Source organism: Pinus tabuliformis, chromosome 5_1 (assembly GCF_031772625.1).
Source record: "Pinus tabuliformis cultivar Carrire ecotype Pingquan chromosome 5_1, CPIR1, whole genome shotgun sequence".
NCBI classification, from domain to species: Eukaryota; Viridiplantae; Streptophyta; class Pinopsida; order Pinales; family Pinaceae; genus Pinus; species Pinus tabuliformis.
Genome location: NC_142305.1, coordinates 513,118,646 through 513,190,734, shown reverse-complemented (window position 1 = coordinate 513,190,734; position 72,089 = coordinate 513,118,646). Strand labels below are relative to the sequence as shown.

General features: G+C 39.0%; 4 pseudogenes; all 4 read right to left on the bottom strand.

Moving 5' to 3' along the window:
- Positions 1–31,706: 31,706 nt before the first annotated feature.
- Positions 31,707–32,772, bottom strand: LOC149165764 (phosphoserine aminotransferase 1, chloroplastic pseudogene; annotated as a pseudogene).
- A 26-nt stretch (positions 32,773–32,798) lies between these two features.
- Positions 32,799–33,790, bottom strand: LOC149165763 (phosphoserine aminotransferase 1, chloroplastic-like; annotated as a pseudogene).
- A 10,166-nt stretch (positions 33,791–43,956) lies between these two features.
- LOC149165762 (phosphoserine aminotransferase 1, chloroplastic pseudogene) lies at positions 43,957–44,535 on the bottom strand (annotated as a pseudogene).
- A 7-nt stretch (positions 44,536–44,542) lies between these two features.
- On the bottom strand, positions 44,543–55,477 carry LOC149165761 (phosphoserine aminotransferase 1, chloroplastic-like; annotated as a pseudogene).
- Between the last annotated feature and the right edge of the window lie 16,612 nt (positions 55,478–72,089).

Genomic DNA, 72,089 nt, shown 5'->3' with positions numbered 1-72,089 from the left:
GCTTTGAGAAGAGCGAAAATAATCTTTTCTCAACTGGAAAAATCATGAACAAAAAAATAACCCTCTAGCAGATTTAACCATTTATCGAGGGAATCTACATCTATCTGACCCTCAAATAAGGGGATTTCAAAATTAACTTGTACCTTAAACGGTGTGGTGTTTCCAAAGTAGTTGTTGGAAGCCGATGCGTTGCCCCTGGGTAGCCGCTGAAGGATCTAGGCAAATTTTTCCATCATCGTGTTCCTTTATCACTCGAGGGCTTCTTCAAGCAAGATTTTGATAGGATCCCCTGCTCCCTCATCTTTCTTTTCATCTACCATGGGAGGCCGTCGGGATTTGTGAGCCTGGTCTTGCAAAGGTTCGACCAAGTCAAGCCCTAACTCCTTATATCCAGACCTCGTTGGGGACATGCAAAGAAAAAGCAAACCCCTCTTATACAACTAATCCAGATTTAAATAGGAACACAAAAAATTACAAAGATAACCATAAACACAGAGATGCAGCGGAAGTAATACTTCATTTAATTAATGTAAAATACTGAAATATGCTTACAAACATAAATGGAAATCAACTAGCTAGGGCGATGGTAGCTTACCTCTGAGAAGAGATGTGGTGGCTACCTGCCTCTGAACTGTGTTACAATGAGGCTCGAAGGCCTATTTGTTGTTAAGAAAAAATAGAAAACCTTAAACATCCAAAAACCTAACCCTAGAAGATGAAAAGTCGAAATGTGGGCCCCGTTTGGGTACACTATTTCATCAACTTCCCAGGGTCGTAACTTTGGCATACGATCTCCATTTGACGCGCACAATATCTCATTAGAAATATCTATCCGAGAAATACAACTTTGGGAAGAGCAACATCTGGATCGATGTTGCTCCCAGTGTTCCCAAAAAACGTTGTTTAGGGCCTCAAAACGGCTCCGAAAGTTCAAGACCCGAGAAACTGCTAAAAATAGTAAGTTGTGCTACACTTAAGGAAACTGAAAAGTTGAAAGAAATAATGGTGGGGGTCCAAGTGGACTTGGCAGGTGGCCACAAATATCCACCTGGATCAATCCTCCCCCCTTAGGAAGCAATGGTCCCCATTGTGTTGAGTTCCTCCATGAGATGAGGAAACTTCTGCTGAACTTGGTCCCTAGTGAGCCACTTGCCCTGGTGAAGGAGTTGGCCTGCTTTGACAACTTGATATAGTTAGATATTCTGCTGGTGAGTGTTCTTAATCTTTGTGTCCATGATCTGATCAGTTGCAACTTGTTCCATGCAATCTGGATTTAACTCTCTGGGTGTGAGTTGTTCTGCAATGTCGGATGTGTCTAGTAATGGTGGAAAGTATGACCGAAGGAGGTCCACATTGAACACTGGGTGCAGGCCAAGGAATGGGGGAATGCTGGGATCAAATGCATTGTCTCCCATAGCCTTGGTAATGGTGTAAGGACCATATCGGAGTGGTCTGAGTTTTTGATAGGCTCCAGTAAGGCGTTCCTTTTGCAAATGCAACCAGACTTTGTCGACCACCTGAAACTTGTGTGGCACCTGATGTTGATCATGTCGCTGCTTGTACTTGGCATTTGATTTCTCCATAACGTCATGGACCTGCTGGTGAATATGTTGGATGTGCTCAATGAAGTTGTTTTCCTTATCTCTTTCGAACTAGACATGAGCCGAATCTACGTGAGTAGCTGCAAATGGCATGGCGACATCAATGGGACATAGTGGCTGGAATCCCAAGCCCACCGGAAAAGGGTTTTGACCAGTCGAGCTGTGGAGAGCCCGATTATAGCTATGTTGAGCATGGGGGAGGCTCTCGTCCCATGCGCATGGATGATTTGAGTTGTACATGCGCAGAATGTGTACGATCATTCTATTGACAAGCTCTGTCTAGCCATCAGTTTGAGGATGGAAGGCTGTGGACTTAGTGAGTTTGGTGTCCAGCATCGACCAGAGACTGGACCAAAATGTACTGAGGAACCTACTGTCCCGATCTGAGATGATATACTGTGGGATCCAAAATTGTACCCACACTCGTTCAAAGAAGAGTTTAGTAGTGGCTTCTGCTGTGATATTCTTCTTGCAGGCTGCCATAATGGCCATCTTTGAGAACCTATCGACAACCACAAAAACATAGTCATTTCCATGCTTAGTGGAAAGAAGGCCTAGCATGTAATCCATGGATATGGATTCCTAAGGTCGACTAGGGGTAGGCAACGGGGTATAGAGGCCTTGCTTCTTTATGGTCGGTTTTGCAATGGCACAGGAAGTGCATGATTTGATGTACTTCTTGACATCCTGTAGAAGATTCGGCCAATAGAAATACTTCTGCAGTACTGCCACCATTTTCTCGACCCCTAAATGCCCAGTAGCCCAACTGTAGTGTGCTTCCCAAATCATCTTGGCACGCTCACTTAAAGGAACACAAAGGTGACCCAGGTGGCACAACAGGGCATTCTAAAGGTGAAAATATGGAACATGCTGACCCTCCAAGAGTGTCTGGTATGTGTGGCCGAATTCTGGGTCGCTTTTATAGAGAAGTGGCCAATCAGAAGTCTCGTGCCCACAAGAGTTGAGCATGGTGGTTAACGCCATGATCGGTGGTCGAGTGAGGAAATCTGCAACATTATTGGTGTTGCCCTTCTTATACTTGATATTCAAATGGAACTGTTGCAAGTATGTGGACCACTTCTTATGGCGATCATTTTGCAATTTCCCTTGGGTTTGTATGAACTGCAGGGGTCGGTGGTCTGTGTGGATGACCGTTTCCTTTCCCAAAATGTAATGCTTCCATTATCATTAGGCTTGCACAATGGAATATATCTCTTTGTCATAAGTGGGATACTTCCAGACTGTGTCTGAAAGTTTGTCACTGTGATATGTCAATGGATTCCCATGTTGAGTAAGGACTACCCCAATAGCATAGTCAGAGGCATTTGTCTCGACCTCAAATGGTTGTTGCAAGTCTGGTAATGCGAGCACTGGTGCGAGCAGAGATGATCTTTCAACTTTGTGAATGCCTTCTGTTGATATTCAGACCAAAAGAATTTTGCTTTCACTCCTCCCTTTGTGACTTGACTCAAGAGCCAAGTGATATGAGAAAATCCCAACACGAACCTGCAGTAGAAGTTGGAAAGACCTAGAAAGTTGCGGAGCTTTATTAGAGTGGTTGGAGATGGCCAATCCCGAATGACTTGGATCTTGTCTAGATCCACATGCACCCCTTTTTCATCAATAATGTATCCCAGATACTGAACCTGGGTCATGCCAAAAGTGCATTTCTCCAAATTGGCACATAATTTGTGTTGCCACAGTGTTTGGAGAACCTGTCGGATGTGTTGGAGGTTCTCTCCCCAACTCTGGCTGAAGATCAGGATGTCATCCAAGTATGCCACTACAAATGAGTTAGTGAATGGCCGCAAGATGTCATCCATTAGCCTCATGAAGGTTGCAGAAGCATTCGTTAATCCGAAAGGCATAACCAACCATTCGAAAAGGCCTTCCTTGGCTTTGAAGGTAGTCTTCCACACATCGGAGGGTTCGATTAGTACCTGGTGATATATTGACTTCAAATCGATCTTGCTGAAATATTTTCCCCCCTTCAGTTGGTCCAGGAGGTCATCAATCAGCAAGATCGGGTACCTATGATGGACAGTGATCTTGTTTAGCACCCGATAGTCAATACAGAGTCTCCAGGTCCCATCCTTCTTTTGTACCAACACGATTGGGCTCCCACAGGGCAATGAACTCGGACGGATGTGACCTTTCTGTAGCAGCTCTTGAATCTACCTCTTGATTTCATCATTCTCCAGAACGGAGCGTCGATAGATTGGTCCATTGGGCAGCGGCACACCTGGGGTCAGATCGATGCAGTGCTTGACTTAACAATGCAGAGGAATCCCTGCAGGGGAGGTGAAGATGTCCTCGTACTCCTCCACGACCTTTTCCATCTGTAGTTATCGTGCGGAGGGACCTGTCTGGAGGTCATGGCCACTGTCTTCTTCTTTCCTTGAGGGCATATCATCAAGAAAACAAATTTCCTAGTTTTGCAGTAACCAAAGAGATGGCAGTAGGCGGTGCTACCTCCGGTATCCTGTACAACTTATTTCCCAAAGTAACAATAACAACACTAGGCCTTGATTCATACACAGCATGTCGCTTCCACAAGTATGGTTGTCCTAATAATACATCACAAACTTCAAGGGGAGCAATGTCACACAATACCTCATCCGCGAAGGGCTTGATGTTGTATGGAAGGCAAAACTATTGGCTCATGCAAAGATCCCATCCTTGGTGAAGCCACCCGATGGTGTACGGTTGTGGATGTGTTGTGGTCAGTAAGCCCAGCTGCTTCACGACCTCTGCCGAAATGAGGTTCTTTTGGCTCCTGCTATCGACAATGAACTATAGTGGGGAGCCCTTTACCCACATCTGGGAGTGGAAGAGACACTCCTCCTCCTCTGGATCTTCGGGTTCCTCCTTCTAGATCTTCGTGGTGGCAACAGTGGTGTTGGGCTCTGCATCAATAATCTGCTTCCCTTTGTCATTCCCCTTGTTGGAATCTGACTCAGAGTCAGAACATGCATCTGATTCTGAAACCTTTAGCTCGGCCACCAGTGACTGCTTGGCCCGACACTCACTTGTGTTGTGAGTGGATCTCTTATGGAACTCACACCACTTTCCCATGTCCTTTCTCGGCTTTGCGGCATTGTTATTTGCTTATAGCTTTGGCGGGTTGTCTTGGGCCGCCCCACCTTAGCTTTGTCTTTTGTTTTGTGATTTGGGGGCACCTTTCCCTTGCTTTGGATTTGCAGATCCAAAGTCTCGCTTCTTCTATTTAAACTTTTGTTCGACCTTGACAGCATATCGGTATGCCGTGTCGAGCGAGGAGATGTTCAAGAATTATATTTCTTCTTAGATGGACTTCTGCAAGCAGCCACGATTTTTCAGTATCAAATGCTGCTCTAAATCCTTGATACCCAACTTTGTGTGAAGGGTATGGAAGATATTGGTAAACTCTGGCACATCTTGGTCCCTTCCCTGTCGCAACATGGTCGACTTTATGTATTGATCCTCACAACTTTCGACAGGGTAGTACTACTCCTTGATGGCATCCCGGAATGAATTCCACGTAGGTGCAGCTAAAAATAGTGAGCCGGTACTTTCATCCCTTGCTCGTAGTAGGTTTCCCACCAGTCCTTGACGTGGGGGGCTGCTTTGAGAAGAGCGAAAATAATCCTTTCCCGACTTGAAAAATCATGAACAGAAAAATAACCCTCTAGCAGATTTAAGCATTTATCAACGACATCTACATCTATCTGACCCTCAAAAATGGGGATTTCAAAATTAACTTGTACCTTAAACGTTGTGGTCTTTCTAGAGTAGCTGTTGGAAGCCAATGCGTTGCCCCTGAGTAGCCGCTGAAGGATCTGGGCAAAGCTGTCCATCATTGCGTTCCATTGTCGCTCGAGGGCTTCTTCAAGCAAGATTTTGATAGGATCTCCTGCCCCCTCATCCTTCTTTTCATTTGCCATGGGAGGCCGTCGGGGTTTACGAGGCTGGTATTGCAAAGGCTCGACCTGTTCAAGCCCTAACTCCTTATATCCTGACCTCGTTGGGGACATGCAAAGAAAAAAACAGAGAAAAATCAAACACCTCTGAGACCACTGATCCGGATATAAACAGGAACACAACAAATTATAGAGATAACCATAAACACAGAGATGCAACGGAAATAATACTTCATTTCATTAATGTGAAATACTGAAATATGTTTACAAACATAAATGGAAATAAACTAGCCAAGGCGATGGTAGCTTATATCTGAGAAGAGATGTGGTGGCTATCTACCTCTGAACTATGTTACAATGAGGCTCGAAGGCCTATTTATTGTTGATAAACAATGGAAAACCCTAAACATCCAAAAACCTAACCCTAGAAGATGAAACGCCAAACTGTGGGCCCCGTTTGGGTAAATTGGTACATCAACTTCCCGGGGTCATAACTTTGGCATACAATCTCCATTTGACGCGCACAATATCTCGCTAGAAAAATCTATCCAAGAACTACAACTTTGGGAAGAGAAACATCAGTCCATGGACCCATGTTGCTTCCAGTGTTCCCAAAAAACATCGTTTATGGCCTCAAAATGGCTTCGGAAGTTTAGGACCCGAAAAACTGCTAAAAATAGTAAATTGTGCTACAATTAAGGACACTAAAAAGATGAAAGAAACAATGGTGGGGGTCCAAGTGGACTTGGTGGGTGGCCACCAATATCCACCTGGATCATTCCTCCCTCCTTAGGAAGCAATAGTCCCCATTACGTCGAGTTCCTCCATGAGATGAGGAAACTTTTGCTGAACTTGGTCCCTGGTGAGCCACTTGCCCTGGTGAAGGAGCTGGCCTGCTTTGACAACTCGATACAATTGGATATTCTGATGGCGAGTGTGCTTGATCTATGTGTCCATGATCCAATCAGTTGCAGCTTGTTCCATGCAATCTAAATTTAACTCTGTGGGTGTGAGTTGTTTTGCAATGTCGGATGTGTCTAGTAATGGTGGAAAGTATGGCCGAAGGCGGTCCACATTGAAGACTGGGTGAAGGCCAAGGAATGGCGGAATGCTGATCTCAAATGCATTGTCTCCCACAGCCTTGGTAATGGTGTAAGGACCATATCGAAGTGGTCTGAGTTTCTGATAGGCTCCAATAAGGCGTTCCTTTTGCAAATGCAACCAAACTTTATCACCCACCTAACACTTGTGTGGCACCCGATGTTGATCATGTCACTGCTTGTACTTGGCATTTGATTTCTCCAGAATGCCATGGACCTGCTGGCGAATATGTTTGATGTGCTCAATGAAGTTGTTTGCCTTATCTGTTTTGGACTGGACATGAGATGAATCTGCATGAGTAGCTGCAAATGGCATGGCCACATCAATGGGACATAGTGGCTAGAATCCCAAGCCCACCTGAAAAGGGTTGTGGCTAGTCGAGCTGTGGAGAGCTTAGTTGTAGTTATGTTGATCATAGGGGAGGCTCTCGTCTCATGCACGTGGATGCTTTGAGTTGTACATGCGCAGAATGTGTATGATCATCCTGTTGACAACCTCTCTCTGGCCATCAGTTTAAGGATGGAAGGTTGTGGACTTAGTGAGTTTGGTGTCCAGCATCAACCAGAGATTGGATCAAAATGTACTAAGGAAACTGATGTCCATATCTGAGATGATAGACTGTGGGATCCCAAAGTGTACCCACACTTGTTCAAAGAAGAGTTTAGCAGTGGCTTCTGCTGTGATATTCGTCTTGGAGGCTGCCATAATGGCCATCTTCGAGAACCTGTCGATGACCACAAAAACATAGTCGTTTCCATGCTTAGTGGAAGGAAGGCCTGACATGTAATCCATGGAGATGGATTCCCAAGGTCGACTAGGGGTAGGCAGTGGGGTATAGAGGCCTTTCTTCTTGATGGTCTGTTTGGTAATGGCGCAGGCAGTGCATGATCTAATGTACTTCCTGACATCTTATCGAAGATTCGGCCAATAGAAATACTTCTGCAGTACTGCCACCGTTTTCTCGAACCCGAAATTCCCAGCAGCCCGACTATAGTGTGCTTCCCAAATCATCTTGGCATGCTCGCTTGAAGGAACACAAAGGCGACCCAGGTGACTAGAGACTGGACCAAAATGTACTGAGGAACCTACTGTCCCAATCTAAGATGATAGACTGTGGGATCCAAAAGTGTACCCACACTCGTTCAAAGAAGAGTTTAGTAGTGGCTTCTGCTGTGATATTCTTCTTGCAGGCTACCATAATGGCCATCTTTGAGAACCTATCGACGACCACAAAAACACAGTCATTTCCATGCTTAGTGGAAAGAAGGCCTGGCATGTAATCCATGGATATGGATTCCTAAGGTCAACTAGGGGAAGGTAGCGGGGTATAGAGGCCTTGCTTCTTTATGGTCGGTTTTGCAATGGCATAGGCAGTGCATGATTTGATGTACTTCCTGACATCCTGTAGAAGATTCGGCCAATAGAAATACTTCTGCAGTACTACCACCATTTTCTCGACCCCCAAATGCCCAGTAGCCCAACTGTAGTGTGCTTCCCAAATCATCTTGGCACGCTCACTTAAAGGAACACAAAGGTGACCCAGGTGGCACAACAGGGCATTCTAAAGGTGAAAATCTGGAACCTGCTGACCCTCCAGGAGTGTCTGGTATGTGTGGCCGAATTTTGGGTCGCTTTTGTAGAGAAGTGGCCAATTAGAAGTCTCGTGCCCACAAGAGTTGAGCATGGTGGTTAACGCCATGATCGGTGGTCGACTGAGGCAATCTGCAACATTATTGGTGCTTCCCTTCTTTTACTTGATATTCAAATGGAACTGTTGCAGGTATGTGGACCACTTCTGATGGTGATCATTCTGCAATTTCCCTTGGGTCTGTATGAACTGCAGGGGTCGGTGGTCTGTGCGGATGACCGTTTCCTTCCCCAAAATGTAATGCTTCCATTTTTGGCAGGCCTGCACAATGGAATAAATCTCTGTCATAAGTGGGATACTTCCGTACTATGTCTGAAAGTGTCTCACTGTGATATGCCATTAGATGCCCGTGTTGAGTAAGGACTACCCCAATAGCATAGTCAGAGGAATTTGTCTCGACCTCAAATGGTTGTTGCAAGTCTGGTAATGCGAGCACTGGTGTTGAGTAGAGGCAATCTTTCAACTCTGTGAATGCCTTCTGTTGAGATTTAGACCAAAAGAATTTTTCTTTCGCTCCTCCCTTGGTGACTTGACTTAAGGGCCAAGTGATATGAAAAAATCCCAACATGAACCTGCGGTAGAAGTTGGCAAGTCCTAGAAAGCTGTGGAGCCCTTTTAGAGTGGTTGGAGATGGCCAATCCTAGATGACTTGGATCTTGGCTAGATCCACATGCACCCCCTGTTCATCAATAATATATCTCAGATACTGAACCTGGGTCATGCCAAAAGTTCATTTCTCCAAATTGGCACATAACTTGTGTTGTCGCAGCGTTTGGAGAACTTGTCGGATGTGTTGGAGGTGCTCTTCCCAACTTTGGCTTAAGATTAGGATGTCATCCAAGTATACCACTACAAATGAGTTGGTGAATGGCCACAAGATGTCATCCATTAGCCTCATGAAGGTTGCAGGAGCATTTGTCAATCCGAAAGGCATAACCAACCATTTGAAAAGGTCCTCCTTGGCTTTGAAGGCAGTGTTCCACACATCAGAGGGTTCGATTCGTACCTGGTGATATCCTAACTTCAAATCGATCTTGCTGAAATATTTTGCCCCCCTTCAATTGGTCCAAGAGGTCATCAATCTGTGGGATCGGGTACCTATTACAGGCAGTGATCTTGTTCAACGCCCGATAGTCAATACAGAGTCTCCAAGTCCCATCCTTCTTCTGTACCAACACGATCAAGCTCCCACAGGGCGATGAACTCGGATGGATGTGACCTTTCTGCTGCAGCTCCTGAATCTGCCTCTTGATTTCATCGTTCTCCATAATGGAGCACCGATAGATTGGTCCATTGGGTAGTGGCGCACCTAGGGTCAGATCGATGGAGTGCTTGACCTAACAGTGCAGAGGAACCCCTGTGGGGGAGGTGAAGATGTCCTCGTACTCCTCCACGACCTTGTCCATCTGTAGTTGTTGTGGAGAGGGGCCTATTTGGAGGTCGTGGCCACTGTCTTCTTCTTTCCTTGGGGGCATATCATCAGGAAAACAAATGTCCCAGTTTTGGAAATGAGCTTACTGCATTGTTTTGCAATAACGAAAGAGATGGTGGTAGGCGGTGCTACCTCCGGTATCATGTACAACTTATTTCCCAAAGTAACCATAACAGCATGGGGCCTTGATTCATACACAACATGTCACTTCCACAAGTATGGTTGTCCTAATAATACATCACAAACTTCAAGGGGAGAAATTTCACACAATACCTCATCCGTGAAGGGCTTGATGTTGTATGGAAGGCGACACTGTTGGCTCATGCGAAGATCCCGCCCTTGGTGAAGCCACCCGATGGTGTACTATTGTTGATGTGTTGTGGTCGGTAAGCCCCGCCGCTTCACGACCTCTGCCGAAATGAAGTTCTTTTGGCTCCCGTTGTCAACAATGAACTGTAGCGGGGAGCCTTTTACCCACATCTGGGAGTGGAAGAGACACTCCTCCTCCTCTGGATCTTCGGGTTCCTCTTTCTAGATTTTCGTGGTGGTAATGGTGGCATTGGGCTCTGCATCAATAATCTGCTTCCCTTTGTCATTCCCCTTGTCGAGTTTTGACTCAGAGTCGGAACATGCATCTGATTCTGAAACCTTTAGCTTGGCCACCAGTGACTGCTTGGCCTGACACTCACTTTTGTTGTGAGTGGAGCTCTTATGGAACTCACACCACTTTCTTGTGTCCTTTTTCGGCTTCGCAACGCTGTTCTTTGCTTGTAATTTTGGCAGGTTGTCTTGGTCCGCCCCGCCTTGGATTTTTCCTTTGTTCTGCGGTTTGGGGGCACCTTTCACTTGCTTTGGATTCATAAATCCAAAGTCTCGCTTCTTCTGTTTAAACTTTTGTTCGACCTTGATGGCATATCGGTATGTCGTGCCGAGCGAGGAGATGTTCAGGGATTCTATTTCTTCCTGGATGTACTTGTGCAGGGAGCCGCGGTATTTGAATATCAAATGCTGCTCCGAATCCTTGATACCCAACTTTGTGCGAAGGGTATGGAAGATGTTGGTAAACTCCGGCATATCTTGGTCCCTTCCCTGCCACAACGTGGTCCACTTTATGTATTGATCCTCATAGCTTCCGACCGAATAGTACTGCTCCTTGATGGCATCTCGTAATGAATTCTAAGTGGGTGTGGCTGAAAATAGTGAGCATGTACTTTCATCCTTTTGCTCGAAGTAGGTTTCCAACCAGTCCTTGACGTGGGGGGCTTCTTTGAGAAGAGCGAAAACAATATTTTCTCGACTGGAAAAATCATGAACAAAAAAATAACACTCTAGTAGATTTAACCATTTATCGTTGGCATCTGCATCTATCTGACCCTCGAATATGGGGATTTCAAAATTAACTTGTACCTTAAACGGTGTGGCGTTTCCAGAGTAGCTGTTGGAAGCCGATGTGTCGCCCCTGGGTAGTCGCTGAAGGATCTGGGCAAAGTTGTCCATGATTGCGTTCCTTTGTTGCTCGAGGGCTTCTTCGAGCAAGATTTTGATAGGATCTTCTGCCCCCTTGTCTTTCTTTTCATCCGCCATGGGAGGCCATCAGGATTTACGAGGCTGGTCTTACAAAGGTTCGACCAGTTCAAGCCCTAACTCCTTATATCCTAACCTCTTGGGGACATGTAAAGAAAAAAACAGAGAAAAAGCAGACCCCTCTGATACCACTGATCTGGATTTAAACAGGAACGCAACAAATTACAGAGATAACAATAAGCACAAAGATGTAGCGGAAATAATACTTCATTTCATTAATGTAAAATACTGAAATATGCTTACAAACATAAATGGAAATAAACCAGCTAGGGCGATGGTAGCTTATCTCTGAGGAGAGATGTGGTGGCTACCTACCTCTAAACTTTGTTATAATGAGACTTGAAGGCCTATTTATTGTTGATAAATAATGGAAAACCATAAACATCCAAAAACCTAACCCTAGAATATGAAATGCCAAACTGTGGGCCCCATTTGGGTAAATTGGTACATCCACTTCTTGGGGTTGTAACTTTGGCATACAATCTCTGTTTGACACGCACAATATCTCATTAGAAAGATCTATCCGAGAACTACAACTTTGGGAAGAGAAACATCAGTCAATGGACCCATGTTGCTCCTAGTTTTCCCAAAAACCATTGTTTAAGGCCTCAAAACGACTTCGGAAGTTCAGGACCTGAAAAACTGCTAAAAATAGTAAACTGTGCTACAATTAAGGAAACTGAAAAGCTGAAAGAAACAATGGTGGGGGTCCAAGTGGACTTGGTGGGTAGCCACCAATATCCACCTGGATCACCTTGGATGAAACTGATTCAACCATTCTCGAATTTGAAATTCAGATATTTAGAGTTTGGGCAGGTGTTTTCAAAATTCAAATAAGTATCGTATATTTAAAATCCACTCCGTATTCCGAAATTGAAGCGCACTAACTGCATTAATTCTTGTATGCTCATGTATGGGTAAGCCTTATTTCCAATGCTATACGATATTTAATGCCTTAAGAGTACAATGACAAATATGGTACCTGAAAATATAGTCGTGGATTCATGCAGATATTCAACATACATGAGCATACAGGAATTAATGCAGTTAGTGTGCCTCGATTTTGAAATCCAGAGTGGATTTGAAATATATAATACTTATTTGAATTTTGAAAACACCCGCCCAAACTCTAAATATCTGAATTTCAAATTCGGGAATGGTTGAATAAGTTTCATCCAAGGAGTTTCATGTTTGTATTTACAAGTTAAGAAAATGTATTTACAAGTTATAATTTTCTAATAATCGAAACAGGTTAAAAATCTATCTGTAGAAACATGTAATAATTTTAGAAAATATATTTTAAGATAAGTACCTTAAATACATCTAAATAGAAATTTGTAATCTTATTACCGAACTGTGTCTAATGTATTTGATCTGAGCAATGCTCGTTGACAGTTCAACTAGAACTAGGCATAAACCATAGTGGACCAAACCATTAAGAAAAGGGGAAATTTTTGTTGATTTTATATATTAATATTCCACTAAGAGGAAATCCACAGCAACCAAATACAATTGTCATAGTGACAGAGAGAACTTGGAAGGGTGTGGTGGGGAATGTGTCTATCATTGTTTTTGAGGCCATTAAAATCCCAAGGGTGAGACTAGAGGGAACAACACTGTCAAATGAAGTATCTACATACGATGTGAGGTGGGAGGGGGTCACGAGAATCTAAGATCTAAAATTTCCACCTACAATATATACACACACATCCATATTGTGGTTGTCTATTATAATTTCCACAGACACAAAAAGTACAGGGAATTTACATATATCATACTCCACCATCCCCTTCTATGGCAATCCCCAGTGTTCAGGTGAAAACTTCTCTCTAGATACAAATTTGCCAGTTGATTAATCATATGATACTATAATGATAGAAAAAATAAACAACGTATCAATCCTATTCTTTGGCGTACCTTTTTCTATTGGCAATAATATTCTTTGGCGTACCCTTATTCATGGTAGGCTTTCGGTCGCTAAAGTTTTCCGACTAAAAACCATTTTGACAATTTTGATAGTGAATGTCAACGTTCATCTTTGTTAACGGAGGCGGAAAGGTGGGATAGTGAATTAGTGTAAATAACACTAAAAAAAAATGGGAGGTTCAGATTAACTTTTAGCTTTGTTTCGAGAATTTTATTGAAAATAGATTAAACAAAGATTTTAAAACATTATTTGTTTTTGTTAAATCGAGATTTTTTTTTAACTTTGTTTTGAGAAGATTTATGAAATTAAATTAATTAATAATTTTATAAAAATATTTTTCAAAATTTAAGATGGTTGTTTAGATTTGTTCTAGGAAGGTTTTTGGAACAAAGTCCAATCTCTCCAATTCAACATCACTTCCTAGGAATGTCTTTTTCGAAATTATCGACATACCTACTTCAATGGCACAACAAATATCCTCTTGAATTACATGAATGACAATTTTTTTTTAAATATGACATGGGCATCCATGGTCTTTAGATTGAGCAAACATGGGTTTGGGCATTTTATCATCTCCCAAGTTTTAGAGAAGGATAATGAAATAAATCAAAGTGGTGCAAAGAAGAAAATTTGGTTAAATATTTGGAATAGCAGGAAGTGGATGAGAATCTCAATTTTTCTTTGGTAGTTGGCATGAAAGTATAACTCACTCGAAAAAACATCAAGAAATTAATCTTGCCATGGCCATCATATTTTGTAATGTGCATGTCCTAATAAATCTAAGACTATAGATCACTTATCCATTTCATCTTTACTTGGTCTAAGGCATCTTGGACTAGATTCACATTAGGATGAGATTGGATACTCTTCATCAACAAAATATATATTCCAAGTTGTGTGAATATGGCCTCAACATTTATTTTCATCTTGATTAGAGGTCTTTAAAAGATATATATATATATATCAAAGGGAAACAACATAGACACATTATGAGTGCCTTTTGGCACTAAGCAATCTTAAGAAGATAAATTGGTATTTTGGAACAACTTTGTTCACATATTTAATCCATCTTCATGTTTTTTTTCTTTAATTATGGCTTTTGAAGTAATTTGGATACATCCAACTCCTTCTACAAAACATAATTTTGATGATACACCATTAGGCAATGTAAATTGTGTTGGTTTCATAGACATAATAAAAAATTAGAATGGGGATCCCATGTTTTGTTATGTCAATATGTTGATGGTGCTGGACCCGCCAACATTCACGGGATCTCCCCGATATGAAGTCCCAACTAGACCTCACACCATTTGGTGTAGGAGTCCCATCCGATACAATGGCCCGGTTTCCATTATCTTAAAGATATGCCTTAGGTCTTGCTTGTCAGCACGTGCAAGTGGTCTGCTTTGTCTTTGAATAATGAGGTTCGTGTGCCTGGTGAGTGCTTGGTGTTACTTGTGTCAAAGTTATTTCACTGCATAGGGAGAGGGTGGAGGTGAGTCTCAGGTTGAAAGGGAATAGTCCCAACTCTGCTAGAGACACACAACACAACATGACGTGCATAACTTTTGGTGAAGTAGTCCACATGGATGCAGCAGTCACAAACATAAGGTGAATAGATAGCACATACAACACCCAGCGGAATAGTCCACAAAAGTGCAATGGACGTTATAGCAAGTTTACACGAATGAATCTGTCGAGTGTCCGACGAGATTTCCCACATGACTGAGACAACGTTAACAACCTATACAACACATTTTCATAAGCATATGTATTAGAACAACCAAAATAGTTCAATTGTCTTAACACGGGTTTAAGCAACATGTATTACAAGTGTCCAAATAATAGTCTTACAAACAATTGCAATACATGTGTGAAAACGTGTTGGCCTGCTAACAAGTTTCTGAATTAAGAAAAAGTTCCAAGACACAGTCGTACACCATTACATCACTAACCCGATAGTGGGGCATTGGAGCCATTGCTCGCTCCTTAAAGAAAATATTACAGACTCTCAAGGCTATGTGGGAGGAGCCAAGGTTAAAAGTCTTTTGCAAGTAAAAATGAGGGGTATTTATAGCCAAGGGTAAAATTGGCCCTTGTGATTGTTCAACTTCCCTCATGACTATTTGACTTACATGACTCTTCTACTTTACATGACTCTTGATTACAATAGTGTGGCCCACAGTAATGATGTGGCCGAGATGACTCATGACATGACTCGACACAACAGAGCTGGTGTGTTCATGTTGCTAGTGGTGTGCATGTCGAGCTGCAATGCTACTCAATGATGGATGTCCTCTTGTTGTATCATAGCTCCACCTATGCATGGCAAGATGTGCGGAGTCATCGATGGTCTTGGTGTTTGCTTGATGTTGCATGTGCACGTCGCTCCTTCACTTGTACTTTGGTATGCTTCATGTGTTCGTCTGTTCGCGAACAAATCTCCTCGCATGCATTCCTTGTTCGTCCATTCACGAACAAATATCCTCGCATGCATTCCTCATTCGTCCATTCGTGAACAAATCTCCTCGCGTGGTCTCCTTGTTCATCTCGTTTGTCATTGTGTCATGTCTCATCCATGTACCTCTATTTGCAATCACTCATGACGAGATGACATCAAATCCAAAAATCTCCTAGTCTACCATGATGCATTGTCGTTTGCTTTCGGATGCAGGTGACCGAGAGAGAGGACATGGCTCTGAAACCACGCAAGGAAGATTTCAAGCCGGGATGTGGGCTTTGGGCACTACTGGTGAAAATTGCGCAGAGGTCACTAGAAGATTGAGATGGACAATCTGGATCAGCAATCACTGTCCGCGGGATCTGGCTCAGCAGGAGGGCAGATCTGCGCAGTTTTTTCAGGGCGGCAGTGTAGGCAACAGAGGGGGATTGGTAGCAAAAATTGCATAATTTCTTCGGGGAGTTGGCAGCGGGCTGGAGGAGTGCTGCTGACAAACGCTGCACAATTCTTCTAGGGAATTGACAGTAGGCTACGGGAGTGCTGCTGGAAAAAACTGCACAATGCTGGAAGGCTGGCCTGCTGGACATCCTTGCGGAGTTTCTGAGCTGAGCGGGACGATGGGCAGCTGAGGAACTGCTTCTGAAAACTGCATAGTTTTCCGGGCAAGCAGCAGGCCAGCTGACTAGGTGATTGGCTTGAAAAACTGTGCAGTTTTTTGAGGGAGACAATGATGGGCACAGGTTGTCTTTCCGACATATCTGCGCAGTTTCTTCAGTTGGTGGAGTGGGCATGCTTTGCATCCTTTGCACAATTTTTTGGGGGAGTGAGTCCTGGGGTCACTGCCCAGTCAAAATCTCTGGTTGACCAGCTAGAGGCTCGGTTGATGTGCTTGCAGGCAACGCAGATTGAAATGGCTTTCTAGGAAACTTCTGCACTGTTCTAGGTGGCAGTCAATTGAGTCGATTCCACGGTTGCACAATGCAGACTGCCTGGGAAGCAGCCTCAAGCTCTGCATAATTCTGGGTAGCAGTACATAATCACTGATAGATGAAACTGTGCAATGCATCTCATCGGATGTCCGACTGTTGGAGGATGGTCAGGTCGACAAAGTGTCGACCAAATGACCAAGTGTGTGAATGAGTGACTTTGTACATGCATGAACTCACAAACACACACTCAACATGACTTGACGACAAGACACCTCGAACCAACAAGACAACATACACTCATTGTGACTGACTGACGGTGTGAGTGACAAACATGACACTTGTGATAGATCGTTGAATGACCGTGAAGATGCTTGCGCGACAATGCATACAACTTTGTGTGTGAGTGCGGCGAATGTTTACATAGCGGACACAACTTGCACACATGAAGGAAAACCTTGTGCACATCCAAAACATGACTGCAAGCATGACATTGTGACCAACATGCATAAAGATGTCAGTTGAACGGTCAAGTGAGGAGGGTGCAAAGACTCGACATGAGTTCACGGGATGAGCCCGAGTGCTTGAAAATATCAAGGAAAAACCCAAGGAAGGCTCTGAGATTGGATGCAGGCCAAAATTTTGGAGGGTATTGCAGCCGCTACAACACAATAATATAGAAATCTCTTCAAATAACCATGTTGAAATGCTTAACATTGTTATTCTAATGATATCGAAATCTCCACAAATAACTATGTTGAAATACTTTGGCTTTTATATGGACCATGGCATGACCATTTACATCAAAGAAATTCTCTAATTATTAAGCGGACTTTTAGTGACAAATCCTCTAGGAATAATAAGAATGAAATGTTTCATCAAATAGTGACTAATCTATAAAAAGTAAACATTATGTGCTCCAAAAATTCTTAAAAATACAAACATTTCACATTTAAGGATAACGAAATATGAGGTCTATGGTTTGGCTAACTTAAGTTGTTACACAATGAATTATGGAGAAAAATCTTAACATTTTATAATAACAACAAAAATGAAAGTCTTCATCATGATTACTCCCTTGTCTAAAAGTATCCATTACATGCTTCAAAATTTCTTAAAAATACAAGAATTTCACATTAAATAACAATGAAATATCTAGACAATGATTTTGCCTAACTTGGGTATAATTATACAATGAATTAAAGAGAAAAGTCTAGCATTTTATTGCTTCTATTAAAGTCAATCACATCTTCATGACACTTAAGCATGTAATCCTTAACGATCAAGTGTTCAACCTCCTATCTTCTAAAACATTGTCTTATGAGTATAAATACCCTCCACATTTTCGTTTAAATGGTTTATGGCGACGAGTTGTTACATTTGATAGTCTCATTTGAGGAAGAATAAGTGAAGGATCACACACACACACACATATCTTAGTATAGAGTGTGTGATTTAAATATTATAGTGTTGAGCGAGTGAAATTTAATGATGGTCTCTTTTGACATTTTAGATGCAATAAAACATCAAGAAAAAAGATAACTACACTTGTCTTCCATAAATATTTTAAGATACCCATGGAAAGGGTAAAATGCTAGGGTTATAAGAGAAGATTTTATATAGAAAGAAAATTCAAGATCAACAAATATTTCCAAACACTAGAAAGAGTTATGTGTAAATTATACTATGTATTTGTCTAGTAAATGGAAATGATAATATGCTCACTTAGTTTCAAAGGCTATCACTATAGTTAAATGTAATCAGTGTGAAAGAGAAAAAGGCTATCACTATAGTTAAATGTAATTAGTATGAAAGAGAAAATTGTTATCACTATAGTTAAATGTGTTAGTATGAAAGAGAAAAATGCAGTCACTTGCAGGACAAGAGACTTTATATTAAAAGCAACAATTCTAAGAGTGGACAAGAAATCAAGATGTTTATGAGTGAGTAAAATAGTAATTTTCATTTAATAATTTCTTAAACAAGATATTTATTTGGCTATGAGATTCATATATATTTGAATCATACTCCATTGAGATAATAGAAATGAAATGTACTCACCTCATTGCAGATAGTTTGATTAGTACGAATGGGAAAAAATATATAGAATTGATAACTATAGAAGTAGAAGCAATTTCAAGATACCTAAGTTAAATAAAGTTTGATCAATAAGTAAGATGACTAGGATGCCAAATTGGGTAGGAATTAGGTGGTAATTTGTTGGAGAGGAGATTAGGAGGAAGGTTGAAAAGAGGCATGTTGATGTTGGAGGCATGTTTAGTGCTGGGGTGGGAAATCATGGGCATAGAGGATTAACTCTTCTAAATCTACCTTTTTTGGGAAGAAGAATGCAAATTCTAATAAAATTGAATGCATAAAGCATGTGATTTCATGTTCCAGGCTTGTGGTACTTAGGGATAATGATAAATCACTATCTTTTAGATAACTTAGTTCATTCGAACAATAGTGGTAGAGTTTAATAGACCAACTGAAACCAAACTTTAAGAAGATTCTAATTATCACTAGACTTTGAAAGTTTGATGGTGTGCATCTACATTTCACTACAAGAATACAGTGTAGACACTCAATCCCACATCCACAAATATGAATTTAATAATAATCCTCTTCTATCAATATATATTCTACATAGATCAAGGAGCACTTTGATTTCACAACAACAATGGATGAAATGACTCCATTAACTTTGATTTACCAGCCAATTAGCTATTAGTTTGTCTTAACCATAAATGATAATTAATAAATTTAAGTGGAATTTTAAATAAGATCTTAAACTTATATTCTAATAAAATATTTTAAAAAATAATTATTTTCATTACATAAAAAGATATATAATTTATTGTCAAGTTTAAACATTATAGCTTCTCTAATTCAAAGACAAATTAATAGTAGTCAAATCCCTGTTGTTGGCAGAGACTAATAAGTTCCACTACATATTTAGAGTGTGTGAATAATGTTCACTAGGTCATTAATGTAGCCTCATTCATGAAGGGAAACTAAGGATTAATAGTAGTCAAATCCCTATTGACAGAGACTAATAAGTTCCACTACATATTTAGAGTGTGTGAATAATATTCACCAAGTAATTGATGTAGCCTCATTCATGAAGGGAAACTAAGTGGTTCAGTTTTGGGATATCATTAAATAATGGTCATGGGTAGTTGATGTAATTTCATTATTGAAGGACAAATAAGTGGTTGGGTTTTGTGAAATTTACAAATATACAATCCATGTAATATGATTTCAATAATCAATATTTTATTGGAACTCTACCCACTAAGTGGTTAAGTATTGGGATATGTTAATATTAGGTAAATTTGATTTGGTGAAACGGTTAGGGTTGTTAGGTCAATAGAGGTGGTTTTGGGCACATCTATTGGTGACCCGTAGTATTGAAACTGTGGTATTAAAAGATAAACTTAAAATAAAATAAATTAAATGATAAAAGTTATCAACAATACATCAGATTTAAGTGGAAAGGAAAAACTATGGGAAAAAGATTAATTAGCATTAATTCATTATCAAATTTAAACGAGTTGTCTTTAGTAAGACTTTTTGGAAGCTTTTCCGATGGGTTTTTCGGTCTAGTTTTTCTAAAATATAGTAGGAATTTATTGAAATCACAAGTTTGATGCCCTAAGGTTTTTTCAGGGTGCTAAATACATATATACAGTAAAAAAACGAGTTTAAATAACAAAAATCAAGATTTCACCTCAAATATATACAGTAAAAAAACTAGTTTAAATAACAAAAATCAAGATTTCACCTCAAATTTTTTCTGTCAAATTTCGGCATCGAAAAGTCCAAAAAGTTGCACTAAAGACAACTCCAAATTTAAATACGTTAAATATATTAGCTTCATATCAAATTTACATGAACCATATTTCACCCATTTACTTTTTAATTTACGTTTTCCGCTCAGTATTTATGTCATCCATGAGACAATACCGTGGATAACTTCCCGTAGATCATGGATAGTAAATTAACTCCCATGGAGTCCACCACAGAGTTCACGTGGCTTCATTAATTAAGGCGCAATAAGTGGTTAGGTTTTGGGATATTTATAAAGGTAGAAATCATTGAATTGAGGCTTCTGTGATCCATATTAACTTTATGAGAGATTTTTCGACGTAAATCACAAGATATTTCATTTGTCGACGCGTTTCGAACCAACTAGTGTGGTTCATCGTCACGACAAGTTGAATGAGCAGATCAGGCTTTGCATGTTAAATAGATAGAGCAGAAACTCCAACGGCTATAAAACAGCTATATTGACAACGGCTCGATTTGACTGGATTAGTTAGGACCGGATTAGGGTTATAACCATTATTTAATTAAAAAGTAACCTTGGTTCGTTAGATTCTTATTAGAAAAAAGGTAAATGGTCCATTTATAATTATAAATATATATTAGAAAATAAATTATAACCAAAACTAATATACACTAATAGTCAGTCAGTTAAAAAATTATTAAATATATAAATATACCTAAATATCTAGATTCAAACATAAGTCAAAATAACTATTATTTAATATTTTAACTATTATTTAATATTAAAATAATGGTTATAACCCTAATCCGATCCTAACTAATCCAGTCAAATCCAGCCGTTGTTAATATAGCCATTTTATAGCCATTGGAGTTTCTGCTCTATCTATTTAACATGCAAAGCCTAATCTGCTCATTCAACTTGTCCTGACGATGAACCACACTAGTTGGTTCGAAACGCATCGACAAATGAAATATATTGTGATTTACGCCGCAAAATCTCTCATAAGGTAGAAATCATGTCATTTATATTGGTATTATACTAAAGCTCTATTCATTTAGAGAAAATAAGTATATCAAGAGTAAAATCATATTTGAATATGTCGACATATTAACTAAGAGAGAGTTAGTTTTTCTACATTAGCTAAGGGGAAAATTATCCGGAAATCTGTGATCAAATATTGTTGGAAGTATATTACTAATCATCAAAAGGATTCAGAGCATCAACATGTATGGAATCATTTTTTTTAGTTATGATCAAATAATTTTAAGTTAAATGCATACATTTAAACAATAATAGGGTACATTATGTTAGCAAATTTGTGCAAATACACAGTGGGGTTTGGGTAATCAAACTGACACATAATGGGTTGTGGTCCTAAGTGCTTCCTATTGCATAGTTTGTAAACCATGCATTTGTGCTAAAGTCACAAGCCCCTATATGTATTGGCGATATCTAGATAGAATGCTTGTTAATGTGTCCAGATAGGGATAGGTAGATAGAATGTTGGTTAATGTTTCTATTAGAGCTCATACCCGCCTCCTTCTTTTTTTAAGCCCCTGTATGTATTGAATGCTAGTTAATGTTTCCATTTGAGCTCATAAAAACCTCATTTTCTTTTTATAAGTCTCAACCCCAGATATATATATATATATATATATATATATATATATATATATATATATATATAACAAGCCAAACTCGTTCCCTGCATGTATTGGGGATACGTAGATAGAATATTTGTTAATGTGCCAGTTTCCATTTGAGCTCATGATCGCTTTACCCACTCGAATCTACCACAAGGAGGTTGAATTTGATGGACCCAAGGAAAATTGAACCCACCCTTTATGACATATAGCCAATGAGTTACCCATTAAGGCTTCCCCACTTTCTTGCTTAAAAAAATGATTTCCATTTGCTCATCCCACCCTATTGGTTGTGGTTCCTTCCTTGAATGGCTCACTTAAGAAGGAGTTGGTCACATTATAGGTGAAGGGATCACTATAATGTCGAAGTTGCACGCTGGTCTCCAATATGAGGACAAGTTGGAGGGGTTGTCCAACTACAGTCCATGAAAGAAAAGGATCAAGTTGGTCTTGTAGGTCAACAGGATCTGGGAGTCCGCCGAGAAAGCCATTAAGAAGCCAACTGAACCAAAGGAGTTGGAAGTGTATGAGGATTTGGATACAAGGGCGAGATTTATCATCGTAGATGGTGTGAAGGATCCAATAATAGCTCATTTGTCTGGGAATAACACTGCACATGAGATGTGGATGGATCTTCAAAATTTGTTCTAGAATAAGATCGAAAACTGAATACTAGTATTGGAGGATAAGTTGAAGTCCACGAAGATGATACAGGGTGAAGGAGTGACTTCATATATGACGAGATTGTCTTAGGTCAAAGATGAGCTTGCTGCCATTGATGTGACTATTTCAAAGAATGATATGGTGAGGATCACCTTGAAAGGGTTCACCGAGGATTGGAAGCCCTTTATTAAAGGGATCATTACCAGAGAGAAGTTGTCAGACTGGAATAGGCTATGAGACGACTTCATTCAGGAGTAGTTGTAAAACGAGGATCTTCATCTGAAGTAGAAGTCTTCAGATGATGACATGGCACTTGCAGCATGAATGAAGGGTTAGCAGAAGAAGGACTTGAGAAAATTCAAGTGTTTCAACTGCGGCGAGATGGATCATTTTTCATCAAGATGTCCGATGAAGAAGAAGGGAGATGACGAGAAGAAGAAAGGGAAGTAGGTCGTCGGTGTTGCCACTTTTGTTGAGATAGATGCTCTCAACAGGCGATTAGAGGAGGAAGAATTTGCTATGATCTCTCATTTCTCATAGGGTACTATCGATGAGGATGGATGGTATGTGGACAATGGTGCATTGAAACATATGACAAGGTCAAACAAGGTTTTTGAGACTCTAACTGAATGGGACTCAAAGTTGCACATGGTGTTGGGTGACAACAGTCAGAAGGAGATCCAAGGATTGGGAGTTGTGTCATTCAAGATGGAGACAAGAAGAGTGATGTGAGTCCAAGATGTACTGTTTTTACCAGGACTCATATATAGCGTGTTTTTTGTCTCAATGACCACGAAGAAGGGGTTTGAGGTCGTGTTCCTAGATGGGAAGGCAAGACTTAGACCTAGAGGCTCTAGCTCTGCTGGTATTATACTTGGTGTTAGAGAGCATGGTCTATATAGGCTGATAGGAAAGCCTATCGATCATGGGAGGAAGAAGAACGAAAAGGTACAGGTTCTAGAGAAGCAGTTGCAGGTGCAGGGTTTAGAGCAGCAGGTATAGGATTCAAAGGAGTAGGTATGGGTTCCAAAGAGGAAGGTCCTGGTTCCAGAGGTTCAAAGGGATTTGAGTTCTATCGGGAGCTTGCAGATCTAGAGGCAGACTTTGTAGCCTAAGAAGAGCGCGTGGTCAGTGGGAAGAAAGGGTGCTTCCACATCTACCAAGAAGGAATCATGGAGGGACTGGAAATCAATACAGGAGAAGAAGAAGAAGTAAGATGCTTCCAGTGATAATGACACTTTTGAGAGGGGCATAGTTCATACTACAGGGATTGCTGCAATGGTGAGTGCCAAGAGTCGAGTGAGTGTTGCAAGTAGTGATGATGATGACGAGTTACTTCCTAGTCTTAGAAGTACCTTCCTTGATAAGAGGGCGTGTTGATTTTTGAGTAGCTTGGGAGGTACTCCAAGCCCTAGGGTTCAGGGTTTGGAGAGTGGAGCACCACAAGAGTCACTTGTGGGATTGGAACCCAAGGTTGGGGTTTTTCACCCATCATGATTTGGGTCAAAACCATGGACACATTTCGACATGTGATGGATGAGTATGATAACTCTCCTTGAGATAAATCTGACGCAATGAAAATCATCCGATTCCGAGTTGTAGAAATGGAGTTATGAATTTTTGAATTATATGGTTAGGTTTTGCACATGTATGGTCAAGTTAGCCTAATGATAAAAATGCTAATGACAGTTGTACAAGCCCATATTGACGTCCAATGAAGATCTCATTTAAGTGTATAAATAGGAGGTGAATTGATTCATTTAAGAACACATCCAAAGAGCAATACAAGGCAATGTAGAAGGAGAAGATAACTCGTTCAAGGAAGGAGAAGGGTCTCTATTTTTGGGCCGTAGGTTAGGGAAAATTCAACAAGGAAGGGAGGGACATTAGGGTCACTCTCATGATTGTTCTGAAGTGCAAGTGAACCAACAATAAGGCTACATTAATAAAGCCTATTTCAGAGTTGTTTGTGAGGGTGTTTGTGGCAAGGTTCAACACTATTTGGGTAGTGGATTGCACAACAGATATTGCAGGTAGGCCGATCCCTAAATAGTGGGATGTAAGATGTGTATAGGGGTTGGTTTTAGCCCTATATTCTAGTGTTGGACAACATCAAGAAGGAGAGACTATGTCACAACTGTAGGAGGCTTGTTGAGGGTAAATGAGTGGGCTGACAAGTGGCCGATGGAATCCCTAACTAGGTAGCCTCATCACAGTAGTTCACTTCAGTTTGGAACCATAGTCAAATTGTGTGTTTGAAAGAATTTTGTCTTGTGTTGGATCATAGTATTTGGATTAGTTTGGATGGGAATTTGTAGAAGCTTGTGGGAGCCATTTGGAGGATTTGTCTTGATGGTTGAAAGTCCCTCCTAGGAGTAGATCTTGCAGTGGGTGTATTGGGCATCATTGGTTTGTTGGAGGGAAACATGTTGATAGCCCAAAGTATCCCTAGATCAGCGTGACAAGAAGGGCATTGACAGTTGTGTGTTGGGTGAAGTTTGGAGCATAATGTGTATCTCTTTGGTGAACACAAGAGGCTACTAGATTGGCAGATTGGAGCTTAGGTATTGACCAACCTAGAGAGAAGATTGGATCAACCCGTTTTCATTGTAGCAAAAGTGACGAGCAACAGTGATAGGTGGCAACCCTCTTGGAGACTCTATGTGTTGGCCTTTGATGGACTAAGGGGCAGCTAGAGAGTAGATCATGAGCGAAGGACTGGTAGGACAAGATACACCATAGATTCTCCAACATGATTGTCATTGTGTCTTGTATTCCATAGACTGTTGTATTATTCATATTGGTTTAATATAACGAAGATTGGGTTGTACATTATTGTGCAATATTTTGTTAAAAATTGTTTACACTTGTGCATATGTGATTTACTTTTTATATTGTTCTGTTGTGTAAAGTTCTGTTGAGATGCTTGGTTTGGTAGCATCAGAGATTCTAAGATTCTATCCTAGACCCAAGATTGTGGAAATTCAATATAATCCTCTTCTATCAATATATATTCTACATAGATCAAGGAGCACTTTGATTGCACAACAAGAATGGATGAAACCACTCCATTAACTCTGATTTACCAGCCAATTAGCCATTAGTTTGTCTTAACCATAACTGATCATTAATGAGTTTAAGTGGAATTTTAAATAAAATCTTAAACTTATTTTCTAATAAAATATTTAAAAATATAATCATTTTCATTACATTAAAAAATATATAATTTATTGTCAAAGTTAAACATTATAGCTTCTCTAATTCAAAGACGAATTAATAGTAGTCAAATCTCGGGACTAATAAGTTCCACTACATATTTAGAGTGTGTGAATAATGTTCACAAGGTAATTGATGTAGCCTCATTCATGAAGGGAAACTAAGTGGTTCAGTTTTGGGATATCCTTAAATAATAGTCATGGGTAGTTGATGTAACTTCATTTATGAATGTCAACTAAGTGGTTGGTTTTTGTGATATTTACAGATATAGAATCCTTGTAATATGATCTCAATAATCAATATTTTATTGGAACTCTACCCACTAAGTGGTTAAGTATTGAGATATGGTTAATATTAAGTAAATTTGATTTGGTAAAAGAGTTAGGGTTGTTAAGTCAATAGTGGTGGTTTTGGGTTCGTTTATTAGTAACCCGTAGTAATGAAATTGTGGCATTATAAAATAAACTTAAAATAAATGATAAAAATTACCAACAACACACCAGATTTATGTGGAAAGGAAAAATCACGGGAAAAAAGATTAATTAGCATTAATTCATTATCAAAATTAAATACATTAAATATATTAGCATCAAATATATATGAGTCATATTTCACCCCTTTACTTTTCAATTTACTTTTTTATATCATCCATGAGACAATACCATGGATAACTTCTCGTATATCATAGATAATACCATGGATAACTTCCCGTAGATCATGGATAGTAAATTAACTCCCATGGAGTCCACCACATAGTTCATGGGCCTTCATTAATTAAGGCGTGTTAAGTGGTTAGGTTTTGGGATATTTATAAAGTAGAAATTGTGTCATCCGATATTGGTATTGTACTGAAGCTGTGCTCATTTACAGAAAACAAGTATATCAAGAGTAAGAGCGTATATTGAAGTTGTGCTCATTTAGAGAAAACAAGTATATCAAGTATATCAAGAGTAAGAGCGTATATTGAAGTTGTGCTCATTTAGAGAAAACAAGTATATCAAGAGTAAGAGCGTCTTTGAATTTCTACAGATTAACCAAGAGGAGAGTTATTTTTTCTAAGGGGAAAATTATTCTGCAATCTGTGATCAAATATTATTTGAAGTATACAGGTATGGAATCATCAAATTTGTATACATTTTTTTAAAACAATAATAGGGTACATTTAGCAAATTTGTACAAATACAGTGGGGTTTGGGTTATAGTCTTAACTCTTCCTTCCTGTAATGGGTTATGCTTCCTGTAATGGGTTATGGTCCTATCTATTTCCATGCATTTGTTGCTAAAGTCTCAAGCCTCTATTTGTATTGGGGATAGCTAGATAGAATGTTGTATTGGGGATAGCTAGATACAATGTTTGTTAATACGTCCAATTAAGGATTGGTAGATATAATGTTGGTTAATGTTTCTATTTGAGCTCATAACAACCTCATTTTTTTATTTTATTTTTCAGTGAAGCCGCCATATGTTTTTTTCTTTTTTTTTTTTTAGTTTTTTTTGTAAACAAGCCAAACTCATCCCTGTATGTATTGGGGATAGATAGATAGATAAATAAAACGTTTGTTAATGTATCAGTTTCCATTTGAGTTCATAATAGTTTACCTACTCAACTCTACCACACTGAGGGCTAACTTTGATGGACCCAAAACTGCTCTTCTGACACATAAGCCAATGAGCTACGCATTAAGGCTTCCCCACTTTTTTACTTAGAAAAGTGATTTCCATTAGCTCATATGCCTTATTGGTTGTGGTTCCTGGTGCGTTTTTTGTTTTCCATTCTTATAATATGAATTTCCTGGGCCATTTTATTTTCCATTCTTATAATATGAATTTCCTAGCTTATTATTTGTTGATGCCCTATCGGAATTCCTGTTATGCCTCTAATTCCCTCTAACAATCGGTGAGCCAGTAGATTTAGCGATTCGTCCTCTCTAATGCTGGAGCTGAACCCGCAGCAACACACCACACAACACACCGCACCCCCTCAAAAGGACAGACTATGTACCCTGCCTGAGCAGAGCACTCACACACCACAAGCCTATGTACCCTGCCTGAGCAGAGCACTTACACACCACAAACCCACCTTCTACCGTCACAGGTGCCACAGAGGCGGAAACTTTCGCGCCGCCCCCTGCCGCCCTGTATCTGACAGGCGAGTTCTCCTCTTGACTTACATGAGTCAATTTTGAATGAACGAAAGAAATAAAATTCTGGTCGTGCCGCAGTATAGTTGGACCATAAACCCACTACGGAGGGTTATCTATTACATTTTAATTAGGGTTTTTTTATTTCTAATTTTCAACCAGGAAAATAAAATTATAGTCCTTGATTTGTTTTTCGTTCCCTTACATTGGAAGAACAGGGGCTGGAGCTATTTTGGTTGAACATGGAGCAATCCCTTGTGTCAAATAGGTGTCAAATTGTGTCTATACATGGAATAGAATGCGTTGAATGTGGATCGAACATCTGTTCTTGCGGCCAGTGTCGGTGCAGAGAAGTGTTTTTTCATTGTGAATTGCAGCAAAGGGAGAGGGAATACTATGAGAGGAAGTTCGTGGAGCTTCTAAGATATTTCATTGGAGTTGGAGTTCCCAATCTGTCTCCACAGGATGAAGATCTTTCCAAACTGGAAGATGCTGCTCACATGGGTTTTTCAAACGGTGGAGTAATTTACTGCATTTATTATTATGTGAATGGGCTAACGATCGAACTGAGTCCAGAGTACATAGCCTTCCATGAACCTCAAACGAGACAAGGTTCCAACGGCACTGACAGTGAAGAAGGACATGAACCCATTTTAGGTATTGTTAACTCCAGTTCTGATAAAGCTGCGCAACAACTGACAATCACTTCACGTTTTCTTCATGTCAGAGTAACACATAGGCCTCAATCTCAAAATGTGTTACTAAGCATCCTGGGCAATAATCTGGATTGGCAACGAATTCTCCACGATGTGGAGGACAAAACATTGGAGTTGAGATGGCAATTTTACACAAGTAACAGCCTTATATTCATATATGATCCTCCGGGAGATCAAGATGTGATATATGATCCTCCGGGAGATCAAGATGATCATAGTGTAGTGTCTAGCAGTGATGCACCAATGGAGAGTTCCATTGACGAATCTGAATTGGAGGAAGATGGTGATAGTCAAGAGGGAATGTTGTATTCGTTCTCTGAAGAAGAATATGAGTGGATTAATGAATTTGAAGATGGGCATCAACACACTGTTCCTGTTCCTGCATCTCAGTCAGCAATAGAGAACTTGGTTACACAGATAATCTGCGTTGATCAAGTTACCAGTGAAAATGCAATTTGTATCATCTGTACAGACGTGATGCCCGTTGGTGAAGCAGCGAAACAACTACCATGTAACCATCTGTATCATAGCCATTGCATCATTGAATGGCTTAATCGCAGAAATACCTGCCCGTTGTGCCGTTATGAGCTGCCCACAGATGAGCCAGACACCCAGGAGTGAAATCTGCTGGAATTTATGATACAGGAGTGAAATCTGCAGGAATTTATGATGCGGGAGCATTGGGATACTTACTTTTATTTATTTAAAAAAGTTCTGAAACTTCTGATTAGAATAAGCCCTCAGTCATCTGTTCTTTATTATCATCAAGGTATTCCAGATTCATGATTTCAAGAGTCTCCTTTTATAATATCATCACGGTATTCCAGGTTCATGATTTCAAGGTTCATGATTTCAAGAGTATTCCAGATTATGTTTTTTGGATAGTCGGTTCTTTTTTAAATGTTGACTTATATTATCTTATATACGGAATAGAGTAATATAAAATAAATGGATACGTATTATTTTTTCAATTATGTGTCTTCTAATTTTATATATTTTTATATTGAATTTATTATTAGTAATGGCTTTAAAAAGATGCAAAGATTTGTCGTTTGGATTGTTAAATTAAAAAAAAAGGGTTGTAATTTGAATTCACAATCATACAAATTTAATATTTAGTGTTTTTAGATTTTAAATTAATTAATTATATATATATATATATATATATATATATAATTTTATTTTATTTTTATTTTTAGAATTTTTTATTTTCAATAATATGGTATTGGTTATTGTGCTATTACAGTTCTATTATATAATAGACAATTTTGCATCATGCAAGTTATGTTTTATATTAGATGTAAAATGTTTTACAACTTTTCTCAATATAGGCTCAACCTTGTTCTAATAGGTAAATTTAGAGAAAAAATTGTCCACAGGTACGGGCTTCATTACAAGGTCATAAACTTTTATAATTTCTTAGTTCAGCTTCGAATGCATAATACATTTAGTTATTTTCTTGTTATGCATGCATGAACTGTAATTTCCATAGAATACACATAATTTATATTGTAACAATTTGAATCAAGTTAACACTGATTTGCGTGGTTGGTTATGTGGTAACAACAATTAAGTAGATACTTTGAATGGATTGGTACTCAATTTGAATGATGTACAATTTTGGAATCCACTCCAATGTGCCCACGAAATTGATTTAATTTATGGTATTGTTGCCTTGAATCTTTACTTGTGATTGAATATAAAAAGTAATTCAGATATGGTAACTCCCATTGTAATTATGAGTATCATTTTTACCATGTTTCAAGACTTCAGATTAGGTTAAAAATTGCAACAACAAAAAGGGATGGCTAAATAATTTCGCAGTTACTTTGACTATTATTAGTAATTCAGATTTGGTAACTCCTATTGTAATTATGAGTACCATTTTTACTATATTTCCGGACTCCAAATTAAGTTAAAAATTACAACAACAAAAACGAATGAATAAATAATTTCGTCAATTACTTTGACTATTATTCACACATATAAAACAAACTGATAAATTCTCTCAATTAAATTCCCTCACAACCCTTTTTAAATCACTTCAATTAAAAAAGAGTTCTAGACTACCACTTTTAAATAGAAAAATGTTTTATTAAATTTTCCTAAAACTATTCCCATATCAAACGAACCCTCAAATGGTTGTACTTGTTTTAAACTATCAAACGAGCCCTCCGGTAGTTGTACTTGTTTTAAACTATTTCTTACTACCATCCCTAATTATTCAAATGATAAAAATATTTTTGATTCCACAAAAGTGCTGCTTTTCCCACTCATGAGTCAGCCTCAATTGAATGTGATCTCTTTTACACTGTTTGCGGGCATATAGTAGAACCAAATCGTGAAAAAAAATGGTGGTAATAGATTGAATCTATAAAAAGTAACTCACTTTTAGAAATGCAGAATTGAAAAAGTTCAAACTCTGTAATATAACACCTCACTAACGAGAAGAAATGTAGTATTCAATATGTAAGAGAAATTGATATAAGCACTCCATAGATCATATTAGAGACAAGATATCATGGCTTCTTCTTTCCAACATGTAATAAGACAACTACATGGTTACTACATTCAATGCTCTAGATTCTAGATGAAACTAGCAAAATAATATTGCATTGAGAATCCCTAATAGGATATAAAGTGGGCCAGAGCAGCATTAACAAATCAATTAACTAAAATTATTAGCAGGTAGATATAGAAGATTCTTCAAATATTGCCTTAAAAGATCTACCAGTACTACAATTCCTAAATTCATCAACTGGACTTTCTCCACCCCAAAATCTTCTTGAGATTCTTAGATCCTCAACTCTACAACTTAGAGTAATAAAACTCAAACTAACTATGAAGATACACTCAATATATGCATTGCATGAAAAAATATTCAGACTAACTAATTATAAAAGAGCAGATCGATAAATAGCCTTGCAGATTTGAGACAACGAATTCTGTCAGACTTAATTAATGGTTAGCCTGGAAGACCTTCATAAATGATACGAGTTTCTCCACACTTTCCAATGGCATTGCATTATAAATTGAAGCCCTCACTCCTCCCACACATAGATGTCGCTTCCTCTGCAACATGCCCTTGCTTGTTGCCCATTTGATAAAATCACTCTCGAGCTCAGACTTCTCAAGTGTAAATGGAACATTCATCAGAGACCCGACTGACATTTCCATTGGGCAACGATAGAACCCATTGCTCGCAGCGATCACACCATAGAGAATCTCAGCCTTCTGAACATTTTTCTTCTTTGTTTTGCTCAAACGCCCCTGTGCAAGGTGATCCTCAAACACCAAGCCACACATAGAGATTGTAAAGCAAGGTGGGTTGTTGTACAAAGACTTGTTCTTAGTATGAATTTTGTAATCCAACATGAGGGGGTTGCTCTGTTGAGCATTTCCAACAAGGTAATTTCTGATTATAATAATGGTTACCCCTGCTGGCCCTAGGTTTTTCCAAGCTCCAACATAGATGAGCAAAAATTTAGAGACATCCACAGGCTTGGAACAAAAGTTGGAGGACACGTTAGCCAAAAAGGTAGTGTCCCCTTTGACCGGATGGTAGTTCTTAAACTCAACATCATGAATGGTCTCATTGGCATTCTTAAACTCAACACCATGAATGGTCTCATTGGCACAAATATGTAAGTATTTTGCATTTGGGTTTAACTAGATTTCCTCCTTAGAGAGTATTTTGTATACTCTGTAGCCTTTCCAGACTAAGTCAGATTGGGCTTGCAAAACCTTTGACCTTTTCTAAAGGCCTTGTCACCCCATGATCCAATCACAATATAATTTGTTGTATCTTCTACACTACAACACAAGTTTAACGACAAGCAAGAAAATTTTGTTGAAGCCCCACCCTGAAAGGACCTCATAATTTGCAGGAATGCTAAGAAGATTACGTAGATCAGACTCAGCCTTTTGTATAATAGAAGTGAACTCCTTACAACTTACCACTATGGCTCATCTCTATTATGTTCATCCCTGAACCCCTCCAGTTGTAGAGCTCTGCCTGAGCCCTTTTTTATAACATTTGCAGGAAGAGTCCTATTTGATAAAATCATTCTCAAGCTCAGACTTCTCGAGTGTAAATGGCACATTTATCAGAGACCAAACAGATTTTTCCATGGGCAACGATAGAACCCATTACTCACATCGATCACGATTCACATCATAGAGAATCTTAGCCTTCTGAACATTTTTTCTTCTCTATTTTGCACAATCCCCCTTGTGCAAGGAGATCCCCAAAGACCAAGCCACACATATAGATTACAAAGGCTTGTTCTCAACATGAATTTTGTAATCCAACATGAGGGAGGTGCTCTATCGAGCATTTCCAATAAGGTCATTTATGATTATAACAAGGATTACCACTGCTGGCCCTACATTTTTTTGAGCTCCAGCATAGATGACCCTGAATTTAGAGGCATCCACAGGCTTGCAACAAAAGTTGGAGGACATGCCTACAACCAGAAAGGTAGTCTCCCCTTTGGGCGTAGGGTAGTTCTCAAACTCAACAACATGAATGGTATCATGGGCACAAATATGCAAATATTTTGTATTTTGGTTTAACTGGATTTCCTCCTTAGAGGATATTCTCGTATACTTTGCAGCCTTTCCAGACCAAGCCAGATTAGCCTTGAAAAACCTTTGACCTTCTATGAAGACCTTGTCACCCTATATCCAGTCACAATATAATCTGTTGCATCTTCTACGCTACACAATTTTAACGACAAACAAGAAAATTGTGTTGAAGCCCCACTCTGAAGGAAAAGGATCTCATAATTTGCAGGAATGCTAAGAAGATCACGTAGATCAGACTTAGACTTTTGTATAACAAAAGTGAACTCCTTACCTTTGTGGTTCGTCTCCATTGTGCTCATCCCCAAGCTCCTCCACTTGTATAGCTCTTCCTGAGCTTGCTTTTTTTATAGCATTTGTAGGCAGAGTCCTATTTCATAAAATCACTCTCGAGCTCAGACTTCTCGAGTGTAAATGGCACTTTCATCAGATACCTGAATGATTCTTCCACTGGGCATTGATAGAACCCATTACTCACATCGATCAGATCATGGAGAATCTTGACCTTTTAAACATTTTTCTTCTCTTTTTCGCTTAATCCCCCATGTAAGGAGATCCTCAAAGACCAAACCACACTTACAGATTGTAAAGCAAGGTGGGGTGTTGTACAAAGACTTGTTCTCAGCGTAATGAATTGTTTTTTTCCTTTGTCATCTCCGTGGAACTATTGGATTCTGTAGTTCTAATGGAAGCGGAAGTAAACGAAAGAAATATTCTTGTGTCCTTGGACGATGAATTGTTTTCTTCCGTTGTCACTTCCACAGAACTATTGCATATTGTTGTTCTCTCAGAAGCAGAGGTAAATGTCAGAGATCTTCTTGCACCAATGGGTAAAACGTCATCTTTATCTTTTGAAGGGCAGTTATCAGAGACAATTCCTGCACTCTCTGCTTTTGCCGAAGACATCTAAGAAAGGATCAGATAGTGTGCAACTGACATGTAACCCAAACTCTTTGCATTTCTATATAGAGTACCAGTAGGAGCCCATCCTTTCTTTAGTCTACAGAAGTCATAGTTGCAAATATCTCGCCAAGCCAGACAAACCCATTCATGTTTTTTTTAAACCTCCAGAATGTTTTCTCCATATCTCATACATAAGCAATCCCCACAGAACTGGCCTTGACGTAAGTTGCATTTTCTGCAATGTGTCGGTAGCCCAAGTGTCTTCTGTCTGCAATGATGACATGTCTTTCCCCGAACACATTCATAAATCCTATTGTCATTAGGCCCATACCCAGCTTGGAAAAGAACCCATTCAGTTTCGCATGACCGTAAAAGCTTCTCGTGCTCTTCTTTGTAAATCTCAGGTTTGTTTCCCTGTTGAAGCGAAGAATGGACCTCCCTCTTTTTTTGAGCTCCAGCATAGATGACCCCAAGCTTAGAGGCACCCATAGGCTTGGAACAAACGTTGGAGGACATGTCAACAACCAGAATGGTAGTCTCCCCTTTCGGGGTAGGGTAGTTCTCAAACACAACAACATGAATGGTATCATTGGCACAAATATGCAAGTATTTTGTATTTTGGTTTAACTGGATTTCCTCCTCAAAGGATATTCTCGTATACCTTGTAGCCTTTCCGGACCAAGCCAGATTGGCCTTGCAAAACCTTTGATTTTCTCCGAAGACCTTGTCACCCCATGATCTAGTCAAAATATAATCTATTGTATATTTATGCCAATGAGACCATTCATGGTATTGATTCTAAGAATTGCCCCATGCCCAAAGAGGACACTACAATATTTATGCCAATGAGACCATTCATGGTGTTGATTTTAAAAACTACCCTATGCCCAAAGGGAACACTACCTTTTTGGTGGCTGACATGTCCTCCAACTTTTGTTCCAAATATCCTGACAAGCCAGACAAACCCATTCAGATTTTTTTAAAACCTCCAGATTGTTTTCTCCATATATATAAGCAATCCCCACAAAATTGGCCTTGACGTAAGTTATATTTGTTAGTTTGACAACGAATTACTAATTTTGGGTAAAATGTAATTAGTCAATTTATACCGAATTGTCAGTTATGTAACAGAGGTTGATGATATAAAACTGCTGAATGCCCATGAAATGTAAATGAGTGGAGAATCATTGTTGAATAATAAATTCCAATCCCTTGCCCCGTGGATGTTTCCTTGACACCTTGTCGAGGTTTTACCACGTAAATCCTGAGTATCTATTTGTGTGTGTGAATTCAGTTTCTTGTCTTGGTAAATGTATAACCGATTGTGTTTAGTTTATTCTTCTTCATTATTTCCCATATTGATACAACAAGTGGTATCAGAGCCTACATCAATTTAAAAATGCCCAAAAGCTTTCGTGGAGCAGGTGTTGAGATCTGAGGGCCGAGCGGTTGGAGCAGTTGAGCATTTCAACTTGCATGGAGAGCAAAAACTCTACCTGTGGAGTTTTTTGTTTGCTGGCGTGAGGAGCGTAATGGTGGCTGCGTGTTTGCACAAAGGGGAAGCATCCGAGAGTCTGCGTGCGTGAAGACCAGAACGTGTTCTTTCAAACCCCTGCGTGTGAAGACCAGAGCGTGTGTTGTCTGCGTGATTGGTCTGCGTGCGTGAAGACCAGAACGTGTTCTTTCAAACCCTCTGCCTGCGTATTTTCCAGAGCGTGAATCTGCCTGCGGTTGTAGCTGCGTGTTTTTCTGTGTGAGAAGAAACAATAAGTCTGCGTGAGGTATACGCTGGGAAGGTGTGACCTCTGCGTGCAAAGAAAACCCTCTGCCTGGGTATTTGCCAGACATTCGCTGACTGTTGTGCCCGTTCAGAACCCTCATCCGCCTGGTGTCTCTGCGTATGTCAAAGGCTGAGCGTGGAAGTGTGGAAAAGCGTGGAACAAATTCGCTGGGTGGTTTGGAGCGTGAAGTTGTTCTCTGTGTGGCTGAGGAAGTTGTCTAGCAGAACCGGCAGAACTGTTCTCTGCGTGCTGCCAGTGCTGGTTGCTTGAAGAAAACCAGAAAAGAGCATTTCGATCAGCAAAAGAAATTCGGGTATTTTTTTTTTTAAGTTTTGAGACAAATCTTGTTTCAGAAATTTTTTGAATAAAGGGGTGAATGTGAGAAATTGAAGAAAAAGAAGACAATTTTTTTTTTTTGAAGGAAAGGAGAAAAGAAGTTTAAAAAAAAAAAAAAGTTTTTCTATTTAAATTGAATTTTTTTTTTGGAGAAATAAGGAAATATACACCTTAGTTGAAGGAAAAACTTTCATTGGAAAATAAGGAAATATAAACCTTTGCTGAAAAGACTGAAACCCTAGGAGAAGAACAAAGACTGAAACCCTAGGAGAAGAACAAAATGGCCAAGATGTCGAATGTGAAATTCGAGGTGGAGAAATTCACCAGAAAGAGCAATTTTGCTCTTTGGAAACTGAAGGTTAGGGATTTGCTTGTGCAACAAGGATTGCACAAGGCATTGGATGGGGCAACTAAGAAACCTGCTACCATGACTACTTCAGATTGGGAGGACTTGGATGCCCGAGCTCTTAGTACCATCCGGTTATGCCTAGCGGATGAAGTTCTCTTCAATATTGTTGAAGAGACTATAGCTTCAGGATTGTGGGAAAAACTTGAAAACCTCTATATGACAAAGTCATTAACCAACAGAATTTATCTGAAAAGACAGTTATACAATCTTCGAATGAAAGAAGGTTCAAACGTTGCAGAATATTTGAATGTTTTTAATACAATAATATGTCAATTAACAGATATGGAAGTCAAAATACAGGAAGAAGATAAAGCCATAACCTTGTTGTGTTCTCTGCCTGAATCATGGGATCACTTCGTAACTTCAATCAGCTTGAGCACTGTTGATTCTTTGAAGTTTGAATCAGTTGTGGGAGCTCTCCTTTCTGAAGAAGTATGAAGGAAATCCAGCACTGAAACAGCTGCATCAGAAGCCATGGTAGCTAGAGGATGCTCAAAGGAAAGAGGAGAAAAACCAAGGGGGTCTTCCAGATCGAAATCGAAGGGAAAGAAGTGTAAGGCAAAATGTTGGAACTGCAATAAAATTGGACACTTGAAGAAGGACTGTTGGAAACGAAAGGAATCCGAAAACCCGAAGAAGGAAGCGAATCAGGTCAATTCAGGTATGATAGACAAAGTTTTATCTGCTGAAGAATTATGTATGATAGATGAAATTTCACCTGAATGTAATGTCTCTCAGGGTTTAGATAGCTGGTTATTAGACTCTGGTGCTTCGCATCACATGTGCCCACATAGAAATTGGTTTACTTCGTATAAAAATGTAAATGGTAGTTCTATGTTTATGGGTAACAATGTGTCATGTCAGACTGTTGGGATGGGAGATATCAGGATTAAGATGTATGATAACACAGTTAGAACATTAACTAGTGTTAGACATGTACCTGATTTGAAGAAAAATTTAATCTCTTTGGGAGTGTTGGATTCAGATGGATATAAGTTTACAGGTCAGGATGGCGTCTTGAAAGTCTTTAAAGGAGCCCTTGTGGTTATGAAGGCAGAAAAAGTCGGAAATCTTTACAGGTTAAAAGGAAGTACTCAGGTCAGTGAAGCAGCGGTTGCGTCAAAAAAGGAAGAAGCAGGTACTCGTCTATGGCATCAGCGATTGGGTCATATGAGCGAGAAAGGTCTTCAGATACTGATGAAACATACATCTCTTCCCGGTCTGAAATCCTTGAAGCTAGATTTCTGTAAACATTGTGTGTATGGAAAACAGTGTAAACAGAGATTTAAAGTTGGAAATCATAATAGTAAAGATGTTTTAGACTATATTCATTCTGATCTGTGGGGACCATCCCCTGTTGTGCCATATGGAGGTGCATTGTATTTTTTAACGTTTATTGATGATTACTCCCGTAAAGTTTGGGTCTATATGCTAAAAAGGAAAGCTGATGTATTAAATGTCTTTAAACAATTTAAAGTAATGGTAGAGAAAAGAACAGGAAAATCTATTAAATGTCTAAGAACTGACAATGGTGGTGAGTTCACTTCAGTTGAATTTGAACAATACTGTAAGGATGAGGGAATTTTTAGACACAAAACTGTTGTTTATACTCCTCAGCAAAATGGTGTTGCTGAGCATATGAATCGGACTCTTATGGAAAGAGCCAGAAGCATGATCAGCAATGCTAACTTGCAAAAGGAGTTGTGGACAGAAGCAGTATCTACTGCTTGTTATTTAGTTAACAAATCACCTTCAGTAGCAATTGATTGTAAAATTCCTGAAGAAGTTTGGACAGGTCAGTCTTGTGACTATTCACATTTGAGGATATTTGGTTGTGATGCTTATTCTCTCATTCCGAAAAATCAGCGTTCAAAATTAGATCCAAAGTCGAAATGTTATGTCTTTGTTAGGTATGACTATGCAGTGAAAGGATATAGGTTGTGGGATCCTACATTGCGGAAGATAGTCATTAGTAGAGATGTAACATTTGATGAATCCTCTCTGTTAAAATCAAATGTTGAAAGAATTGAATATGAACAGGTATCGTCGAATCAACGAGTTCAGTTGGAGGCTAGACCTTTCGGTGACAGTCGAAAGGAAGGAGAGACTTCTGGAGAAAAAGGTGTTGAAGACATAAAGGAAGCCGTTGAAGCTTCTGAACCAATGCAAGTTTCTGAACCAGTTCAGCAACCAGTCGCTCTAAGAAGGTCTACAAGGGAAAGGAAAACTCCCAAAAGGTATGAAGATTCTGCTTCATCTTTTGCTTTGATTACTGAAGATGGGGAACCTTCTTGTTATCAAGAAGCAGTAGATGATACAGATAGCGAGAAATGGAAAATGGCTATGGAAGAAGAAATGGACTTCTTAGCCAAGAACAATTCCTGGGATCTTGTAGAGCTTCCTGAAGGGAGAAGTGTTGTTGGATGCAAATGGGTCTTCAAGCTGAAACGGAAAGTTGATGGAAGTATCGAAAGGTATAAGGCAAGACTGGTAGCAAAAGGGTATTCTCAGGTTGAAGGTATAGACTTTCATGAGATTTTTTCTCCAGTTGTAAAACTTGTTTCTATTCGTACTGTGTTGGCACTAACTGCGTTGCTTAATCTTGAGTTAGAACAGTTAGATGTTAAAACATATTTTCTACATGGTGATTTGAACGAAGAGATATATATGGAACAACCAGAAGGTTTTGTACGAGGTCGCAACAGAAGATTAGTTTGCAAGCTCAGGAAATCATTGTATGGTCTGAGGCAGTCTCCCAGACAATGGTACAAGAAGTTTGATTCCTTCATGGTGAGCCAGAACTTTATAAGAAGTGAGTATGATCATTGTGTGTACTTCAAAAGTTTCAATGGCATATTCATTATCTTAGCTTTGTATGTTGACGATATGCTTATAGCAAGCAAAAGCATGGAAGAGATCAACAGGTTAAAGGCTCAACTCTCTAGGATGTTTGATATGAAGGATCTTGGAGCAACAAAACATATCTTGGGCATGGAGATACACAGAGACAGGAAAAATGGTAAGCTTTGGTTATCACAGCAGAAGTATGTGGAGAAAGTACTTGAAAAGTTCTCTATGAATAATGTGAAACCTGTTAATGTTCCACTAGCTTCCCATTTTAAGCTTTCTTCGGTTTTGAGTCCTAGAGCTGATGAAGAAAAGCAGTATATGTCTCATGTACCATATGCAAATGTTGTAGGCAACTTAATGTATGTGATGGTATCTACAAGACCTGACATTTCACATGCAGTTGGGGTTGTCAACAGGTTCATGGCAAATCCAGGTAAAGAACATTGGCAAGTAGTGAAATGGGTGCTTCGATATCTAAGAGGCACAAGTGACCATTGCATCGTCTTTAATGGTAGTGAAGGATCAGTCTGCGGATATGTAGATGCTGACTATGCAGGTGATTTGGACAAAAGAAGATCTACTACAGGTTATGTCTTTACTCTTGCAGGTGGAGCAATTAGTTGGATGTCAAAGCTTGAAGAAACAGTTGCGTTGTCCACTATCGAAGCTGAATATATAGCTGCTTCAGATGCCAGTAAAGAAGCAATCTGGTTAAAGGGTCTGCTCGATGAGATTGGAAGGACGCAGGAGAAAGTGAATGTACTTTGTGACAGTCAAAGAGCTATTCACTTGGCTACAAATCCTGCTTATCACAGCAGAACCAAGCACATTGCTGTAAGGTATCATTTTCTGAGACATGTGATCGACGGCGGAAAAGTAGCTCTTCAAAAGGTCCATACGCGAGAGAATTGTGCAGACATGTTCACAAAGCCAGTTATAATAGAGAAGCTGCGGTGGTGTTTAGCTTCTCTTGGCTTGCAGAAAAGATGATGAATGGGCATGGGCAAGGGATTAGGAAAATTGTTGTCAAGGTGGAGTTTGTTAGTTTGACAATGAATTAGTAATTTTGGGTAAAATGTAACTAGTTAGTTTTATACCGAATTGTCAGTTATGAAACGGAGGTCGATGATATAAAACTGGTGAATTCCCATGAAATGTAAATGAGTGGAGAATCATTGTTGAATAATAAATTCCAATCCCTTGCCCCGTGGATGTTTCTTTGACACCTTGTCGAGGTTTTACCACGTAAATCCTGAGTATCTATTTGTGTATGTGAATTCAGTTTCTTGTCTTGGTAAATGTACAACCGATTGTGTTTAGTTTATTCTTCTTTATTATTTCCCATATTGATACAACAGTGTTTGCTGCAATGTGTGGATACCTCAAGTTTCTTCTCTCTGCACTGATGACATATCTTTCTCGGAACAGAGTCAAAAATCTTGTTTCCATCAGGCCCATACCCATCTTGGAAGAAAACCCATTCAGTCTCGCATGACTGTAAAAGTTTCTCATGCTCTTCTTTATAAATCTCAGTTTTGTTTCCCTCTTGAAGCTGACGAATGAACATCCCTTTTTTTTAGCTCTAGCATAGATGACCCCATATTTAGAGGCATCCACAAGCTTGAAACAAAAGTTGGAGGACATATCAACAATCAGAAAGGTAGTCTCCCCTTTGGGTGTAGGGTAGTTCTCAAACTCAACAACATGAATGGTATCATTGACACAAATATGCAAGTATTTTGTATCTTGGTTTAATTATATTTCTTCCTCGGAGGATATTCTCGTATACTTTGTAGCATTTCCAGACCAAGCCAGATTGGCCTTAGCAAAAAAATTGACCTTCTCTGAAGACCTTGTCACCCCATGATCTAGTCACAATATAATTTGTTGTATCTTCTGCACTACACAAGTTTAACGACAAACAAGAAAATTGTGTTGAAGCCCTGCCCTAAAGGAAAAGGATCTCATAATTTGCATGAATGCAAAGAAGCTCATGCAGAACAGACTTAGCCTTGTGTATAACAAATGTGAACTCCTTACCTATGTGGTTCATCTCCGTTATGCTCATCCCGAAGCCCCTCCAGTCCTAGACCTCTACCTGAGCTTGATTTTTTTATAACATTTGTAGGCAGAGTCTTATTTGATAAAATTACTCTCAAGCTCAGACTTCTCGAATGTGAATGGCACTTTCATCAAAGACCTCATTGGTTCTTCCACTGGGCAACGATATAACCCATTACTCACATCGATCGCATCATGGAGAATCTTAACCTTCTAAACATTTTTCTTCTCTATTTCGCTTAATCCCTCGTGTAAGGAGATCCTCAAAGACCAAGCCACAATTATAGATTATAAAGCAAGGTGGTGTGTGTACAAAGACTTGTTCTCAGCGTCACAATATAATCTGTTGCATCTTCTACACTACCCAAGTTTAACGAAAAACAAGAAAATTGTGTTGAAGCCCCACCCTAAAGGAAAAGGATCTCATAATTTGCAGGAATGCTAAGAAGATCACTTAGATCAGACTTAGCCTTTTGTATAACAAAAGTGAACTCCTTACCTATGTGGTTCAACTTCATTATGCTCGTCCCCAAGCCCCTCTAGTTGTAGAGCTCTTCCTGAGCTTGCTTTTTTTATAACATTTGTAGGTAGAGTCCTATTAAAATCACTCTCAAGCTCAGACTTGTCAAGTGTAAATGGCACTTTCATAAGATACCTGAATGATTCTTCCACTAGGCATTATTAGAACCCATTACTCATATCAATCGCATCATGGAGAATCTTAACATTCTAAACATTTTTCTTCTCTTTTTCGCTTAATCCGCCATGTAAGGAGATCCTCAAAGATCAAGGCATACTTATAGATTGTAAAGCAGGGTGGGGTGTTGTACAAAGACTTGTTCTCAGCGTTATGAATTGTTTTTTTCATCTGTCATCTCCGTGGAACTATTGGATTCTGTAGTTCTAATGGAAGCAGAAGTAAACGAAAGAAATCTTACTGTGTCATTGGACGATGAATTGTTTTCTTCCATTCACACTTCCACAGGAATATCGCATTTTGTTGTTCTCTCGGAAGCAGAGGTAAATGTCTGAGATCTTCTTGCACCATTGGGTAAAACGTCATCTTTATCCTTTAAAAGAAGGTTATCAAAGACAACTCCTGCACTCTCTGCTTTTGTTGAAGACTTCTAAGAAAGGATCAGATAGTGTGAAACTGACATGTAACCCAAACTCTTTGCATTTCTATATAGAGTACCAGTAGAAGCCCACCATTTCTTTAGTCTACAGAACCCGTAGTTTCAAATATACCGCCAAGCCAGACAAACCCATTCATATTTTTTTTAAACCTCCAGAATGTTTTCTCCATATCTCATATATAAGCAATCCCCACAAAACTGGCCTTGATGTAAGTTGCATTTTCTGCAATGTGTCCGTAGCCCAAGTGTCTTGCCTCTACAATGATGACTTGTCTTACCCCGAACATAGTCATAAATCCTATTTCCATCAGGCCCATACCCATCTTGGAAAAGAACCAATTCAGTCTCGCATGGACCTAAAAGTTTCTCGTGCTCTTCTTTGTAAATCTCAGGTTTGTTTCCGTGTTGAAGCGAACGAATGGAACTCTCTCTTTTTTGAGCTCCACCATAGATGACCCCAATTTTAGAGGCACCCATAGGTTTGGAACAAATGTTGGAGGGCATGTCAACAACCAGAATGATAGTCTCCCCTTTACGCATGGGGTATTTCTCAAACTCAACAACACGAATGGTATTATTAGCACACATATGCAAGTATTTTGTATTTTGGTTTAACTGGATTACTTGCTTAGAGGATATTCTTGTAGACTTTCCCAACCAAACCAGATAGGCCTTGCAAAAACTTTGACCTTCTCTGAAGACCTTATCACCCCATGATCTAGTCACAGTATAATCTATTGTATATTTATGCCAATGAGACCATTCATGGTGTTGAGTTTGAGAACTACCCTACGCCCAAAGGGGACACTACCTTTCAGGTCGCTGACATGTCCTCCAACTTTTGTTCCAAATATCCCGACAAGTCAAATAAACCCATTCAGATTTTTTTAAAATCTCCATAATGTTTTCTCCATATCTCATATATAAGCAATCCCCACAAAATTGGCCTTGACGTATGCTGCAATGTGTCGATAGCTCAAGATTCTTCTGTCTGCACTGATGAAATGTCTTTATCGGAACAAAGTCACAAATCTTGCTTCCATCAGGCCCATACCTATCTTGGAAAAGAACCCATTCAACCTCACATGACCCTAAAATTTTCTCATGCTCTTATTTATAAATCTCAGTTATGCTCTAATTTATAAATCTCAGTTTTGTTTCCCTGTTGAAGCGGACGAATGAACGTCCCTCTTTTTTTGAGCTCTAGTATAGATGACCCCATATTTAGAGGCATCCACAAGCTTGGAACAAAAGTTGGAGGACATATCAACAACCAGAAAGGTAGTCTCCCCTTTGGGTGTAGGGTAGTTCTCAAACTCAACAACATGAATGGTATCATTGACACAAATATGCAAGTATTTTGTATTTTGGTTTAACTAGATTTCCTCCTCAAAGGATATTTTCGTATACATCGTAGCTTTACCGGACCAAGCCAGATTGGCCTTGCAAAAACTTTGACCTTCTCTGAAGACCTTGTCACCCTATGATCTAGTCACAATATCATCTATTGTATCTTCTACACTACACAATTTTAACGACAAACAAGAAAATTGTGTTGAAGCCCTACCCTGAAGGAAAAGGATCTCATAATTTGCAGGAATGCTAAGAAGCTAACGCAGATCAGACTTAGCCTTTTGTATAACAAAAGTGAACTCCTTACCTATGTGGTTCATCTCCATTATGCTCATCCCCAAGCCCCTCCAGTTCTAGAGCTCTGCCTGAGCTTGATTTTTTTTACAACATTTGTAGGCAGAGTCCTATTTGATAGAAATCACTCTCAAGCTCAAACTTCTTGAGTGTAAATGGAACTTTCTTGAGAGACCTCATTGGTTCTTGCACTGGGCAACGATATAACCCATTACTCACATCGATGGCATCATGGAGAATCTTAACCTTCTAAACATTTTTCTTCTATATTTCGCTTAATCCCCCGTGTAAGGAGATCCTCAAAGACCAAGCCACACTTATAGATTGTAAAGCAAGGTGGTGTGTTGTACAAAGACTTGTTCTCGATGTGAATTTTTTAATCCAACATGAGGGGGTGACCTATTGAGCATTGCCAATGAGGTAATTTCTTATTATAATAATGGTTACACCTGATGGCTGTAAGTTTTTCTGAGCTCCAGCATACATGACCCCAAATTTAGAGACATCCACAAGATTGGAAAAAAATTTGGAGTATGTTAAAGAATAAAGGGCAATTATGTATAGTAGGATTCTTCTAGACTCGATAACAATTTGTGAAGCACTTTTACAATTTATCTTTGTTAGCTTGATGTTCTTCTCTTATTATTAGTGTATGTGTTTACTTCCTCAAACTGCTACCAAAACATAAGTACACAAGATGTTGGCTCTAAGCCAGGGAAAAACTTCTCCTCTTGAGAGTAAAAACCTTGCATCTCTTCTTATAGATATTTAGATGATGAATACCAGGACCCTTAACAAAATAGATTCAAAGTTACCTTCAAGATGTTTGTCACTATCTTCTGTACTGTTTGATCTATGATTCACTATCTTGACATCACTGTACTTATTCTTCTTATGTTTTCATTGTCCTGTCACTGTCTTTGACATCTTCTCTTCTTGACTTGCCACAATTATTTGATTCCTCATCGGTTATACCAGAGATAAGTTATGCCACCAGTTAACGTTGCATTGAGAACTTGTTATTGTGTGAGTATATGTGCAATCCTTTTATTAGTCTTGATATATATACATTACAGTGGATGATTTTTGCACTTCTGAAGGATGTCACCAAGGATTCCTTTCAGGCTTTTGATATATATGTATATATATGTATGATTGAGAGGTTTCCGAGATATCCTTATAGGCTTCCAGGAAACATATCGAGCTTCACATGTAGACTCTGAGAGATATACCAAGACTTTGAGATATATATCGAGACTTTGAGAGAAATCCCGATACTCTGAGAGATACACCAAGACTCTGAGAGATACACCGAGACTCTGCCTTTGAGACATGTCTGAGCTTTAACTACAGACCTTGAGAGATATATATCGAGCTTCTGAGAGATATACCGAGACTTTGTCCTTCAAGACATGTCCACTGTGTATTTGATGACTGTAATGTGTGTTTTGAAGATTTGTTCTTCATTGATTCTACGTTACCCTTATATGTATATAAGTCAACGATAATGCCTCAAGCCGACAAGAGACCCTTTGAATATCAGTCAACATGTCAAGGAGATATATTGCAATTTGTAGAGCGAATTTGCATGATGATAGTGACACTTATATTGGAGCGTACCCTTTGATCTTTGACCTTATGACTTTCATAATATTTATGGTGATACATAAAAATCCTAAAGACATCAAGAAGAAGTCTTTGACCTATGGTAAATACATATTCCTCATGAAAGCCATGATGCAAGGAATAACAATTTTCTTCATAAAATTATCATTACAAGTCATAATGAAAACCGAACCTAGTTACTTTTCCTTCAACACTCCCTCTTAACTAGGGAGGTATTCATTAAATGGTACATGGCTATTCAACACTAAAGAGATCTCATAAAAAGAGTTGGACTAGTAATCGATCTGTATAGTATCATTATAACCAACATTGTCACATAGCAAGGCCTGGACTAACAAATCTATTTCTTAATAGATCAGAGCACAATGTTGGTGAGACCAGTGATGATAAACACCTACATCACTGCCTCTCAAGGTACATACCTACCCAGGTGTTCATTGAGTATGACCTTCTAGGATTATTCTTATCTTGGGTTCCCAACCCTCAAAGAATATCAGTCCTCTTGCCTACTCTTGTCTTGGATGCCCTACACATCCTCAAAGAGTATCGGATGCCAGATGATTACCCAATCCTCCCATTATTTCTTCCCAAGTGAAGACAAGAATGTTGTGTCTATCTCTTCCTCTTAATTGAAGAAGACATGCCCAAGTTTCCTCTGACAAGGAACTTGTCCAAGATCCTTTGTAATAGGAAACTTGTTATAACTCCCTCTTAGCGAGGGACTTGTCCATTCATTAGTAACTTCTTCTTTGTGGATCCTTCAGCTGCTTGATCTCCTTCCTTCCTTTGATGTCATGAAGTCTTTGTTTGAACTTCTTCTTGGTAGGGCACTGGCCATCAATCACTTTACTTCCTGGCTTGTCATGTCATTGCTCCTTCCTGGAAAGTGGCCTTCTTGATGTAGGTCAGGTTCTTTTGTCATCTGGATACTCCTTTGTCATTTGTCTATGCTTTAGAAGACTTATCACATAGATTCTTAGTTGTACTTTCTTGTTCCCATTCTTCGATTTAGTAGCCCTTCATGACTTTTATCCTAACCTTGCTCCAACAATAAATAGTTCTTTTGTTGGATGACTTCTTCATCATGACATCTTTGTAGGGTTGAATCAATTATTTGCACCTTAATATCTCCAAGGCCTTCATAGGTGTCAAAGGTCCTTTGATCTTTTTCTTCCTTTGTCATAGTTGTCATGCCTTCTTTCGGGATATGTCTTTAATGGATATTATCAGATAGTGATTCCTTATGACCATGGTGTTCTTCTCATGTTTGATCTCTTTCATCATTTTCTTCTTCTTGAATGGTTTAGATAACAACCTTATACTTCCTTCTTGGACTAGTCAACATCTCTTCTTTAACTTGCTTCTTAGTCAACAATCTTATACTCCTTAAGAGAGTATTTCTTCTTCACTTGCTTCTTGGACTAGTCAACCTTATACTCCTTATGGGAGCACTTCGTTATGTTGACCTTTATTGTAGTACATGCCTTCGAGAAAGTCATTGGTGAAAGATATTCTTTTTTATACTTGATCATGCTATTGAACCGTTCCCATGACCCAATAATATATATGAATTTAACCTTTGATGCATACATACCTCATCTTGATTCTGCTTTGATCATCTTGGCTTCATTTGGTGGTCCTTCTTGATTGATGTAGCCTTTCATGCTTCATCTATTCTTGTCTACATATCATCCTTATATTCCATGAATGGAATTCTTGTTGATACATATGCTCTTATTTATGAACCTTCTTTTGAAGATTCTTGTCATAAGATCTTGAAGATCCTCATCCTGCAAATGTTTGTTCCTTTTGATGATGGAGGCCTTCTATGATTTACAATCATGATCAATTATTATTTTATCATGGATGAGGTCCTATAATAGGTATGCTCCTTCTACATGAATATTTTGAGCTATATGTACACCATGCTCCTATATTCTAGAAGATATTTCTAACCATGCATTTTGTTCTATTTCTACATGCTCCTTCCATCCTATCTAGTGACATGAATTTTCTTATAATGTTCATGATTCCTCTACTAGCTTTCCTAATGTCTACCTTCATGAACTCAAAAGAGACCTTATTCAACGACTTCATTCATATATGAGGACCATAACTATCGTCCTTATTTCATGCAAGGATCTTTTCATGAATATTATGACTATCCTCTAGCATTTTCATTCCCTTGCAAACCGAAGTCATTAAATAAAAAATTGATTAAAAATGCGAGATACTTACTTGGCATGTGAAGAGGAGATCTTCACCTTGATGCTTGCTTGGGCTACCCATCATGAACCACTAGTATCCTTTTACCAAAACTTCTTTCGAGACCTACTAGCATTATGACTTTTGTGACCGTGACATCACCAAAACTGCTTTATGATCTTGAGATCATCTTGAATCCTAATCATCTTCAAGGTACTTTTGACTCCTTTTATGCGGGAGATATTGCTATCTCACAAGTGGAATTTATAACATTCAATGTTCGGAGGAGTGTATGAGCATCATTCAAACTATGATTGTGATATTGAGAGATTCATATTCTGATCCGAGCACCATGCTATTGAGATCATGTTCAGATCTGAGATTGTGACAAGTATATCAATATGACACTGTAATGAGATAGTGGTATCTACTATATGAGTTGTGTAGAGAAGCACAATATTTGTGAGCTCGAACTTGTCATCGAATGATTGCTGCTCCATTGCTATAGCTTCACTCAGATCTTCCTCATATTGATGTACATATATACCCATGGATGTTGTATTGATATTCTTCCTTCGTTGTGACTGAGTTTACTCAATTACTCGAGTGTTAAGACAGAGAGTATTAAAGGATCACCGAGATCCTTATCATCATAATTATGTTGAGAGTATATGATCCTTTACGTATGCAAAGACCATGAGTTCTTCAACGTGATCCATTTATGCGAGACTATAATTATAGTTATATTGAAACATGGATTAGTGTATATGTGAAGAAACTGTGTGTGTCACTATTAAGTTTGCGATTTACATATACCGAAATCAGGACTGTATGCTGAGATTCAAATATCATGCCAAGATTGTATCATAATGATTGTGACCGTGATGCCGAGTATATTCTCTTCTTCACCAAGAGTATTACGATTGTAGGTTGAGATATCATGCTGTGCTAATCCAGGAGTTTGAATATACTATTGAACTTCATCACCGAGATTCTGTGCCTGTTTGCGCCATCTGAATATTCATAGTGATCTGACTTCTGAGTACGAGTATTGGGACTTCACTTTAACTGAGATTGATCTGGACTTGTCTTGCTGTTGTACACTACTTGTGTCTCTTCCTTCCTTAAACTGCAACCATAGCTCTGATACCATGTTGAAGAATCAAGCGAAATTATGTATAGTAGGATTCTTCTAGACTTGATAACAATTTGTGAAGCACTTTTACAATTTATCTTTGTTAGCTTGATCTTCTTCTCTTATTATTAGTGTGTGTGTTTACTTCATCAAACTGCTACCAAAACATTAGGATAAGTACACAAGATGTTGGCTCCAATCCAGGGAAAAAACTCTCCTCTTGAGAGTAAAACCCTTGAATCTCTTCTTATAGATATTTAGATGATGAATACTAAGACCCTTAACAAAATAGATTCAAAGTTAGCTTCAATATGTTTGTCACTATCTCATGCACTATTTGATCTATGCTTCACTATCTTGACATCACTGTATTTATTCTTCTTATGTTTTCATTGTCCTGTCACTGTCTTCAACATCTTATCTTCTTAACTTGCCACAGTTATTTGGTTCCTCGTCGGTTATACCAGAGATACGTTATGCCACCAGTTAACGTTGCATTGAGCACTTATTACTGTGTGAGTATATGTGCAGTCCTTTGATTAGTCCCGAGATATATACATTACAGTGGATGATTTTCACACTTCTAAAGGATGTCATTGAGGATCCTTTTCAGGCTTTCGATATATATATATATATATATATATATATATATATATATATATATATATATATATATATATATATATATATATATATCCGACTATGATTGAGAGGTTTCCGAGATATCCTTATAGGCTTTTATCCGACTATGATTGAGAGGTTTCCGAGATATCCTTATAGGCTTTTGGGAAACATACCGAGCTTCACATGTAGAATCTAAGAGATATAGCAAGACTTTGAGATATATACTGAGACTCTAAGAGAAATACTGAGAATCTAAGAGATACACTGAGAGTCTACCTTCCAGATATGTCTGAGCTTTAATTATAAACCTTGAGAGATATATATCAAGCTTCTGAGAGATATACCCAGACTCTGTCCTTCGAGATATGTCCATTGTGTATTTGATGATTGTAATGTGTGTTCCGAAGACTTGTTATTCATTGATTCTACGTTACCCTTATATGTATATAAGTCAATGATAATGCCACAAGCCGACAGGAGACCCTTTGAATCTAAGCCCACATGTCAAGGATATATACTGTAGTTTGTAGAGCAAAATTGCATGATGATAGTGACACTTATCTTGGAGTGTACCATTTTATCTTTGACCTTATGACTTTCATTATATTTATGATGAAACATAAAAATCCTAAAGACATCAAGAAGAAGTCTTGAAACTATGGTAAAAATATCTTTCTCATGAAAGCCATGATGCAAGGAATAACAATTTTCTTCATAAAATTATCGTTACAAGTCATAATGAAAACTGAACCTAGTTACTTTTCCTTCAACGGAGGACATGTCAACATCCAGAAAGGTAGTGTCCCCTTTTGGCGTAGGGTATTTCTTCAACTCAACACCATGAATGGTATCATTGGTAGAAATATGCAAGTATTTTGCATTCGGGTTTAACTTGATTTCCTCCTCAGAGGGAATTCTCGTATAATTTGTAGCCTTTTGAGACCAATCCAATTGGCCTTGCAAAGCCTTTTACCTTCTATGAATGCCTTGTCACCCCATGTTCCAGTCACAATATAATCTGGTGTATCTTCTACACTACATAAGTTTAATGACAAACAAGAAAGTTGTGTTGAAGCCCCAACCTGAAGGAAGAGAACCTCATAATTTGCATGAATGATAAGAAGCTCGTGCAAATTAGACTCAACATTTTTTATAATAGAAGTGAACTCCTTACCTCTATGGCTCATCTCCATTATGCTCATCCAGTGTTGCGGGGGAGCGCCCCCCCCCCCCCTTCGAACCCGCTCCCGAAGCGCGCTCCGGGCGGGAGCGGCTCAGGAGCGCGCTCCCAAAATCGCTCCCGAATGGGAGCGATTTTCGGGAGTGCGCTCCCGTAAAAAAATTTACGCTCCCTGGTCTGTTAGGGAGCGACTCAGGGAGCGATCGCTCCCGCGCTCCCGGAGCGTTTTTTAATGCCCGGGAGCGATCGGGGAGCGATCACTCCCTGATCGCTCCCGGGCATTAAAAAACGCTCTGGGAGCGAATCGGGCCGGGCCGGGAGCGGTTCGGCGGAAAAAAAATCCGCCGGACCCGAAAAAATTAAAAATTTTAGAATTTTTTTTTTGTTTTATAAGGCCAATGGGCCAAAAAAACTTTCATTATCACTTCATTGAGCAAGTTGGAGCTGGAGCAAGAGCATTGGAGCGAAGAGCAAGTGCTGAGGAGCGAGGAGCAACTGCCAAGGAGCGAGGAGCAAGCCTGCAGAGGTAAGTAACTTAGTAATCTAGTTAGTTTAGCTAGTTAGGTAGTTAATTTAGTTGATTTAATTTAGTTGTTTGAGTTTAACTATTTAAAAATCATGTATTTAAATTAAATTAATAAATTAAATGAATTAATCCCAACAAACTAAATTAATTTGCGGATTCAAGACTCAAAACCCTACAAACATCAAACACCATGGACCTGGGGATATTTATTGGCATTTTCCTCTTCCTGGTCCCTTTTATGGTTATTATGGTGGTGGAGAGTAGGAAACGGAGGGGGCCTCAAACTGAAGAGGTGGATGAAGAAGCCGGAGGAAGTCAAATGGGTGAAAACCCCAGTGAGGAGGAGGTGGAGGAGGGTGAACATGACCCTCAAAAAACTAAACAAGACCAAACTCCATTGTGGAAATATGTTCACAGGGCTGAAACAGGGAGAGGGGGTGGAACCACCAAATTTCATTGCCCCCATTGCAACACTGATTACACAGGCTCATACACCCGTGCTAGAAGACACCTCTGCGGGAAAAGGCCATGGGATGGAGAGAAACAAATAGGAATCAAAACTTGTGCAGCGGTGTCAACAGCAGATAGAGCCAAATACATAAAGGAAGAGGAGGACACCCAATACAGAACAAAAAGATCAAGGGGTTTCTTTGAACCAAGCTCACAATCACAAAGAACTCCTTCAGCATCCTCCCAAGGTAGTGGATATGGACATGGAGGCACAGGGTCATCATCTTTAAGGTGTAGAACCATATCAGATTTCCTTGATGAGGGGTGTAGGAATGATGTGGATTCAAAAGTTTACAGGTTCCTCTATGCATGTGGGATACCATTCAATGTTCTACGCTCACCTTATTGGCACGAAATGGTTTCTGCCATAAATGATGCCCCTAAAGGATACAAGAGCCCTGGGTATGACAAGGCAAGAACTGTTGGCCTTGATCATGAAAAAGCAAAAATATCACATTCTTTGAATAAAATGACAAGTTCTTGGACTGACAATGGGGTGTCCATTGTATCTGATGGATGGACAAATGTAAAAGGCAAGCCATTGATAAGTGTTCTTGTTGTGTCTGTTAGTGGTCCCATCTTTCTAGTTGCACATGATTACTCAGACAAGTTCAAGACCGCTATCAACATTGCAGAAGCATTACTTGAAACAATTGAGCGTATTGGCCCATACAATGTCATCCAAGTCATCACTGATAATGCTCCTAATTGTAAGGCAGCGGGAGCAATTATTGAGGATAAATACCCGAACATATTTTGGTCTGGATGTTTGGTTCACACATTGAACCTTCTGTTGCATGATATTGTCAAAAACAAAAATGAACAATACCAATGGATTGGTGATTTGTACAAGAAAGGAAAACAAATGATAAAATTTATTACAAATCATAGCAATACCCATGGCCTTTTCCGCAGTCACTCGAGATTGGAGTTGCTGAAGATTGCGAGGACTAGATTTGGTAGCTATTACCTCACCTTCAGGCGCCTTTTGAAGGTAAGAGAGGCATTAGCTAGCATGGTATCAAGTCCACATTGGCAGGTGTTAAAGGAAAGGGCTACAAATGTAGCTGACATGGTAGGTTTTGAAACGGTGGAGGAGGCCGCTCTTGATGGGCAGTTTTGGACAACTGTGAGGCAGGTATTGGATTTCACCAAGCCAATTTATCACATGATTCAATTTGCAGATACAGACAAACCAGTGATTGGCGAGGTGTATGAGCAAATGGATACCATGTTGGGGGAAATAAAAGACATTGTTCATAATAAAGATCCCAACTTGTACAAACTGATTCATGATTGTGTGTGTGAACGGTGGAATAGGCTTAACCTTCCACTACATTGCTTGGCGTATATCCTTACACCAAAATACTACTCTACATCTTGGTTGGGCCAACCTGCATCAGGGGGTGGGGTTAGGACCAAACCCCATTTAGATCAAGAGGTAACTAAAGGATATCTGGAAGCATTAGAAAAGTTGGTGCCTGACAGGGAGGAATGTGCAGCTGTGCGCCTTGAAATAGGTAGATACTTCAGTGGCACTGGTTTGTATGGTAACTTCCATGCAATGGACGACAAAGATAAATTTGATTCTCTCACATGGTGGGAAACATATGGCGGCCACGGACTTTTGCCAAAATTGGCAAAAAAAGTTCTTTCACAGGTTGTAATTTTTTCTTCTGCAGAGAGGTGTTGGAGCACCTACAGTTATATACATAATGTGAAAAGAAATAGACTCAACGAAAACCGAGCAGAAATCTTGGTTTATGTGCACTACAACTTGAGGTTGTTGAGCCATTACTGTGATCGGGCTAATGAAGATCCCACATATAAAATTTGGGACAATCACCCTGAGGACGACAATTTGGAGGATGGCATTGTACATATTGAAGAACTAGAAGAGGAGCTTGTAAGGGATGAAAATGAAGCAGCTGCAGCAGCCATGCCACCTCCACCTCCACCATCCAGTAGCAGTGCTCGAGGCCCGAGTCTTGTTCCATTGCTGTCGCCACCTCCATCGACACCCTCGCGTGGAGGTTCTAGTTCTGGTCGTCGGTCTGTGCGGGAGACTCCTAGAAGACCACCACGACCTGCTTATACTCCTGGAGACTCTCGTGGCAAGGGCCACTTGTAGATTTACAGTTTACTTGTCTTTTTTAGTTTCTATTAGAATTTAGTTTTCATAACTGTTGAGTTTTGAGTCCTTGACTCTTGACTCTTGACTCTTGACTCTTTCATATCATTATGACATTATGATATTTTTTGTAAACATTATATCACTGTGACAATGAAAATTTGAAGTTTGAAGTTGGGCCTTGGCAATTATAACTCATTGGTAATGATTGTGAATTATGATTCATGAATATGATGCTTTGTGAAAGACTAAAGTTGTTTCATTTCATCTCATTATTCATGTTTCATTTTATAAATTTTTAACATTTCATATCATGTTAACAGTTAGAAGTTAGGACTTAGAAATATCTTCGATATTACTTCTTGTAATGGTTAAACTTGGCTTACAAGTACAACTTTGGTGATCAATGATGATAAATGTTATTGAATTTTCAATTCTGAAAGCTTGAATTTGAAACTTTAATATTGAATTTGATGAATCATGATTTATAAGACTCAATATGTTGCAGTTGTAATATGTATTTTACTAACTTGTGGACATGGTTGATGACTTATAATTTCTAGATGATTGATGTGATATGGTTCAATGATCAATTTATGCTTTTTTATGTTTTTTATGTCTATTTCATCATTCTACATGTTTTTGTTGACATATATGTATCAAAAATTAAAAAATATAAAAAATATATATATTTTTAAAAAATCGCTCCCGGATTCGCTCCCAAACCGGGAGCTTCTGAAAATGGTCGCTCCCGCTCCCGTTTTCGCTCCCACTCCCCGCTCCCACTCCCGCTCCCAAGTAACATTGTGCTCATCCAATGGAAAATAAAAAAATTGTGTTGAAACCCCACCCTGAAGGAAAAGGAACTCATAATTTGCAAGAATGCTAAGAAGTTCACGTAGATCATACTTGACCTTTTATATAACAAAAGTGAAATCTTTACCTCTATGGCTCATCTCCATTATGCTCATCCCCAAGCCCCTCCAGTTGTAGATCTCTTCCTGAGCTATTTTTATAACATTTATAGGCAGAGTCATTGGCCCTGTAGCAATGCCCGACTTGTTTGCACTGATCTTAGCTAGCATTGGGCACGACCTACCAATAAGGAGTCCATTAACGGTTATCACCAGTGGTGGAGGCCTTGAACTTGCGTGGGAATATGGTGGAACTCACACATAGAAACACAGGAAGAGATTACAAGACTCAATCGTGGGACCATGTAGCTGACCGAAAAGGAGGGTGAAGTTGTTGCTTGGGTCACACAATGGCATGTGTGAGGATGAAAAACGTGTCAAATTCGCATTAGAAGGAGGAGAACCAGGTGTGGAGGCCTTGAACTTGCGCGATAAGATCATTAAACTCACACACAAAAACACAGAATGAGATTACAGGGCTCGATCGTGGGGCGAAGCAACTGATTGAAAAGGAGGGTGAAGGCATTGCTTAGGTCATAAAATGACATGTGTGAGGAGGTATAACGTGTCAAATTCTCATTGGAATGAGGAGGACACAAATAAACGGTCTCTGATTGGCTGGATCAGCCCAGGCCAAGCCCATAGAGGAATGCCTATCAGTGTAAATATAAATTATATTTGTGTCTATTTTTGCATTGTCAAGGTAATTTTATTGTAAGGTGCGCCATAGCTATTAATCTGCTATTTATATTATTTTTTGATACATGAGCTTCATGTGTTGGAGGCAGAAAATGAGCAGTGGAGCGCACCATGGAGAATTTACGACGTTATCAAATCAGAAATTATTTTGATAATCTCCATCATTTCACAGACTTCCAGTTGCTTCAAAATGTTGAGCCGCTGTCAACATTGTTTGTCTGAAAGGCTTGTTAAAACGCGTGGGAGTTTGAGAATCTGACTAGGAATCTCGAATGTAAGGTACTGCGAATCTCGATCCAAAGCTATTGCGTTCGTAAAATAGGTTATGATATTTCACTGTGTATGCCAAGGCCATGTGTAAAAGGTGACAGCAAAATTTATGAAAAAAACCTGTAAAGGTTGTGAAAAAATTCTATAACATGTACAAATCTTCACGCTTTATTGAGTGCTTCTTCCATAGATCATATATATCTCATTACCAAGCATAAACCCTTTTGATTTATATTTTCAATTGTCAAGAATCTCAATTTATAAAGTTTATATTCTTCTATCATTAGGGTTGTGGACTTTGCACTTTCAGGGCTTGACAAGGGAAATGTCAATATATCTGACTTCGGCTTCAGTGCTCAACCTCAACATTGTAGGGTATGTATGGACTTGAATAAAATTTGGGAACTGGAAATAATTTTGATGCAAAGTATTAAGAAGGTTATTTGATGCCAGGCAGATGGGTTGCTGCATAAGACTTGTGGACCCGAGGTACCTGCATAGCCATGAACCTGTAATAAAGATGCCAGATTAATTTAAATTGCAGTATATTTTGTTTTCCATCATTTTAAATTTTAGTACTTGTGAGTTCTTGATACAAGAATTTGGTTACTTGTGCAGGTGATTGCTGACAGAGGGTATCATGGTGCTACAACCGACGTTTGGTTTTGTAGAGTCATTCTCTTTGTTCTTTTGACCAGTTGGCTGCCATCAAGGACAAGAATTCATGGAAACATTAGGTTAGATAAATTCCCAAGTCTGTGTTTGTATATGTTTTAAAGTTAGAAAAAATTTTGTTCACAGAAGGAATCTAAAGCTCAGTGAAGTATTAACTTGCAATAATACCAATATTCACTATTTTCATGTGAGTAATTATGGATATGATTTGACTAAAGTTAAATGAAACTGGTAAACATAAATTTCATGTGAGTAATTATGGATATGATTTGATTAAAGTTAAATGAAACTGGTAAATCTAAATATTAGAAGTCATATGAAGTGCACTTTAAAAGTAAAACCATCACGAAAAAATTGCTTGATGGGTAAGGGGACCCGTCAAATTTAACCCCTGATGAAGATAGAATGATTCCTCGGGTAGAGTTACGGGTACCGTCACTGCCATTGTACTCTTAAGGCATTAAATATCGTATAGAATTGGAAATAAGGTTTACCCTTATTCATGGAAAGCCTTATTTTCAATGCTATACGATATTTAATGCCTTAAGAGTGCAATGACAGTGACAGTACCCATAAGTCTAGCCGAGGATTCATGCCGGATACTCATACATACATGAGGGCAAGCCTTATTTCCAATGGTATATGATATTTAACGCCTTAAAAGTACAATGACAGTGACGGTACCTGTAACTCTAGCTGAGGATTCATGTGAAAATTCATACATACATGAGCATATAGGAATTAATGTAGTCAGTGCGCTTCGATTTTGGAATACGGAGTGGATTTGAAATATACGATACTTCTTTGAATTTTGAAAACACCTGCCCAAACTCTAAATATCTGAATTTCAAATTCAGGAATGGTTGAATCAATTTCATCCAAGGAGTTTTGGGTTTGTGACCGAGGGTTGAGGGCAACAGGAAAGGATTTGAGGATGAGGATCATGATGCAAGGAGGAAGAATTGATCAACTTGTATTGGCTCATAATATATCTCACAACGTTTGTGTTGTATTTTGAATTTCTTGACGAGGTTGCGGGAGCAGTTGCATTGCCTCGGTCATCTCAACTATATTGGATGTCACAAAAGCCACCCTTCGAAAAAAATTGTGCGCCGCTAAGAAACATTGCAATGGAAAAATGATTTTGCTCGCGCCTGCTATCGGTGCGGTGGATTCCTCTACTTACATCGCCATTACCAAATTCTATAGAATTCCTATACATATTATTGCCGAAAGCAAAAGGCACGCCAAAGAATATGATTGATACGTTGTTTATTTTTTCTATCATTATAGCATCATATGAGTAATCAACTGGCAAATTTGAATCTAGAGAGAAGTTTTCACCCGAACGCTGGGGATTTCCATAGAAATGGATCGCAGAGTATAAAATATGTAAATTTCATGGACTGTTTGTATCCGTGGCCATTATAACAGACAACCACAATGTGAATGTGTGTGTATATATCGTAGGTGAGATTCTGAGATCTTGGTTTCTCGCGACACCCCATCTCACATTGTATGCAAATACTTCATTTGACAATGTTTTTCCCTCTAGTCTCACTGTCATGTTTTTAATGGCGTCAAAAACAATGATAGACACATACCCCGCCACGCCCTTTCAAGTTCTCTCTATCACTACGACAATTCTATTTAGTTATTGTGGGTTTCCTCTTATCGGAATATTATTATATTAAATCGACCAAAATTTCCCCTTTTCTTGATGGTTTTGTCCACTATGGTTCATGCCTAGTTCTGATTGAACTGTCAACGAGCATTGCTCAGATCAAATACGTCAGAATCAGTTCAGTAATCCGATTACAAATTTCTATTTAGATGTATTTAAGGTACTTATCTTAAAATATATTTCGTAAAATTCTTACATGTTCTATAGATATCTTTTTACCCTATTTCGATTATTAGAAAATTATAACTTGTAAATACAAACTTGAAACTCCTTGTGATCCGGATTTAAATAGAAACGTAACAAATTACAGAGATAACCATAAACACAGAGATGCAGTGGAAATAATACTTCATTTCATTAATGTAAAATACTGAAATATGCTTACAAACATAAATGGAAGTAAACCAGCTAGGGCGATGGTAGCTTATCTCTGAGAAGATATGTGGTGGCTACCTGCCTCTGAATTGTGTTACAATGAGGCTTGAAGGCCTATTTATTGTTGAGAAACAATGGAAAACCCTAAACATCCAAAAACCTAACCCTAGAAGATGAAACGCCAAATTGTGGGCCCCGTTTGGGTAAATTGGTATATCAACTTCCTGGGGTCGTAACTTTGGCATACGATCTTCGTTTGACGCGCACAATATCTCGTTAGATAGATCTATCTTAGAACTACAACTTTGGGAAGAGAAACATCGGTCCATGGAACCATATTGCTCCCAGTTTTCCAAAAAAAATTGTTTAGGGCCTCAAAATAGCTCTAGAAGTTCAGGACCCGAAAAAACTGCTAAAAATAGTAAACTGTGCTACAATTAAGGAAACTAAAAAGCTGAAAGAAACAATGGTGGGGGTCCAAGTCGATTTGGCGGGAGGCCACCAACATCCACCTGGATCATTCCTCCCCCCTTATGAAGCAAGGGCTTCCATTGCGTTGAGTTCCTCCATGAGATAAGGAAACTTCTGCTGAACTTGGTCCCTGGTGAGCCACTTGCCCTGGTGAAGGAGTTGGCCTACTTTGACAACTCGATACAGTTGGATATTCTGCTGGCGAGTGTGCTTGATATATGTGTCCATGATCCGATCAGTTGTAGCTTGTTCCATGCAGTCTGGATTTAACTATGTGAGCGTGAGTTGTTCCGCAATGGCGGATGTGTCTAGTAATGGTGGAAAGTATGGCCGAAGGTGGTCCACATTGAACACTGGGTGCAGGCCAAGGAATGGGGGAATGTTGAGCTCAAATGCATTGTCTCCAACAGCATTGGTAATGGTGTAAGGACCATATCAGAGTGGTATGAGTTTCCGATAGGCTCCGGTAAGTCGTTCTCTTTGCAAATGCAACCAAACTTTGTCGCCCACTTGAAACTTGTGTGGCACCCGAGGTTGATCATGTCGCTGCTTGTACTTAGCATTTGATTTCTCCAGAATGTCAAGGACCTGCTGGCGAATATGTTGGATGTGTTCAATGAAGTTGTTTGCCTTATCTATTTCCGACTCGACATGAGCCGAATCTGCATGAGTAGCTGCAAATGGCATGGCCACATCAATGGGACATAGTGGATGGAATCCCAAGCCCACCAGAAAAGGGTTGTGGCCAGTCAAGCTGTGGAGAGCCCGGTTGTAGCTATGCTGAACATAGGGGAGGCTCTCGTCTCATGTGCGTGGATGCTTTGAGTTTTACATTAGCAGAATGTGTACAATCATTCTATTGACAACCTCTGTCTGGCCATTAGTTTGAGGATGGAAGGCTATGGACTTAGTGAGTTTGGTGTCCAGCATTAACCAGAGACTAGACCAAAATGTACTGAGAAACCTGCTGTCCCGATCTTAGATGATAGACTGTGGGATCCCAAAGTGTACCCACACTCGTTCAAAGAAAATTTTAGAAGTGGCTTCTGCTGTGATATTCCTCTTGCAGGCCGCCATAATGGCCATCTTCGAGAACCTATCGATGACCACAAAAACACAGTCATTTCCATGCTTAGTGGAAGGAAGGCCTGACGTGTAATCCATGGAGATGGATTCCCAAGGTCGACTAGGGGCATGCAGCGGGGTATAGAGGCCTTGCTTCTTAATGGTCAGTTTGGCAATGGTGTAGGCAATGCATGATTTGATGTACTTCCTGACATCCTGTTGAGCCTTGAAAATGTCATTCATTTCCATTACACTTTTACTATTATGTCCATTATATCACCTCCACTTCACTACTATGTCACCACATTCATCCCACTTTCATTATAATTGGGCCACATTTATGTTTTTCCAATCTTTATTAATTCTAAGTCTTTTAAGTGAATTTGTGGTTAAAAATTAGAAAATAATGTGCATATGCTTATACCTAACAAATGGGTTGAGGTTGTTGACATGTGTAGGTTGAAAGGAGACTTCTAGAAGACCCTTATGTGGCACTCTAAGGCTAAATTCGAATTTGGTTGGAAAGAATCATGGGATCGTGAGGATATGTGTCACATCTCCTAATTGTATTGTAACTTTAAGAAGACATGTGTCTTATCAGTTCCTATTTTGATTAGGACTCTAGAGGTAGAGGGAGAGATTCATGGACTCTCATTAATAAGATGGCTCTCATCTTTTTGTATAAATAGGAGATCTCTCTCCTTCATTTGTTAGTATATTTTAGCTTAAGCTTGTTAGTCCCTAGTTCTTAAGTTTGTAATTCTTCCTTGATGGCTTTTGAAAGCTTTGGAGAACTTTGTTGTACTTTGTACTTTTGAAGAAATTGAATAAAGCTTTGATGTTCTCAACATGGAAGGAGATGTGAAGTAGATGTCATGGAGCATATTAGAATGTAAGGTAGAGTAGATTTCATTTTGTAAATATTGCTTTGTAGAATGTAAGGTAGAGTAGATTTCATTTTGTAAATATTGCTTTGATTTCATTATGTTATTTAATTGTTTTCAAGTTTGATAGATTAGATTTTTCATTCATGCAATTTTAATTCATGCAAGTGGCAGAGGGCCCCTGCACACTAAAGCCTTGTATAGTTGTCATTTAATTCTGCATTTAATTTTGTTATGCTTCTGTACATTAGCTGTACATAACAAGCTGTTTTGATTACTGTTGTTTTACATTAATTTTGTTATGCTTCTGTATATTAGCTGTACATAAATTGCTTTCAAGTTTGATAGATTAGATTTTTCATTCATGCAATTTTAATTCATGCAAGTGTGTTCAACTGGTTGATTATAGATTAGTGATGCACATAGCCTTTTAATGACTAATGACATGATAGAATCATCTTGTCCTTCTGCTGAAGCAACAAGGATACTGGGTCTCATAGTCACTAGCTCATTGTTTGGTTATTGCATTTTATTTTGATTGAACTAGCTATATATTTACACTTTTGTTTAAATACTAATTCCATCAATAACATGTTTTAAGTTCTTTTGAAGTGCTAAGTTTTGGAAGTTACCATTAGGGACATAGGCCTTGTCTTGAAATCTTTATCCATACTTGTCCTTTAAAAGTATTCTTAAGACCTTAGAATAGGATTTCCATTTGCATTAAACACTTTAGAAAACCAACAAGAACAAAACCCCAAAAACAACATAAACTATAAAACAACGAAGTAAGAGAAAGGTTAACTAAGCACATATGGTGCACCACACTTCATCAGTTTATGATACCCGGATTGATAATTTATGTAGAGCAATTTAAGACGTTAAATTGACTAGACATTTTGGCGCCGTTGCCGGGGAAGTGTAATTAGGAAACCTTATTTCTTACATCTGAAAAAAAAAATTAACAATTCTTGAGTATGCTCTCCTCCTGCACTTTGTGTGATCTAGAGGATCAGAAAAAGGATTGGTATGCCTAAAAAAAAAAAAAAAAAGAATAGGAGACAAAATAAACTTCATCACTTCAATTGATTCAAAAAAGAGAGAAAAGAAAAAAAAAAAAGAATAGACAAAATAAACTTCATTTCATTTCCATTTTCACTCCATGCCATCCATTTCATCAATAAAAGATTTTTTCCCCCCATGATCATTTCCATTCAGATTGCCTAACTATCTCTATTTAGCTAAGTGGTTGTTGTGCCAAGTTTCCGCAGCTGGAATCAGTTTCCGCAGTCAGAAACAGTTTCCGCAGCCACCACTCTATTTTTCAAATTTACAGTCAAGATGTTAGCGCAATAAAATGAAAATGAAGGTATGACTAAGCATATGCTATGAAGACATGTACATGGAGCATCTACAGACATCAAGAAGGAGAAATTGAGTAAGGGCTAATGGACAAACAAAGACAAGGGGCCTCGGCATTTCTTTTTAGAGGCTGAAATTTATTATTGTTAAGGTGGATTGAGCTCCTTGTTTGAGGACGGAATCATGCATTTTTGGAGATAACACTCCAAGTGTGTCACTTCCTCTAAAGCTAAGTTCCATGCCCTGTCTCTCTTCAGCGTGCACCTCAAAGTGCCCTTTCTAATCCATAATCAAATCTGTAGGCGAGGTACATCAACATCCAAAGTAATCCATCTGAGAGAGAAATAGAGAAAGAAAAAAAAAACTCTTCGAGGGAGGGGTAGCTTGTTAGATGGGAGACTATTGTTTTTGTTTCCACTGGCCCTGTAATCCTATCAATTAAGCCAATCAATCCTGTTTGTCCTTCCTGCCCATGCCATGCCATTTATCAATACGCAACAAGATGTGTGTACTGTTCTGTGCATTCATTTTTTTAGATTCATTTTTTTGGATTGTCAGCATGATTAATTTGTGGACTATTCACTCCCGCTTCGTGAAGGTGGACCACCATTAGTAACAAGCACAACTAAGGCAGTTACGCAGCAAATAAAACCAGAAGGCCGAATGCAACAATTCGTAATAATTCAGAACAGTAAAAAAATGTTAACTCAGAAAAACGCAAAACCTGAAAAATGTCAAATTTAAAACGTTTGATTTGCCCAAACAGAGACGAATTTCAAGAAAATAAAACATGGGTTTTTTTGCCAGGTGGGTCAATTAGATAACCCAGAAACCATTTGAAGAAATTTGTGGCGGTCTGGGAGAAATCCTTGGTTCTTTGGAGCCTCTTTTTTGCCACCGCGTGAAGAAAAAATTGGATTTGAATTGATTAATTGATAGTTGATTTAATTTAGCTACTTTCGATTTGAAATCAATGGCGTGCTGATGATTAACCGTTTGTTGATTTTTCCACCCGCCTAGCAGTTGCTCTGCCACTTCTCAATTAATAACAGTTCTAATTGGATCTGTTCTTTGCTGATAAACGTAACACCTGTTAACAGCAATCCAATTGAAGACGGGTCTATTTAATAAATAACTCCATTACATGAGCTGGTTGGATACGGCTCTTCACAGCCAATTGATAGACGTGGCGTGAACCTTTCTAGCATTCAATCTTGATGTATAACGACCTCATGATTAATCCTCGGGTTTAACTCATATTTGACTGCACTTTTACACTCCACCTGTAATCATGATAAGTGACCGGTTTCATTACGGCTCCTCTCCACCGCATAATTTCCGCAACCATTTTATAAACGTGTTTACACCTCCTCCGCAGCCGTTTAGTTTAAAGTTCTGTTGGGTTCATTCCATATCTCCACTGTTCTATTGAAACATGGTTGCATCTCCACTTTGTTCATATTAGTCTCCTTCCCATTTCGTGAATCCACCACGGCTACCTGTCTTTTGTTTTCCGCTGACAGTCCCTGAATCTTGTTCACTCCCGCTACCTATTATCCAGTTTACATTTTCAGTCACTGTTGTCTTTTTCGTAAACCCCGTAACCCAGTTGTCTTACCTCTGTTAAACCCTCACAGGCAGACAAATTTTAAACAGAGTAAAGGATGGGTCGGTTATTAAGGGCAGAACCGGAAGGGCTTAAGTCTATGAAAGGGCCAAATAGTTATGATCATGGTTATAGGTTGTTTATCAAACTATAAGTCCATCAATAAAACTGTTTTGCTCCATTCACAGAGTTCCTACATGCAGACAATGAAAAAATTTCAAAATTGATGATCGACTGTTTTAGCTTAACTTTCCGCAGCTAGCTCAACTTTCCGCGGCTGTTTTGTTAAACTCTAGGTTGCAGGTGTCATCAAGCAAAACAAGTCACATGGGTAGCTGGGGGAATGTTGGTACATGGATGGTGTCCTATTCATTCAATCAAATTTGATGAAAAATACCCTGGTCAAAGGGAAGTCAAATTGTGTGTTATCACTAAGTCGCCACACGCTGAGTCACTGCATGTCAAGAAAAAATAATAATTTTGAATCAATGAAATGAATAAGTTATTTGCTCACTTTTCTGAAGGTATTGATTAATTTTGGACTGATGATGAAAGATGAATGGCTAACTTTGTATTCAAGATTTTTAGCTACAGAACCGTGCACATTCCGCAGCTAAAGTCCAATTCCGCAGCTGTTCTCCAATTCCACAGCCAGAAAAACCTCATTGTTCAAATCAACCTAACTTTTTCATACAAAATCAGATTTTGATGACTTAAGTACCATTGGAAAGATCTCAACAAGATCTACACAATGAGAAAACCATCATTAGAGTTTGAAATGGCAAATAATGAAATAAATTGCTGAAAGGAAGCAACATTCAACTTGGGGCACCAACTCCAAAGCAGGTATAAATTCTTTTGATTTTTCCTTTGAGAACTTGTTTCATTAATACAAATTCTTTGTTTTGTGTGTAAATATCATAACTAGAGAGATTGATCACCTCTCTCCTTTGATAATCTTACATTCCATTGCAGAAGAAGTATTAGTTTTTTTGCAGGTTCCAGGAGGAAGGACAAATGACTACAAGAGAATGGTGTCTCTCTAAGAGACCAATTTGTTTCATAAGAGGATGATCAGCAACAAAGAGGAAATATGCTGATGCAAAATCAGATCCAAACACTTGAAAAACTTTCAGATACTATTGTCTCCATCACATCCATACTTCATAATAAACCATTCACCTCATTCCACTCCATATTTTCCATTTACATTCACATACACTTTCCATCTCTTTTTGTCCATTCATAACCCACAAATAAAAGCAAGAGGCTCATTCATATGCTTATTGCGCATTTCCATTTCTACTCTCCATTTCCATCTTCCATTTTCATCTTCCATTTTTTTGTCATTTTCATTCCGCAAATAAGCCCTGCTTCAATGCAAATTATTGAGTCCATAGTCCTTTGAGTCTAAGTTCTTTGTAAAAACACCTTGAGGCTTGCATGCCTTAATGGCAAGTTCTCATGCTGACAAGCAATGGGAATACATTAATGTCCTTTGTTCGTCAGATCTTCTAGGTGACTCGACTTCAGCAAATTCATTTGTACCTAGCAAGATGTGTTTGGGCATCTTGACTCTCATTGTCATCAATGGTGAGAGTTCTCGTGTTGACTAGTGGCATCCATTAATGGCCATTAAGCCAACAATTTCCTACTATGTTCGACATCAGAACATCTTTTCACATAGTAGGAATTGTGCCAATGAGTTTTGAAGACATGAAGACTATTATTTTCTGCATTTTGGAGCAGATTCAGCAAGTTTTAGTAGAAGCAATAAGAAGTCATCTTATCTCTCTATCCATGATTTCTCTTGTTCTGAAGAAGAATATGATCAAAAATTTTCAGCCACCACACATACAACTCATCCATTCCAAAGGGTAAGTGAAGGTACGTCATTTTCTAACTTTTGACCATAAAATTCCATAAAAAGCTAGAATGATAATTGTTGGAAAAACATTTCTCTTCCTCATTTCATAAAATTGCCAATACCATCAGTTGGGGGGGAATACATTCATATTCATATATTGCCATGTCCATATCATATTCAGGAGCCCACATACTTCCAACATATATTAACTATTACATTGCTATTATGAGCATACAATGGCTTTTGAAAAAGTGCTTAAAGGATAAATTGGATACAAAAAAAATCATGGTTGTCACACAAGAACCAACCATCATGCAATCCAATAAAGATATACTTTGCAACAATAATCAAAATATCATTATGCAAAGTTCAAAGATCAAAGTAGAAGGCAACAACAAAGAAAAAAAAATGGTTGTAACACAAGAACCAACCATGTTGCAATTCAAGTAAAACACTTTGCAGAAATATGAAGTTATCAAATGATATCATGCAAAGTTAAGCCAAAGCTCAAGGATCAAAAGAGTTAATGTAATATATATTGCATAAGGACATGCAATAGCTTCAGTTGGGGGGTATGTTGAGCCTTGAAAATGTCATTCATTCCATTACACTTTCACTATTATGTCCATTATATCACCTCCACTTCACTACTATGTCACCACATTCATCCCACTTTCATTATCATTGGGCCACATTTATGTTTTTCCAATATTTATTAATTCTAAGTCTTTTAAGTGAATTTGTGGTTAAAAATTAGAAAATAATGTGCATATGCTTATACCTAACAAATGGGTTGAGGTTGTTGACATGTGTAGGTTGAAAGGAGACTTCTAGAAAACACTTATGTGGCACTCTAAGGCTAAATTCGAATTTGGTTGGAAAGAATCATGGGATCATGAGGATATGTGTCACATCTCCTAATTGTATTGTAACTCTAATAAGACATGTGTCTTATCAGTTCCTATTTTGATTAGGACTCTAGAGGTAGAGGGAGAGATTCATGGACTCTCATTAATAAGATGGCTCTCATCTTTTTGTATAAATAGGAGATCTCTCTCCTTCATTTGTTAGTCTATTTTAGCTTAAGCTTGTTAGTCCATAGTTCTTAAGTTTGTAATTCTTCCTTGATGGCTTTTGAAAGCTTTGGAGAACTTTGTTGTACTTTGTACTTTTGAAGAAATTGAATAAAGCTTTGATGTTCTCAACATGGAAGGAGATGTGAAGTAGATGTCATGGAGCATATTAGAATGTAAGGTAGAGTATATTTCATTTTGTAAATATTGCTTTGTAGAATGTAAGGTAGAGTAGATTTCATTTTGTAAATATTGCTTTGATTTCATTATTTTATTTAATTGCTTTCAAGTTTGATAGATTAGATTTTTCATTCATGCAATTTTAATTCATGCAAGTGGCAGAGGGCCCCTGCACACTAAAGCCTTGTATAGTTGTCATTTAATTCTGCATTTAATTTTGTTATGCTTCTGTACATTAGCTGTACATAACAAGCTGTTTTGATTACTATTGTTTTACATTAATTTTGTTATGCTTCTGTATATTAGCTATACATAAATTGCTTTCAAGTTTGATAGATTAGATTTTTCATTCATGCAATTTTAATTCATGCAAGTGTGTTCAACCGGTTGATTGTAGATTAGTGATGCACATAGCCTTTTAATGACTAATGACATGATAGAATCATCTTGTCCTTCTGCTGAAGCAACAAGGATACTGGGTCTCATAGTCACTAGCTCATTGTTTGGTTATTGCATTTTATTTTGATTGAACTAGCTGTATATTTACACTTTTGTTTAAATACTAATTCCATCAATAACATGTTTTAAGTTCTTTTGAAGTGCTAAGTTTTGGAAGTTACCATTAGGGACATAGGCCTTGTCTTGAAATCTTTATCCATACTTGTCCTTTAAAAGTATTCTTAAGACCTTAGAATAGGATTTCCATTTGCATTAAACACTTTAGAAAACCAACAAGAACAAAACCCCAAAAACAACATAAACTATAAAACAACGAAGTAAGAGAAAGGTTAACTAAGCACATATGGTGCACCACACTTCATCAGTTTACGATACCCGGATTGATCATTTATGTAGAGAAATTTAAGACGTTAAATTGACTAGACACATCCTGTCAAAGATTCGGCCAATAGAAATACTTCTACAGTACTGTCACTGTTCTCTCGACCCCGAAATGCCCAGCGGCTTGACTGTAGTGTGCTTCCTAAATCATCTTGGCACACTTGCTTGAAGGAACATAAAGGTGACCCAGGTGGCATAACAAGGCATCCTGAAGGTGAAAATATGGAACATGCTGAGCCTCCAGGAGTGCCTGGTATGTGTGGCTGAATTCTGGGTCGCTTTTGTAGAGAAGTGAACTATCAGAAGTCTCATGCCCACAATAGTTGAGCACGGTGGTTAACGCCATGATCGGTGGTCGACTGAGGCAATCTACAACATTATTGGTACTTCCCTTCTTATACTTGATATTTAAATGGAACTGTTGCAGGTATGTGGACCACTTCTGATGGCGATCATTCTGCAATTTCCCTTGGGTCTGTATGAACTGCAGGAGTCGGTGGTCTGTGTGGATGACCATTTCCTTCCCCAAAATGTAATGCTTCCATTGTCGGGAAGCCTGCATAATGGAATACATCTCTTTGTCATAAGTGGGATACTTTCGTACTGTGTCTGAAAGTGTCTCACTGTGATATGCCATTGGATGCCCGTGTTGAGTAAGGACTGCCCCAATAGCATAGTCAGAGGCATCTGTATCGACCTCAAATGGTTGTTGCAAGTCTAATAATGCGAGCACTAGTGCCGAGCAGAGGCGATCTTTCAACTCTGTGAATGCCTTCTGTTGAGATTCAGACCAAAAGAATTTTTCTGTCGCTCCTCCCTTGGTGACTTGACTCAAGGGCCAAGTGATATGAGAAAATCCCAACATGAACCTGCGGTAGAAGTTGGAAAGACCTAGAAAGCTGCGGAGCCCTTTCAGAGTGGTTAGAGATGGTCAATCCCGAATGACTTAGATCTTGGCTGGATCCACATGCACCCCCTGTTCATCAATAATATATCCCATATACTGAACCTAGGTCATGCCAAAAGTGCATTTCTCCAAATTGACACATAAGTTATGTTGCTGCAGTGTTTGGAGAACCTGTCGGATGTATTGGAGGTGCTCTTCCCAACTCTGGCTAAAGATCAATATGTCATCCAAGTATACCACTACGAATGAGTTGGTGAATGGCTGCAAGATGTCATCCATTAGCCTCATGAAGGTTGTAGGAGAATTTGTCAATCTGAAAGGCATAACCAAACATTCGAAAAGGCCCTCCTTGGCTTTGAAGGCAATCTTCCACACATCGGAGGGTTCGATTGGTACCTGGTGATATCCTGACTTCAAATCGATCTTGCTGAAATATTTTGTCCCCTTCAGTTGGTCTAGGAGGTCATCAATCTGTGGGATCGAGTACCTATTATGGACTATGATCTTGTTCAGCGCTCGATAGTCAATACAGAGTCTCCAATTCCCATACTTCTTATGTACCAACACGATCGGGCTCCCATAGGGCGATGAACTCGGATGGATCTGAACTTTTTGCAACAGCTTCTGAATCTGCCTCTTGATTTCATCGTTCTCCAGAACGGATCGCCAATAGATTGGTCCATTGGGCAGTGGCACACTTGGGGTCAAATCGATGGAGTGCTTGACCTGACAGTGCAGAGGAACCCCTCCAGGGGAGGTGAAGATGTCCTCTTACTCCTCCACAACCTTGTCCATCTGTATTTTTCATGTGGAGGGGCCCTATCTGGAGGTCGTGGCCACAGTCTTCTTCTTTCCTTGAGGGCGTATCATCAGAAAAACAAATTTCTCGGTTTTGGAAATGAGCTTACTACATTGTTTTGCAGTAACCAAAGAGATGGCGGTAGGCAGTGCTACCTCCGGTATCCTGTACAACTTATTTCTCAAAGTAACAATAACAACACGGGGCCTTGATTCATACACAATATGTCGCTTCCACACATATGGTTGTCCTAATAATACATCACAAACTTCAATGGGGCAATGTCACACAATACATCATCCGTGAAAGGATTGATGTTGTATGGAAGGTGACACTGCTGGCTCACACGAAGATCCCATCCTTGGTGAAGCCACCTAATGGTGTACGGTTGTGGATGTGTTTTGGTCGGTAAGCCCAGCCGCTTCACAACCTCTACCAAAATGAGGTTCTTTTGGCTCCCGCTATCGACAATGAACTCTAGCGGGGAGCCTTTTACCCACATCTGGGAGTGGAAGAGACGCTCTTCCTCCTTTGGATCTTTGGGTTCCTCCTTCTGGATCTTTGTGGTGGCAAAGGTGGCGTTGGTTTCCACATCGATAATCTGCTGCCCTTTGTCATTCTCCTTGTCGGGTTATGACTCAAAGTCGGAACATGCATCTGATTCTTAAACCTTTAGCTCGGCCAGCAGTGACTGCTTGGCCCGACACTCACTTGTTGTGAGTGGAGCTCTTATGGAACTCACACCACTTTCCCGTGTCCTTTTTTGGCTTTGCGGCACTATTCTTTGCTTGCAACTTTGGCGGGTTGTCTTGGGCCGCCCCGCCTTGGATTTGTCCTTTGTTCTGTGGTTTGGGGGTACCTTTCCCTTGCTTTGGATTCACAAATCCAAAGTCTCGCTTCTTCTGTTTAAACTTTTGCTCGACCTTGACGGCATATCGGTATGTCGTGCCGAGCGAGGAGATGTTTAGGGATTCTATTTCTTCCTAGATGTACTTGTGCAGGTATTCGCGGTATTTGAGTATCAAATGTTGCTCTGAATCCCTGATACCCAACTTTGTGCGAAGGGTATGGAAGATATTGGTAAACTTCGGCACATCTTGGTCCCTTCCCTGCTGCAATGTGGTCCACTTTATGTATTGATCCTCATAGCTTCTGACAGGGTAGTACTGCTCCTTGATGGCATCCCAAAATGAATTCCAAGTGGGTGCGGTTGAAAATAGTGAGCGGGTACTTTCATCCTTCTGATTTCAGTAGGTTTCCCACTAGTCTTTAACATGGGGGTATGCTTTGAGAAGAGCGAAAATAATCTTTTCCCGACTGGAAAAATCATGAACAAAAAAATAACCCTCTAGCAGATTTAACCATTTATCGAGGACATCTACATCTATCTGACCCTCGAATAAGGGGATTTCAAAATTAATTTGTACCTGAAACGGTGTGGTGTTTCCAGAGTAGTTGTTGGAAGCTGATGCGTTGCCCTTGGGTAGCTGCTGAAGGATCTGGGCAAATTTTTCCATCATCATGTTCCTTTATCACTTGAGGGATTCTTCAAGAAATATTTTGATAGGATCCCCTACCCCCTCATCTTTCTTTTCATTCGCCATGGGAGGCCGTCGGGATTTGTGAGGCTGGTCTTGCAAAGGTTCGACCAGGTCAAGCTCTAACTCCTTATATCCGGACCTCATTGGGGACATGCAAAGAAAAAAACAAAGAAAAAGCAAACCCCTCTTATACCACTGATCCGGATTTAAATAGGAACACAACAAATTACAAAGATAACCATAAACATAGAGATGTAGCAGAAGTAATACTTCATTTCATTAGTGTAAAATACTGAAATATGCTTACAAACATAAATGGAAATCAACCAGCTAGGGCGATGGTAGCTTATATCTGAGAAGAGATGTGGTGGCTACCTGCCTCTGAATTGTGTTACAATGAGGCTCGAAGGCCTATTTATTGTTGAGAAATAATAGAAAACCTTAAACATCCAAAAACCTAACCTCAGAAGATGAAAAGCCAAAAT